This window comes from Pseudonaja textilis, chromosome 2, assembly GCF_049901715.1.
Source record: "Pseudonaja textilis isolate UNSWEBS1 chromosome 2, rPseTex1.2, whole genome shotgun sequence".
In the NCBI taxonomy this organism is placed as follows: domain Eukaryota; kingdom Metazoa; phylum Chordata; class Lepidosauria; order Squamata; family Elapidae; genus Pseudonaja; species Pseudonaja textilis.
This window is the reverse complement of record NC_141991.1, coordinates 141,982,011-142,053,907: the sequence shown is the minus strand read 5'-3', so window position 1 is coordinate 142,053,907 and position 71,897 is coordinate 141,982,011. Positions and strand designations below refer to the sequence as shown.

The window sequence follows — 71,897 nt, the reverse complement described above, 5'->3', positions numbered from 1 at the left end:
ATCCCGAATGCTGACCACCATGTCATCAGCAGCGGGATCATCATCGGGTACAGGTGGAGGAACCGTAGCAGTGGGAGAAAGGAGAGCACACAAAGGGACGTCAGGAACCAGAAGGGAATGGTGGAAGACAGGATGAATGCACATGGAGCATGGTAGGGTGAGCCAATAAGCAACAGGATTGATGACCGCCTCAATAGGGAAGGGACCGATGAATCAATGGTTCAACTTCTTGATCGGATGGTCGATGCGTAGATGTTTCATAGATAACCACACCTGGTCTCCCACAGCCAGCAGGGGCATCGCCCAGTGAGAGCGATCCGCGAACCTTTTATAGTCCTCTTTAGCCCATAACAATTGCTGTCGAATCAATTGTTGAACAGAATGCAGTTCCAACAAGAAATCCCTCAGGAACCAGGGAATCCAAGAGCGACAATGGAAAAAAACTCCAATGAAAGTCCACAATCACGTAAAAAGGTGTCATTTGGGTGGAGGTGTGCTGGGAGTTGTTGAAGGCAAGCTCCACCAGAGGGAGATAAGTCACCCAATCGTTCTGCCGGTGGTTGGCAAAACACCATAAATATTGTGCGAGGATGCCAATCACCTTCTCTGTGCCACCATCAGTCTCCGGATGGTGCGTCGACGATAAGCACACCTGCACCTGTAACGCGGTCATCAGGCTCTTCCAAAATTGAGCGGTAAATTGGACACCGCAATCCGAAACTACCCTGTCCGGCAGACCATGAAGACAGAACACATGCTGCAAAAATAACCGGGCAGTAGTATGAGCCAACGGTAATTTCCGACAGGGGATAAAGTGGGCCATTTTGGTTAACATGTCGACCACCACGAGTACCATCGTAAATCCAGACAAAGAGGGCAAATGTGTTAAGAAGTCCATGGAAATTGCCCCCCATGGTCAGTCTGGAGTCGGCAGAGGTTGAAGAAGACCAGGAGGTGCACCCGTCGTGGCTTTTGCTTGCCTGCATGGTACACAGAATGCTACAGAGGCATGGACATCGTGCTGGACTTGAGGCCACCAAAAAGTCTGTGTGACAAGATGAAGGGTCTTAAAACACCCAAAATGGCCGGCAGCAGGGTTGTTGTGACATTGAGTCATAATAAGGGCTCTAAGCAGCCCCCTGGGCACGTACAACCAGCCCCGATATCAGAGTAAGCCCTCTTCCAAAGTCCATGGGGAGTCAGGTCCAATTTCCCCCATCCTCTGCTGCGACCAAGCGTCCAAGCACTGCCTCTTTTGCACCCAAGTCCACGAATCCACCGGTTCCTGGACAACGGCCAAAGATTCTGCTGGCAGCACTGTCCGCAGTGGGAGTGGGTCCTCAGGGCAAAGGTACTCAGGTTTGTGGGACAGGGCATCTGCTCTTTGACTGTGACCACTGGGAATATAGGTCACAGAAAAGTTGAACCGGGCAAAAAATGACCACCGGATCTCCCACTGGTTCAACTTCCTCACCATGGACAAGAGTTCCAAATTACGATGGTCCGTCTGAACCTCCACCTTGTGCCGGGCCCCCTCAAGATGATGTCACCATGTCTCAAATGCAGCCTTGATAGCCAGCAACCTTTTTTCCCAGATAGTATAGTTGCGCTCGGAAGGAGTGAGTTTCCGGGAATAGTAAGCGCAGGGAAAAAGAGGTGCGCCATCCACCGGGGCTTGTAACAACACAGCCCCAATAGCCACGTTGGACACATCCATCTCCACCACAAAAGGACAATGCGGATCAGGATGCCTCAGGACAGGTTCTACAATGAAGGCCTTCTTGAGAGCCTCAAAGGCCTGTTCCTGCGGGGGCCCCCACTGGAACAGGACCTTCTTTCTAAGGAGCTGGGTTATGGGACCCATCAGCTTGGCAAAACCCAGGATGAAGGTCCGGTAATAATTAGCGAACCCCAAGAGACGTTGAATATCCTTCACTCGATGAGGGGGTTCCCAGCTACACAAGGCCTCCACTTTACGCGGATCCATGGCAATGCCTTTGGGAGAGATGATGTGCCCCAAGAACTCTATGGAAGTCTGGAAGAAGAGGCATTTCTCCAGCTTCGCATAGAGTTGATGTTCCTAAAGATGTTGCAAGACCTGACGAATGTGTTGAAGGTGGCTGTCCCTGGACCTGGAATAAATCAAAATATCACCCAGGTACACCACCACGAACCAATCGAGTAAGTCCCAAAACACATCATTTATCAGGTGCTGGAAGACCACGGGGGCGTTGGTCAATCCAAACGGCATCACGGTGTACTCAAAATGGCCGTATCGGGTGCCAAATGCCGTCTTCCATTCGTCCCCCTCTCGCATCTGCACCAGGTTGTAGGCCCCTTGAAGATCGAGCTTGGTGAAGACAGTAGCCTCCCACAACCGCTCCATCAACTCTGGAATGAGTTGCAAGGGGTAACTATTCCACACCGTAATGGCATTCAACTGGCAGTAATCGCAGCACAAGCACAAGTCTCCCGTCTTCTTTTTAATGAAAAGAACGGGAGCCGAAAGAGGGGACGACGACAGCCGGATAAACCCCTGGGCCAAATTCTTTTCCAAAAAGTCATGAAGGGCAGCCAATTTGGGCTCAGACATGGAATACAGGCATCCCTTGGGTAGTGGGACATCGTGCAGCAGGTCCATGGGACAATCATAGGGTTGATGCAGGGGTAACCGATCCACCTCCTTCTCACTAAACACATCTGAGAAATCAGACAGTTCAGGAGGTATGGAGACGGCGGGGGTGGCGATGTCCTGGCCAGCACAGGTGTGTCGTAAATGGTTCACGCACTGGAAACTTGGAAACAAAATGGCATTCTGCGCCCATGTCACCTGAGGATCGTGCAATCAAAGCCAGGCCATGCTGAGGACTAAGGAGAGATGGAGGTCCGCTGTGATATAAAAACTAATTGCCTCCTCATGGTCCCCAATGATCAGGCGCAATGGCTGGGTAGCGAAGCAAATGGGCCCAGCATGAAGTTCCTGCCCATCAATCGTCTCTACCCTTATTGGAGGCTCCACCAGAACCAAGGGGACATCAAAATGAGCCGCAAAGGCCTGGTTCATAAAATTAGTCATGGCCCCCGAATCCACCAACACAATCGCAGGAGTCCCCTTCGATCAGGACGGCAAGAAAACCCAAGTGTCTAGTAGTAGATACCGAGGGGGCCCAGAATCCAGGAGTCTCTGTGTGCGTTCGTGGGTTGTCAAATGAGGTTAGACCGCATCCAACTCCATCGGCTCCTCGGCCATTGCCACAACACTGTGGGAGACCAGGGGCACTGGTTGTACAGAGCGCTGTGGCATAGATGTGGATGGTTGCTCCTGGATGGGGCATCGAGTCTTGCGCCGTTGAAGTCGGGCATCAATGCACAAGCATTGCACCACCAGAGCATCGAAGGTTGGGGCCGGTTCCATGTGAACCAATTCATCCTGTAAGTCCTCTGACAGGCCATTCTGAAAAGCGTCCATCAAAGCTGCATCGTTCCAAGTAGAGTCCAGATAGATCAGCCGAAATTCCGAAATGAATTCCTGCAAGGCGCGTTTCCCCTGGCAAAGTTCTTTCAGGTGTCTGGCTGCTGTATGAACCCATATGGGGTCCTCATACATTAAGCACAGGTGACACCAAAACCCCTGATAATCTGTTAACAACGGACTGTCCTGTAATAATAAAGGAGTGGCCCACCTGGCAGCTGAGCCCAAAAGAAGGCTTATTACAAACCCCACCCGAGCCCGGTCATCAGGGAAATCCTCCGGCCTCAGAGCCATAAACAATTGGCACTGTCCCATGAAAGCCGGGAACATTTCAGGCTGCCCAGAGAACTTATCCAGCACAGCCACCGGGCATTTCCTACGAGGAGGGGCAGGAGGAGGAGCATGAGCCTGCAGCAGAGCGAGTTGATTAGTCAGCTGGGTTACTTGCTGTTGCAAAACCTGGTTTTTGTTCTGCAGCTGGTGGAACTGCTGCTGCTGCTGCTGCTGCTGTTGATCCATCTTGGTCAAAAGGTGGTTTTTGTTAAGGTACGGGACAAAAATGTTATGTCTCACCTTTACAAAGGTGGTGAGAAGTCCAAATTCCAATTGAATACAAACAAGCAAGCAAATCCAGTAATTATAGAGTTAATTCCTTGAGCCGATAAAGTTCTTGGCAGTCTCACACACGCTGTCTGCCAAGTCCGACAAGAAAGCAGGAATATAAATCACACAAGCTATCACAACACAGAATAATCCGGAACTCCTCTGAATAAGTCACACGTTGTCCCGTACGAAACTCTCAGAGCGAACACACCCACTTTTATTCCCTGTGGGGTGTGTCAGTCCCTCAGCTCAGTCTCTGATTTGTCCCTTCCTCCTGTGTTGCAGCTCACACTGTTGCCTGCGACCCTGCCTTGCATCAAGCCAGCATTCCTCTGCTTGATTCTCAGTCAGAGACTCTGATATGCTCTCCTCCTTTTCCTGATTAGCCTCAGGTTTTCCCTCTTAGTTATCTGCCGACACCTGAGGGAGGAAGGCATTACCAAAGAGGAATGTCCTGGGGAGGAAGGCATTTCCAAATCCTCCTCTTCCCCATTGTCCGAGTCTTCATCCTTTAACAGTGCAGGCTCAAACCTCAGAGCCACAACAATGTCGTATACCAGCTAAGGCTGTGAACTGTGGGACATTGTCTGATACTAATACATCTGGTAGACCATGAATGTCAAAGAGTTTCTTTAGTTGTTTAGTGACGGCTTCAGTCGTTGTTGAATTCATGATGCTGACCACTAACCAGTTCGAGTAGGCATCGACGATGATTAAAAATGTATTTCCCTTTGTGGGTCCGGCGAAGTCTATGTGGATCCTTGACCAGGGGCCTCTGGGTGTCTCCCAGTCAAGGACCGGTGCTAAAGGGGTGTAGGTCTGGACAACTGGCATTTATGACATGTTCTTACCCAGGTTTCGATGTCTTTGTCTATTCCTGGCCACCAGACATAGCTTCTGGCCAGGAACTTCATTTTTACCATGCCCGGGTGTTCTGTCTCACCTGTATCCATCGAGGACTATGCAATCCCTCATGGCTTCATCCATGTTGAGGAATTCGCATGCTCCTTCAATGTCCCTTACTGCTGCTACGAAGTCCCCAATACTCTCGCCTTCTCGTTGATCCCTTTTATAAAATTCCTGTCTTCGAATGAGGTTTGACACAACAGGCGCGTAATGGGCTCTCAGCATCCGATTCAGGTCCGGCCATGCCATCTGTTTGACATCGTTCGGTTTTGCCAATGCCTTCACCGTTTAAAAAATGGTCGGACCGCAATGTGTCAGGAATACAGCTCTCTTCCTCTGGTCAGTGATTCCTTATAGTTCGTTGCTTTCCAGGAACATCAGGAACCTGTCAATATATGATTCCCGGTCTTCTTCGGTTGGGTTGAACAGTGCAGGTGGCGAGTTGTTGCCGGCCATCTTGTTGATTTTTCGGCTTCCGTTGCCATGTGCTTACAGTCTTTGTTCCTTCAACCCCACCCTCGTCGCCAGTGTTCTATCGCCAGAACAAAAGCAGACTCAAGACCAAAGTTGAATTCAGCTCTTTATTAACTGTTAGTAACTTCAACTAAAGTCGAGCCGCGGCAGCCCTTTTTATAGTGGCTGCTCGCGGCTCACAACCAATGGCATTTATTTAAAACTCCCGCCGCTTAGGTGACCAATCAGAAACGTTATCTACCAATCGCTAGGCGGCAGTATCTGTCCAATAGGAATACAGTATTACGAGTATGCAAAACAAGTACATAACACCGTGTTTCTCATATAAGGCCGGGTCTTATTTTTTTTTGAGCCCCGAAAAAATGGCTAGGCTGTCTTTTCGGGGGGGCGTGACTTAATTCCCCCCCTTGCATCTTAGGGTGGACAGCGACGGCTTGGATGTTGTCCTCGGCATTGGTGGGGCACTTTGTATCAGGGTCAACGCAGGCAGCACCATATCCACGTGTGCAACAAAAATACTTCCTAACAGCAAAAAAAAAAAAAAAAAAACCACCATTCCCCCCCATTTTGCATGTTTTAATATAGGCCTTAATTTGGGAGGAGGGGCTTAATTTCATTTCATGCCTATAAAACATGCTGGGACTTCCTATTGGGGGAGGCCATATTGTTGGAGAAACAGGGTAAAAAGTTGCTACATTCATTAAATTAACTTTATGGCAGTTACAGTAGCCATCCTTGCAGATAAAAACTACAGTTCTATGCTTCATTAATTACTTGAAAAAAAAATTTCTAAATTTATCTCATTAAATTCATTGAAGCTCTCCTCTGTATGAGAGACTCTGGGTGGCTTGCAAACTCCAGGCAATCTCGGCCATAAAAGAAACATTACGGAGAGGGGAAATTCATCGGTTATTCCCAGAAAATCCAAAAAAATCAATTATTTGGAAGAGGGATATAACGTCCTTTAGGACGGTAAACCCGTTCGGAGTAAGAGCCACCAGCAGCAACAAGACCCTGGGGGGAAAAAAAAGGCGAACGCCCTTCAATCAAAGCGGCAGGACGATTCTGCGCATGCGTCCCTTTTGCGGGGAGCGGCACGCAGGAATCCGCCTCCCCCTGGGCTTCTCTCCGAGCCTTCGTTGCAAGGTGAGTGATTAGCGCTTCCACCGCTGGGACAGCCGTCAGCGAAGCCCCCTCCCGTAGGTGACCCGTCCAGACGCCTGAAATGCCACTGGCTAGGCTGGCGCGCAAACGGGGCGCGGTATTTCTGACTGTAAAGAGTTTGTTTGTTTTCTCTCTCTCTCTCTCTTTCTCTAATTAGGTTAGGTAGGACGCTTCCCACAGCAGCCCCGGGGTGGTGGTGGTGGTGGTGGTGGTATAGTTGCTGGGTGTTTTGCCTGAATGAAAATGAGAAGGACCCCGGGAAGAACAGCGAGGAGAAGGCGGAGAGAAGGGTTGTTTGCCTGGCGCGCGAGCGATATTTCCCTGCGGGCCCCCTTTCTCGCGGGGGAGGCAACGGAGTTGTCAAAGAAAGACAGCGAGGGCTCTCTTCAGTGACTTTTATTTTATTATTGTTATCCTTCTTAAAGGAAAAGTAGCTCCTTGTTTTTAATTGCAATGTGCCTGCCCTGTTGTAAATGACAGCCCGGAGCAATTTCTAGAGATGGTTGCTGAGCAACAACAACCAAGCAGCTGCAAGCTGGTGGGGAAGGATTCTGGGATATGTAGTTCAACAAGATCTAGGAAACCTCTTGGTTCTTTGGGCCCTCTTCAATGTTTTTTAAAAATTGTGTAATACAATGCTGTACATTTTGGAGAAAGATGAAAAATGTATGTTCTTCACATATGGGAAGGTAAAAGGTAGCAATTTGCTTCCAAATACACAGAATCTTATAGCTATATACTGGTTTGGACTGTTCTTATAATCTTAATATAACAGCCTACGCCAGTACAGGTAATTCTCGACTTACAACAGTTTGTTTGTGACTGTTCAAAGTTACAACAGCGTTCAAAAAAGTGACTTATGACTGTTTTTCACATTTATGACTGTTGCAGCGTCCCCATGGTCATGCGATCAAAATTCAGATGCTTGGCAACTGGTTCATATTTATGACGATTGATCACAGTTATGATCGTGTGATCAACTTTAGCAACCTTCTGACAAGCAAAGTCAATGGGGAAGTCCAATTCACTTAACAACTGTAAAGATTCATTTAACAGTGACAAAAAAAGTCATAAAATGGGGCAAAACTCAACAAATGTCTCACTTAGCAATATAAATTTTGGGCTCAATTGTGTAAGTCAAGGACTATTTGTGTATAGCTGTGATATTGCCTAGTTCATTGACAGCATAATCTTATCCTTATTTTCAGGTCATAGATCTTTCATATGGCATGCCATGATCATATGATGGCCTGGCAGTAATTATAAAAGTTGATTTTGCTTTTGGTGTAACGTATGGTTTTGCTTTGATTTGTTTTGGAAAAATTAAACACTACTTTACTCCAACAACTCTGTGTTTCCTTTTTTATTATCAGTTTTCAAATAATTGATTTCTTGTGAAGTTGAAGCTGCAATCCTGTACAGTTTTATTTGGGAGAGGAGCTGTCACTGAACCTCATAGGACTTAACATCTGCATTATGTAAAGAACTGAACTGTAAATGACATTTTTTTAAAAAAAAAATGTTGCTACTTCTTGCCAACAGTATGGCAGTTTCCAGTTCAGAAGAACAGAAGAAACAAAGCTGTTTCATCTTGGGTGCTTCTGGAGAAACTGGGAAAGAATTGCTACTTGAAATCTTAAAGCAGCAAAAATTCTCCCGAGTGACCCTCATTGGCCGCCGAAAGCTAAATTTTGAAGGGACTCTTTACAGTAATGTGGTATGAAACAAAACATTTTTAAAAAGTTTATGTTTTTATCCCCTTTCTCATTCCCTTTAGAACTGGATAGAGATTGAAAGCAGGGTCTCTCAAGACCTAATTTGCATTCTAAATGCTAACACATGGATTTTTGTTATATATTATTATAGTCATCCTCAACCTAGTGCTCAAAAAAACGTGATGTTAATCTATGCTACTTGTAAATCCAGTCTTACCTCTCAACATTCCTTGATGGTAATGTGAATGAAATATATTTATAGTCATAAATTATATGTTACATATTTTTATTTTATACTCTATAACAATAGGATACTTTACAAGTTTCTCAAAAACATAAGTAATTGAGATTATTATTCAGTACTCTATTCACTATATAAAACAGTCAAGCAATTTTAAATGCCTACCGAATAATTATTTGTTTACCAACATTTGCTTGACAACTGTCTCCAAATGGTTAAAAAAATAGAAATCTAATTATGTGGGACATAACATAGTACATAAATAATGTAAATAATATAGTGCCGTAAAGAAAACTGTCATATAAAAAAGAACTGGGGGAACCAAATTGTCTTCTTCAATCTTCTATCTGCTAGCTAGACAATAATATCCATCATACTAAGTTACTTGTATTTCAGGAGACTGGAGCCTCTTTTTATATGGTGTACCTCTTAATTTAGGTTACTGGCACTTTTATTTCAGACACTTCTATACTCCTTCTTTCAATTAAATCTAAGTGGTTTACATATAGATATAAAGAATAACAGAGTTGGAAGGGAACTTGAGGGTCTTCTAATCCAACCCCTTGCTCAAGCAGGAAACCCTATTCAGACAAATGGTTGTCTAATCTCTTCTTAAAAACCTCCAGTGTTGGAGCAGCCACAACTTCTGGAAGGAAGTCATTCCACTGATCAGTTGTTCTGTCAGGAAATTTCTCCTTAGTTCTCTTCTTGATTAGTTTCCATCCATTGCTGCTTGTCTTGCCTTCAGATGCTTTGGAAACAGACATAGATATACAAAACAATATAACAAAATATAGTAAAATGGAAAAGAACCATGTAATATATAATCAATACTGTAATACAATTTAACACAGTAATTTACCACCAATATCATTACTTATCTCAGATACATGAACTTATTCAATTCTTCAATTCTTAAATGCTCTCCAGAATAACCATAACTTAACTAGCTTCTTAAACATCAACAATGGCGGTGCTTTTCTTATTTCAGAGTATAGCTTATTCCACAAGAAGAGAGCCTAGCAGAAAACATTTGCTTCTGTCCTCCCTCTTATCACACCACATCTGGATGGAAACTTCAGCATTCCTTCTTTGCCTTGTCCAAGTTGTGCATTTTAATATGTGCATTTTATTGATTGATAATTTATCAACATGAGTTGAGATTTCGTTGTTAGTCAGGAGATGTTCTGTCTTCATTTGTTTTGAAAAGCAGGGAGACACACATATTTCATTTTCTCCATTGGAGTCTCCCGTTCTTTCTTTCATGTCTGATTTTTTTGGGTGTCTGTTTCCAGGCCCAAGAAGTTGTTGACTTTGAGAAGCTAGATGAATCTGCTGCTGCCTTCCAAGGACATGACGTAGGATTTTGCTGCTTGGGGACAAGCAGAGCCAAAGCTGGAGCGGTGAGGAGGAAAAAGGGGCTATACCTGGGTTAAGGAGGAATTGAAAAAGGTGGAAGATTGAGAGGAAGTTAAGAGGTATAAAATATATTCTAGAGTGAAATTTGCTGGTAAGTCAGATTCCATAGATTGTTTCAGTCTTTCCCAATTTGGCATTCTCCAACTATATTAGACTATAGTTTGGGTTACTCTGGGGACTGATTGTAATTGGACTTCAATATACCTGGAGGAACCAAACTGGAAAAGGTAAGTTCCTTGGGATCTGTGAGACAGAAGATTGAAGTGGGTGCTTGGCATTTTGAGGGAATGAGATGGCCTGATGAGGAACAGGTGTGAAGACTTTAGATTAAGTTGGACTCTTCTCTGTTTCTTCCAAGGAGCTAGAAGTATATATCACCGTAGCTTAGCTTTTGCCCATGGTAGCCAAATTTGCATGCCATCTTTTCCAAATTTCATAGTTAAGGCGGAATTTTATCCAAGTCACCCAAATTGGCTGTTTACAAGTTCAATTTTTTTAGAGTTATCTTGCACCTCTGATGAACCAAAGGTTGCACTTAATTTGAGTGCATAAGAAAGGTGGAGGAGGATCCAACACATCAAAAAATAAATTTGATCTCAGTTAATTTGCATTTATATTTACATTTCATTAAGCATGAATATAATGTTATTTTCTGATCAGCATGTGTTTAATTTTTTTCCTTTTTTTCCGCATTAAAATTAATATCAATTTTTGAGGTGCCTGATTGTCATAAACATGGTTTTGGAGATGAAACAGCCCTGAAGTCTCAGGTTGGATAATTCCTTATATGTCGTTTCTTGATACGTCAAATAGGCTCTAACTTATTCCAGGTCATTGGAAAGGCGAGACTTTTTCAAATACATAAATGCTATTTTCTCTACTTATAAATACAGGATGGATTTGTGCGTGTTGACCGTGATTATGTTGAACATGCAGCAAAGCTAGCCAAAGCTGGTGGCTGCCACCACTTTATCCTAGAGTCCAGCAGAGGTGCGGATAGCTCTAGCAGCTTCCTTTATCTGAAGACCAAGGTATGTCTGATGGGCTGCAAAATGAGATAAGCAATGGGTGAGGGAACCACCTGGTTTTAGAGTTCTCCTTAGGTGAGTCCCTAGAAGCCCAGGTTCTGTTTAATCTTGATATACGAAATGCCAGATCTTCCATTCTACTGCCATTTGGGATTAGATAGAGAAAGAGGCTTCTTATTTAATGTATCCTCCAAGGAGGCCATGATTATATACTTGTTTTTTACTCTACTCTTAATTTAAGCCTGAGGAAAACTCCCTGTGAGATAGTTTGGCAGAGCTGGGTGTTGAATTTGAGTTTTCCCAAGCATAGACTACGACTCTAATTCCATATTAGGCAACCTGATGCCTTCTAGATACATTCAGTGACAAGCCTCAATAGCCCCAATTAATATTGCTTCAGCAGAGGAAGCAAGTCCCTTCTAGAAAAATGGCTCCAGGAGATACTATTATTTATTACAACTGTTATTTCATGTTGTTCAAGTAATATGTGCAAAAGAAAATGCTGCACTATGACCTGCAGCATAATGTAGGTGCCAATACTTTTTCACGAGAAAGGTGTTTCTTGGCTGAGGATCTGTGGTTTTTCAAATTCTAGCCATTACAGAGCCTGCAGGTTACTTTCTATCTGCAGCTTATAATTCTAAGAGTGAAACCTGATAGTGCTTAAGAATAGGAGGTAAATCTCCTCTGTCAAATGAGGATTTTCAGGATTCCTTCCTTCTGCCTTATTTGATGTGTATACTTTTCAGCTTCTGTGTACTTCTATGAACAAGACAGAGATTTCATCCAATGAAGGTTGTTTTTTCCTTCCCTCTTTAGGGTGAAGTAGAAAACAGGATTAAAGCACTTGAATTTGACCGATTCTCCATATTTAGACCAGCGTAAGTATATTGTATTTGTGAATCATGAATCTGAGGGAAGGACAGACTATCAGTAGATGGGCATGTTGAAAGATGCTCATTCCATCACATAGGAAATTGTATTAGTTGTGAGTGTTGCTGATTAGTTAAGAAGTTTCTTGTGACAAAATTAGTTAATTGATTCAACTGCTCATTTAGTTGTTGCTTAAAAAATTCATAATCTTACCTCTTGTGGGTTGTTAAAGAGTATAAGAATATATCAAATGAGCAGCATAGATGTAGAAAGGTTACATTGCAATGTATCCGATTTCAAAATGTTGCTTTGATCTCTAACTATGGAAGTATGAGTATACTTCCATTCACACATGGTTAGAAAAATTGGTCAAGACTAATACCAGTGATGATTTGAGTAGATTTGAGAATTTAATCCACAGGCATTATTTATGCAGAGTCAGATTCAAAAGCTAATTTTGTATATAATTGTGGGTGCCGTCCAAGCTACAATGCTGTGAAGCAGATTAATGTGCAAATGAGTAAGTGAATGAGTGGCTACCCTGTTTTGTTTTTTATTGATGAGCAGAAATTTAAGCACTGGCCCTTCCAAAATTTGGCAAATCCAAAATTCATATTCACATCATACTGCAGGTCACAGAGAATCATTTTCTTTCACCTGTGGTTGTTCAACATATTATTTGAACCACACAGACTAATAGAAGGAATTAACAACAGCCTCTCTCAGGGCCATTGCTTTCTAACTGAACTGAATAGGCAGCTATCATGGTGTGGCTGTCCTTTTCCAGCCTGAACAGGTATCTGTGCCCTACTGAAACACAATCTAGTTAAATACGGTTTCTCTATAGTTGGTTAGTTTTGGCACTCCCAGCAACAGATGTTGTCTTCTCAAGAGGTCTTATTTCTTCACCATCTCTCTGGTCTTGAACGCACCCCATTTCCCAATCTTGAAGAAAAAGAAGTAAAATCAACCAGTAAACTGCCGAGTGCACACAGGATTTTTTTCTGTTTGCCAGTAGTGTACAGATTTAAATGTTTTACAATAAAGCAGGGCATAATTTTTCAACAAACCTCTTAGAGCTTTATTGAAATCTGCTTTTTTCCCCTCTTATACAACCAAGGCAATGCATTGGAATATTTCCATTCATACAAATGAGCCAATATATTGCTCTGGGACAAAAATCAATTCAGCTAGAAGCACCATCCTAAGTATTAGTACCATATAATGTTACACTTGTAATCAAATGTTTAGTATATTGTATTGATAGGTAAGCAAATTTTACTGAATATTGTATCAATAACCAACAGTAACTCATTATAATGATGTATTTCATGTATTAAAACCCACTATTCCTATCTCATTCCCCTGTGGTTTGCTTCGCGATTATCTTACTTCACACTTTTTTGTTGCAAATAAAAAAATATTACCTTCTTGTTGCTGCTATGTTGAGCAACACAATCCTCATATATAACTAAGAAAAAATAAGTTCCTTTTCTGCCTCCCTTTCCTAGGGTGCTGCTATGTGATCGCCAGGAGTCTCGGCCTGGAGAATGGGTGGCCAGGAAAGTCCTAGGAGTGGTAGCCCATTTCTTTCCCACATATATGACTATTCCTACCACGACAGTGGCCCGAGCAATGGCCAATATTGCAGTGATGCCAGCAAAAGATGGGCAGAAAGTGGAGGTGCTGGAAAATGCAGCCATCCATGCCCTTGGTCAGTCAAAGTAATTAACGGAGAAGGAGGGATGTGTTTTGGATAGCTTTATAATAAAGGGGTTTCACTGATTACCCCAAGACAAGCTTTACTCATATATTTTTATACTTTGGAGGATCTCTGAATAATCAATAGCTATGAATTGCATTTGACATGATTGTTGCATCAGAAGCATGTGATGCCAAAATAACTTTTAAAAAAGCCTTAATGTCATTGGTGCTGTTTCTGAAGCTTTAAACATATCCTGCCTCTTAATAAAATTAATTAATTAATTAGCAATGGAATTGTGTATGGCCTGTTGATTCAACGCTAACATGCTAAAAGTTCAACTTAAAAATGCATTGTGGAATGAAAGAAGATTTAAACTTTATTATGGTCAAAATCCAGGAATATCAAGCAGAATGCAAAAACATTTACCCAGTATATTTTTACCCATATATTTTATAGGAAATGTTAGGACGAATTTAGGTTAATCCCATTTCAGGCCTTATATGCTGTTGCAGAGATTGGCTTATTTGTTGCCTAGGTGCCTGTCTAATACACCAATCCCTCATTTAGTGACCAAGTTCCATTAAACAAAATGGTCATTAAGTAAACACATGACTTACTTGAGAGAAGAAAGAAAGAGATGCTACAAAGTCCACTACTTGCTGCCATCTAAAATTCTCATATTGTTATACCAATGTTACTCTCACTCTGATAGGGTTTGTTGTCAGGTGCACAAAAATTGTAAATGGGTTGCCTTGTGATGAAATAGGTGGCAAATAAATTTAATAAACAAATGTAAAAAATAGTGGAAAAAATATTTTAATTGCCATTGTATTTGTGAACGATCACCAAGGCAGACGCTAAGCATAGAATGGAGATAGTAAAAAGATCAAATGATTGTGTTTTGTAGATCAAGGAAAATATTGATTTTAAAAGGTTTTAAGTCCCAAAGGTTCTTTTGAAAGAAGCAACTGGACTTTCCTCAAAGACGTTTCACTTCTTATCCAAGGAGAAGCTCTAACAAACTGAAGAAGCTTCTTTGATAAGAAGCGAAATGTCTTCAAAGAAAAACCAGAAAGTCCAGTTGCCTCTTGAAAAAGCACCTTTGGGACAACCATGGCCTGGAGGGCTGAGAATCTCCATAGATAAAAGGTTTTAAGCTTCACATCCCTATAATATCATGGCTAAATGTTTTGCTTATACCTGATCTGCCCAGACAAGTTCACTCCTGCCAGAAAAAATAGATGTCAAACTATATTAGGTAAGCTACACTTCACAATTCATATCACAGAGCAGATCATTTCTCCTATCTCATTAACCACATCATCACCACTCCTGCCAATGTGATCTTCTTTGACTATATCAAGTATCAAATATTTCAAAACTTCTGAATGCGAATGCAGGCTGTTTGATTGACATGTTCTGTTGTTAGTTCCCTGCCGTATTCCTATCCCAGTCTGCATGGAACAAATATAAAAATGACTGATACATCATGGATCAGGTAGAGATTTGGATTCATTAACATTATTAAAGTAACCTTACATCAATGCTGGTGATTTAAGGTTTTATTCCATAGACTTAGAAAGAGATAAGTCTTCATTACTTGGAAAAATCAGGACCCTGTAGCCTCATTTCCCTCCATTCATTTGAAAGAGTCCTACCTGCCAACCATGACAGCATTTCAAGATCAAAGAAGGAATCTCAGCTGAGCACAGAGAGGTGAAAGAGAAGTTGAGAAGGATCTGACTGTAGAGGACATAGGGAATAATAGCCTTGAAGGACAGGAAGAAGAGCTGCTAACGAGGCAATGGTCAGATAAGGGGCTTGAGCCCGGACCAAGAAAATAACTCGAGAAAACGTCTCAGACAAGCCCCTCCCTTGTTCATTGAAAAAATAAAGTGAGGGAAGAAAAAGCATATTCAGTTGTGCAAGATTTTGTTACCATAGCTGTTAAACTGAAAGTATATGACTATATGCAATCGGTTTCTTATTTGGACTGTATTGTTGGACACACTGGCTGAAATAAGCGAGATGTTGTTGGAGCTGAAAGTGTTTCCACTGAGCTGAATTTGAATAGAGTTCAAAGGCTGCCAGCTCAAAGACAACCTAAGATTGGCTTTGATGCCTTCCTGGAAAGGAGTGTGTGACAGTAAGTCATAATAGGAGGAACCCTCAGGATTAAATTCCTGTAGAGGAATCAACAGCAGCCTCTCCCAGAGCCATTGCATTTGTATTTTATCCAATTCCATTTTAAATTGTTTTTATCAGATTTTAGTAATAATTTGTGTCTGAAACTGCAGATATGGCCCAAGGGCTAATCAATAAAGTAAAGTAAATTCCTACAAAGCCCTGTAAAATCCAAGCCTCAGCAAACTTTCAGAAATAAGAAGTCTAATTCTTCGCCATTTGCATATGGACTGTAGGGACCCTGAATAAACAAAGATGAAGGGGAGAGGCAATCCACTAACTGGTTCATGAGACTTTTCTCACTATGCTTGAGACTGTCATAAGACAAACTTATGACTGATGTTCAACCATTTCCATCTTCCAAGTTACCTCATGGCCAGGATCTTCCTGCTGAACAGATGTTTCATGGCCTCTTTTACATCTTTGTTCCTCAGGCTGTAGATGACTGGATTCAGAAGAGGAATCACTAGAGTATAAAATAGAGAGACCACTTTGTCTTGATCTTGTGATCCATCCTTGTTCCTTGGTTGGGCATACATGAAGATGGCAGTACCATAGAAGAGGCTCAGAGCAGTCAGGTGGGAAGAGCAAGTGGAGAGGGCCTTTTGTCGTCCTTGGGTTGAGTGGCTCCAGAGGACATTCCACAAGACTCGGAGATAAGAAACAGAAATGGTGGTGATGGTTGCTATGGCAATAACAGTTGTGGAAACAAAAAGGATTACTTCAGAAAGCTGAGTGTCAGAGCAAGACAGCTTCAAGACAGCAGGGATATCACAGAAGAAATGGTTGATATGGTTTGGCCCACAATAGGACAACCGGAAAGCTCCACTAGTTTGGATGATGGAGCCCACTAAACCACAACTGTAAGCCCCCAGCACAAGGCAAATGCAATTCTTGTGAGTCATGAGTGAGGTATAGGTCAATGGGTGGCAAATGGCCAGGAAACGATCATAGGCCATGGCTGCCAGGAGAAAACATTCGGTTGTCACCAGAGTAGTAAAACAAAACATTTGAGCTGCACAAGATGGAAGGGAAATGTAAGCCTTGCCCTGTTGCAGCTGAGCCTCCAGTGCCTTGGGTGCAATGACTGAGGAATAGCAAAGATCCAAGAGAGAGAGGTTGCTGAGGAAGAAGTACATTGGAGTGTGCAGACGCTGTTCAGTTCTGATCAAGATGACCATCCACCCATTGCCCAGTACTATAAGTACATACAAGAGAAGGAAAATGCTGGAGTACAGAGGATTCAATTCCGGTTTCTCTGTAAAGCCCAGGAGGATGAAAGTGGTCACAGTGCTTCTATTTTCACCCTCTGAGGAACTGTGGCTGTGCCTATAAGATCTTCAGATGAAACCATAGACACAAACCATCACAATAAATAGGCATAAGATTAAAAGTAACTGCAAAACTTAAAATACTAACTAAGACACTTCCATAAAAGAAGGTGGAAGGAAAGCAGAAGCATTGGTAGATTTGTTTATGTAAGTATTAAATTGCCCATACATACACACACATGCCCAGAGATGCATACACACAAGCCAGAAAGCAAACAAGACACCATCAGTGCAATCCCTTATCTCTCTACAGCAGGGGTTCCCAACCCCCGAGCCATGGACTGGTACCAAGCCATGCAAGCTTGTGAAGCTTCACACATGCATGTGTGGGATTTAGACAGCATGTGAAATCATGATGCCACCACCACCGATCCATGGAAAAAAAATTTCCATGGAACTGGTCCCCGGTGCCCCAAAAGGTTGGGGGCTGCTGGTCTACAAGTAGTCTTCAATTTAATGATCACAATTGGACCTGGAATTTCCATCCTTAAGCGATTCATTGTAAAGTCCGACATCATCGCTTCACAAACGCAATCCTGGCAGTGCCAGTAGCCATTGTAACACCAGATGAACAGGTCATTCAGTGGGAAGCAGGAAGTTGAGGGACTCCCAAAGGAGTGCAGGGGTGCCACAGGTGGGGTGGGGAAGTCCTGGGAGGCTCAGTGCAGGCTGCGCATGGGTTGGGGGTGCCACAGTGTGATACAAGCTTAGGGAATCCAGGGACAGACAGTGCGAGGTACATGCAGGCATGTATACGAGTGCAAGAAGCTCAGTGAAAGAACGCACTGCAGCTCAGGGACTTCCTAGGGTATTGCAGCTCTGAAGCCTCTGAGTCACCATGCAGCACTAAATTTCAGCCACCCCCATCCAGAAGCTCAATGCAAAGCTGTGGTGCTCTGGGAAGCTGCTGCATCTCAGGAAGCATCAAAGGGCTACTTGATGCACTGTGGCTCTGGATCCACAAGAAGCCCCCAAGCTACACCATAGTGTAAAGCCCAGGCCCAGTATCACAGGGAAAGGGGGATCCTTGTACTTCTATGCAGTGGTGGGATTCAAAAAATTTACTATCGGTTCCCTGGGCGTGGCTTGGTGAGTGTGGCAGGAGAAACATACTGTAAAATCTCCAGTCAAAGATGGTATTTGCCGGTTCTCTGAACTACTCGAAATTTCCGTTATCAGTTCCCCAGAACTGGTCAGAACCTGCTGAATACCATTTCTGGTTCTATGGCATTTTGGGTCTGCAAGAAGCCCCTTGGGCTGCAGTGCAGTGCAGTGCAGTGCAAAGGCCAGCCCCAGCTCAGCAGTAGAAAGCAAAAGGATTTAATAAAGATATAAATCTACCTATTAGAATGGCATATCAATTTGAAGGTTTAAGTCAATACTAAAATAAGTAAAATCTTAAAGCTATAGTAATCAGCTGTAATAAAGACAATTCAAACTGTAAGTTATAGACCGTGGTTTTAAAAACTACCATAATTTCTGTTTTTCAGATATGAAATTAGTTTTGACACCAGCACATGCCTCTATAATTTAATGAACAATTCTTCTGCAGAAAGGATCATTCATAATTTCCAATAAGAAGCATAAAGAATCCTAGCAGTTGTTACCATGTAAAAATTTAGTTCTGTATTCTCTATAGGAACATTCATATTAATAATATTTAACTTAAAAAATTAGCAAGCTGAGAAGAGAAACTCACATTTAAATTTTGTTTCATTCTCTGACCAATCATTTTTCAAAATCACTGGGTTTATCACTAACTGGTATGAAAAAGTGATTCAACATGATTGTTACATTTCCAAATTGTATAATGAATTGCCTATTTTCACAATTAACAGTAGAGTAATAGATAGAACACCTTATACCATTTTCTCTATGTGCAGTATTGTAATGGACAGAAGGAATGGCCTTGGGGGACAGGAAGAAAAGTTGCTGCCAAAAACAGTCTGATAAAAGAAACTTGAGCCCAGAGCAGAACTAGAACCTAACAACACGTCCTAGACAAGATCCTCCCTGCTTCTTATGAAGACAAAGGGAGGAGGGGGAAGCACATTTCAGACTTGCAAGGTGCTGTTATTATAACCTTATAAAAAAAATAATATTACCTTGCATGATTTTGGTTTCCAAATCTGGTCTACTATGAATGGCTCACAAATATTGTCTGCAAATTTGATAGTTGATTTGATAGTTTGATAGTTGAGCATTGATGCTCCCATTGTTGCCTATCAATTATTCTATTTAAAACTATGCATCCACTTAAAAAATTATATAGTCTTTCTGATCTGTTCTTCACCAGCAACTCATCCATGTAGGTGTAAAGTTTAAAATGTAAGTCTACAAACTTTGGCATTACTTTATAACAGGGATCTTCAACCCCAGTCTGTGGTCCAGCACCAGTCTGCAGCATGCCAGAAACCGGGCCACACAAACAAGCGAAACCCCATCCTTTGAACGCAGGCAGCATATGAAACCACGCCCCCTCTAGTCCATGGAAAAACCTCTCTCTATGGTACCAGTTCTTGGTGCCCCAAAAATTGGGGGCTATTGCTGTAAAACATAATACTTGTCATTCTATTCTAAGCAGGTCTTGTATCATTTTCATTTTCCATTGCAAATAGTTTGCTAAATTTTGCCGTTGTAGTCCTGGAGAGGCTTTGGAAACCCCAGCCTCAGTTCCAACTTGCTCCAAGTTAAGACTCCAGATCTGTGGCTGCCTTTATAGACTCTGTCTCCAGTACCCAGGAGGAAAAAGTATACTAAGCCAAGTTTGCATCTTAAGTTTAATAATATTTTCTAAATGATGTTACTGTATAATAATAAATAAGTAAATGCTCAGCTCCCTCCAATCATCCCGACTCTACCACAAATTAAGGGATTACAGGGTTATATAAAAGGGAGTTACTGTATAATAGATATGCCAAAATAATTATGCATTTAGGTGGAAAAAAAACACCTAAAAGCTGTTTATCAAGTCTGAATTATTTTATGTGTATGTGTAACTAAGAATCAGGTATTTATTTATTTATAGATCAGGTAGTTTATTTATTTATACAATATCTTTGCCACCCATCTCATATCCAACGACTCGATGCAGTTTGCCACACAAATAATACAGTGAGGAGGACTAGGAAACTAATAGACTCCATTTTAAACTGGTATTTTGCAATCTACACATTGTTTACCAGAAAGGCTGCCAAAGGGGTAAATAGATGACAAGGGCAATCCAACAATGCTTCTAGCCATGCTGAGCCCTCTGTTTTTGCCTGCCCCATAAGGCCAAATGAAACGGTAGCAGCATGGCAAGAAGCCTTGCTATGTTTGGGTCAGGTTGGAAAGAGGTTTGATTATTTTAAGGAAATGAATTACATATAGCATTTGCTAACTTTTAGTAGACATGATTGGTATTTTAAGATAGCAGAAAGGAACGCAGCTCCAGAATTTCGGCTCCTCCTCCCTGCTTTCGTGCCTTTCACTTTGATTTCAGCTCCTCTCCTATTTTGGCTCCAGATTTTGAGCCAGCTTCACAGCCCAATCCTTCCTTCCTTCCATTCCTTCTGTTGGGAGGTTTTGTGGAATATTTTCCCAAATCCAGTTATCATCCTTTTTCTACCTCTTGATTTCGTTCCAGTGAAAGGTAAAAATGAAAGAACCAGGGATGATATAGGTAAAAATTGTGCAGCATACTGAATAAATGCCATACAGTTACTTTTCTACTCTACTGATTTCTTGAAACTCTTATGAATCACAGTTGTTAGAATTTGTTTTGAATGATTGGCAGTGGCAACTCACACAAACCCACTGAGTAGGGAGAGGATCTGTTGTGGATCATTTCAGATCAGTAGTCCTACAAGACTTCACCAGCTTATAAAACCTAGGGTGGGTTTAATTCAATAAATTTAAATTTAACAAAAATATATTTCTGGATCTGATTCCAACAAGAAGAAAAATTACCTATTCCAGCTTCAGAGTTGATATTTCTCTCCTATTTGGGGGCGGGGGGTTCACGTTCAAAATTAAATGAGGCTTTAGTTCTAGCAGGTTGAAACCTGCTCAATTTTTGATATGTTCTTATATATCTTGTTTCCACTTTTAATAAATCCAATCAATAGCAAGGCTGTGAGAGGAATGAAGCTTTTTGGTTATGGTAAAGGAGAAACCTTTTTACAGAAAATCTGACTGGTTCCTGTGTCCTCCCAGAAACTATAGGATTGCATTCTTAACTGGCTTTTGTTTGATTGATTTAAAGTCAGTTTCTTGTAATAAATATCAAGACTGGCTTTCAAAAGCAAACTGGAAAGATTTAACATTTTAAAAATCATTTTTGAATTTTAATAATGCATAACATTAATAACACATTCCAGCTAAGCTCTGTAAGATAAAGTTGTTTTAATGACTCACCTGTCCATGATTTCTCATTGAATGTTTATCAGCCAGCCGTAAAAGAAGAATCATGAGATCACTGATGGCAAGGAACAAAGGGGACAGGTGGGAGGATGTCACCATTTGAGAAGATAATGATGCTAATTTGGGAAATATAGAATGTTTCACCATTCAGCACTGACATTTTAGAAGTTTTCACATATATTAATGGATTTTAAAAAAAAATAGTGTGCACATTCTTGAGTTTCTATTGAGGATGGTTTGTTTTATTTCCATGAACTATTCTTCAAACATTTTACCTCAGAATAAGACTTTTTAAATGATGCATCCTGAAATCCCTCAGCAGTAAAAAGTGTCCAGATTAAATAACTCTGAAAGACCTTCTCCTTAATCATAGCTTTGGAGAGAGAGAGGAGTAAAGATGCTCAGGATATTAACTTCTCTCATTTCTAGTCATAAATCATTTCAATTGAATGTGGTAAAAGATGTAGCTGGACAATGGCTGATGGATACAGATTTTATCCTTGGTTCTGTGGGAGAGGATGCCTTTTATTTTAGAAGTGAAAGAAATAGGTGTTAATTTCAGTCCTTTAAGTTTTTGACAATAGCTTCTGGGAACAAGTCTAATGCAATTATTACCTGTGCAACAATTCATTTGTTTGTTTGTTTGTTCATTCACTCATTTACTCAATTTCTATAACCACCCATCTCAGTCAATTATTGTAAACAACTTGCAATTCAAACAATATATTACAATTAAAATACTAAAACCATTATAAAACAATAACAAGAATGAAAAACAATAAAATATCCAAATTAACAACAATGCATTAAGCTAGATAATATTTCAATCATCTGCTTGTTGGGTTATTTGCATACTGTGAAAATTAGACCATCCAGATATGAAGACCTCGAATAAGGCAATCCTTGCTTCATCTACAATTGGTTTTCAGGCAGTATTCATAAAATCATGAATTGGAAAGATCCAGTACGCTGCTCAGTGCAGGAATCCAAATTAAAATGTCTCAGATGGATGGCTGTTTAATTTCTTCCTGAACACATCCAAGGAAGATGGTTTACTGTCTCTCTAATTAGTCATGGTTTATTGTTTCTGCTGTTGATTTTGTGGGATTCATTGTCTAGTTTGGAAATAAACAATCACCAGCCAAAACTACCAAGAGAAAACAATGGTTATTTTATTCTTCACTTTGCAAAACAGGTGGACCACGCAGGTACAGTGGACACACCTTAAATCATCAATACATTCCCCTTATATTCTCTAGTAGTGTTACAAATTTACCTCCCACCTCTTCTTGGCTTAGTAATGAAGATGTCACAACCTGTCAAAAATGTCTAAAATGAATACGCCCCTGATTACATCTCCCACTACTCTAATTATATCTCCCCCTGCCCTTATTTACAAATTTCCTTTAATGGTCCTAATTCCTAGGGGTTGTCCTAGAGTGGCTATCATATCAATAAATTCTGGTTATGGCTGGTTTCTAGCATAGCAAAGGCTAGATACATACCATTCTCAAGCTTCAGCCTAGCTCATGAGATTAAAAATATATACAATGTATTTTCTTCACAGGCCAACATGTCTTCTTACAATTCTGTAAAAACAATACAACTCTGTTTCCCACAATCCATTCTTAATGTTAGGAAGTTTTTATGTTATAAAGACAAGTATTCCATGTCTGGTATTCTGGAATGATATGTGAATAGCAATTGTCTTCTGTATGACATTACTTCAGGGACATAAACAGTGCTCTCCTACTGTTCTTCTATTCCATGTTAATATTCCCAGGTTTATGAGAAAGAGTATGAAAGAGAGTTTAGTATAATAATGTGACTATGGCAATGGTGAAAGATATTTAAGAAAGACCACACTGTCAACATACACTGACTCTTAAAGCAATGCCCTCCTTGGGAGACCTACCTTAAATACAATGAGCTGTCAATGGGCAACAAATCAGCAACAAATGCATTTGAGAGAGTTTAGTTCTGGGCCTTGACTTCTCTGCTCTTTTGCAAGAGCTGTGCCAGATGTACAAAACTGTGATATATAACCTGGCCTGAAAATTCCGTTAATTGTGATGCATCTGTGAGCTTTTATTTATGATCTCATAGGAACTGGGGGATGGGTTGCCTGGCCTGAAAGATCCATTAACTGTGATGAGTCTGTGGGTGTTGGTTTGTGATCTCATAGGAACTGGTGAGGGAAGGAAGGACCAAGAGAACATTCCAGGAAAAGTACCAGCTCTGATTAATTTGTCATTTAAGAACAGCAGCAAATGACAACAATTACATCAAATTCACATCTAGGGAAAAGAGGGCAAATTCAGCTTCAGTCTGGCAATATTTATGTCAGACCCCAAATTGAGAACAATAATGGTGGTTCTTTAAAAGTTCTTTACATATGGACAAAACCTTGCAAGACTGAGCACTCTACTATCAGCATCTATAAAATAACCTATGAACAGGAGGGGCTGTCTTCACCTTCTTTCTATCACATAGAAATCTCAGATCTTGTCTGAGATGCCTCTTACTTCTCTGGAATGCACCTGCTCTCTCCCAGGGACCCAACTCCTACATAGTGGTTGTTGTGGTCCTTATATTGTATGTTGTAGATCATGGGTTGCCAACCTTTTGGACCTCAGAGACCATGAAACTCATAATTTAAAATCCTGTAGACCACTAATATGATTTTTGACTGACGGTGGCTTGCTGACATTGGTGAGAAAGTTGGTTCAATACTCCAGAGCTGCAGTAGTCACAGGACTGGCCCTTTGGTCATCCCAGAACAGCTCCTCCAGTCCATGGCAGGCCAGTGCACCCAGGTGGAGGAGCAGCTGCTCCAGGATGACCAAAGGGCCAGTCCTGTGATTACTGCAGCTCTGGAATATGGGACCAACTTTCCCACCAATGTCAGCAAGCCAACCTGGTGTGGATTTCTCCTCCCCACTGTTGGTCTTACCTTCCAGTTCCAGCTCACGTGTCTCTACTCAAGGCAAGGTTTGTGGTCGGCCGAAAGGTGGGGACAAGTGAGTGGGTGGGCCATGTGGATGGCACAGCCTTGTGTTCCTGCGCAGCCTGGATTAATTGATTTGGGGGGGGGTGCTTTGGGGGGGACATTTCTCTGCGGACCACCAAAATTTTCTCGCGGACCACCAGTGGTCCCCAGCCCGCCTGTTGGCGACCACTGTTGTAGATGACTCATCTTTTCTTCTGGGGTTGTTGGATCTTTTGGTCTGCTTTGGGTGTTCTTTTTTTTTTTTTGAAACAAATTTTATTAATTTTAACAAGAAACAAACAAGACAAAGCATCATCAAACACTAAAAAAAAAAACCGCTTTCCCATAGGTCTTTACAAAGCAGGTAACACATTATTTTATATCATCTTATTCATCTGCTATTCAATCATCACACTTCTATTTTCCTCTGACTTATTTTAGCTTTTGTTTTTTGTTTTTTTTAAAAAGAACAAATTTTGTTAACTTTACAAAACATACAAACGAGCAAGGCATATTAAAATAAAAAATCTTTCTGGAGGAACCAATAAAACATACCAAATATAATATTTGCATTTACATTATCTACTCATCTTGATATCCTATCCCAATTTCTCCTTTTCATTCTGTTATCCAGATTATATTTCTTACTAATCAAAAAAATTTGCCTTTTTTTTAAAAAAAAAAACAATAGACAAGACATACATAACATAAAACCTAAAAAACCTCATTTCTGAAAGCTGCTTGATCCCGGGTTAAAACTCTTTGCACAGACACAAATTCAAAAAAAAATATTTACTTTATATGTCAATCCATATCTTATTACCATTTTCAATTTTCTGTATAACTTCTTCCCTCTTTTATCTTTCTTAATCATATTCTATTTATCTTATCTCAATGCAATTCATAGTACTTAACATTTTTTGTCTGTTCTTTTAAGTTATCCATTCATCTTTTTTCTTTAAATATACTCTCCTGTAGACTAACTGGAGTAACACCTTTAACTCTTTTCCCTAACTTCACAATACTTAATATAACACTTAAATTATATTGAGATTCTGGTTAGTACATTCTAAAATTACACATCACACAAAAAGAAAAACTTTATGAAAAAAGCAAATAAGCTACAATTACAAAATATAAGCCTATAACCCACCAGAAATACCATAAAAGAGCAAATCATACGTACTAATACACATTCTACTCTGAATACACATAGAAAATCACACTTTTATGTACCTTCCAGAATCCCTTTTTCATTTAAATTACCCATTGTCTCTAAATAGTTTTTGTTTCTTAAAGTCTTGCTTCCCAGCATTAAGGTTTTTCACCCCCTCCTTTCTCATTTGTTTATTTTTCTTCTTGCCTTTTTTCCCCCCTTGTCTCTCCTCCCCCCTTTTCTTCTTCTGCTTACTCACTTTCTGTTGTATTCTAACCTTATATCCAGCTTTCATCTCATTTTTCTCTTTTTGGATTGTTTTCTCTACCCTTAAAATCCCCTTTTTCTTTTCCTCTTCCTCCTCCTCCCCAAAGTGAACCCGTTGCTCATCCAAAATGGCTTCTTCTTCTTCTTCTTTGTTCCAGTCGTCCTGCTGTGTAGTCAATTTTTCATAGGTGCGTAACGCCATCTCTAAAAATTGAAAAAGAGTGCCCCAAGAATCTTTTCCATCTTGCTCTTCTTTCTTGTATTTTTGGTATTGAGTTTTTAATTCATCCAAAAGCAATGCCATCCTGAAGAGAAAGATTTCTTCAAAAACAACCACCCAAATATTTTTAATCAAAAGTAATTCCAAAAGAATTTCAAAGTCACTAAAAAGTCCAAATGACTGTTTCTTTCAATACTTTTTTTTTTACCCTCTTCAATTTCTCTTTATGGGGTTACTGATTGATCAAAAGGTTCCCATTAAAATGTATCTTTCTTTAAAATTCTAGGTAGTCTCCTCCTTTTTCAAGCTCTGGTCCAAAAAGTTTTTTTCCTCTCCCCCCCTTGCAACAACAATTTTGTGCCGCGGCCCGGTACCGGCATCACAAAATCATCCACGGCCTGGTACCAGCATCAGCACGCATGGCAAGGCGAGCCGAGCAACTGGCCAGCCAGCCGTCCCCCGCTTGTCCCCGCCACCTTCAACTCCTCCTTTGTACCTGTGTCGATGGGCTTTGCGACGGCTTTGGGACGGTCACTTGGCTCACGTTGCCATGCATGCTGAAAGAATCCTCGCGCCGTAGTTTTGTTCAAAGCCGCCCCGAAACTAAGGCGCGAGGATTCTTTCAGCACCCAAATGCTGCTTTCTACCCGGAAAAGCTCACCGGAAGAACTTTTTCATCAAAACAAGATGGCGGTGCAGAGCAAACCGGTGGCCTGGTAGAAATTGTTCCACGGACCGGTACCGGTCCACAGACCGGTGGTTGGGGACCCCTGATTTATGCTGTACATATGCATAGACAGGAAAGTTGCATATTCTACTGTGTATTTTGGACTGAAAGTGGTTGATATTTTTTTATAGTAGTCATATTAAAATTACAATAAAAAGATAAAATTAATACAACACCAAAAAAAGGAAAGAAAAAAAGAAAAAACAGAAAGGAAAAAAGGAAGAAAAATAGAAAAAAATAGTAAATAAAACATATACCAGTACATATTTATTTACAATATTTTTTTGTATTTTTCTTCCTTTTTTCTTTTCTGGCCTTTCTGTTTTTTCTGCCTTTTCTTTTTTTATTGTTGTATTAATTTTATCCTTTTTAGTGTAATTTTTAATACAATTACTATATAAAAATAGCTACTCAACTACGTCAGTACACCATAGAACATGCAACTTTCTTGTCTTCTCATTAAAAATAATAATTGTCTATCCAGAGAATTGATGTAACAGAGCTTATTAGCAAGATGTTCCCTTAAGAAGTATACTTTATGTGACAGCACCAAGGGCCTTATTAAAACTTTTGAGGAAGTTTCTCACATAAGGTAGGATGGAGGAAGAGAAAACTTATTTAAAAGTTCTCAGGAGAGACCACTTTGTTTTAAAATAAACAGGCTGGTCCCATGAATGCTAGAAAGTCTGGTTTAATTTAATGAACCAGAAAAGAGTTATAATCTGGGGGGAAAAGACCCCCCCCTTTAATAAGAACATCCTAGGCTTGCATAGATGAAACTTTTAAAAACAAATAAAATGTCCAATTAGTATCCTATTTGGAAGCACTGACAGGATTTTATTTAGCAATTTTAATTGATTCAATGTTGCAAAATGTCTGAAACGTTCAAGTAGATTTTCACCTAAAGCATCCTTTCTTTGAAGGATGTCTCATTCCAATCCTCTCTTGAAAAATGATATAAATCAGTCTTTTCCATGGGAATTTGTTCTAGCATTGGGCCCTACATTTAAGCACATTTAACCATGTGTTTAATGAGGATTTTTTTAAGCATTGAAAAGAACTAGCTATTCAAGTGTGGCTGTTGTATCTATCTGATCTATAAAACACCCTGTGGAATATTGTGGCTTCCTGCCTACAGTGGGACTAGAATTCCTGGTCTCCCAGTTTCTAACATGGTTTCTAACCAATACACCAAGCTAGCTTTATCACTTTACATAAACTGTTAAAAATGTGATCAATTACAATGTTTTAGGCCATCTTTATGTAGAGCAACAATTCGTTTTTTCAGATCCTCAGAGTTCATTGCCATGAGGTGCCATGTTAAACTCCTCACTGGAATGGATTGCTTTCTGCACAAGTCTCAACCCATGTTCCTAACTTCCATGCAGTAACCTTTCCCAAGTGTTAATTCCTAGGTACTAAGTCAAGATTAAGCTTTGAAAGTAACTGGTAATGCAGAGGACATAGTTTTCTTGTCAACATTAAGAATGGTTTTCTATTGCCATTCTCCAGAAGATGTTTCAACTTCCTGATTAGCCCGTAGGTCTGACCTAGGATTGTGAAAGATCCTCTTGGTGGCAAGGAAACCAGGAGGGAGAAAGCAGCTTTTCTAATTAACTACATTTATTAAAAACCAATTTTCTGAAGCTCACCATCAGATATGATAAAAAAGGTAAGACTCAAAAGTGCTTTTTCAAAAGGCAACTGGACTTGGTTTTCCTTGAAGACATTTCCCTTCTTATTCAAGAAATTTCATCAGTTCTGGCAGGAGGATGGGGGGATGGAAAGATTGGTTCTCACAGGATGGGGGGATGGAAGGATCATATTTCTTTGCAATCATCTGCTCATTAGCACTCTTTCTGAGAGCCTGAGGTGACTTGGATGAGATGAGATGAAGTTTCTTGGATGAGAAGTGAAATGTCTTCAAGCAAAAACAAAAGAAAGTCCAGTTGTCTTTTGAAAAATCTCCTCCGAGACAATCATGACCCGGATGACCGAGAATCTCCATAAGCCTAAAGAAGTAAGAATTCTTATAATTTGCAAGCCCAAACAAGACTAAGCAAGTGCTGCCATCTGTTGAGACTTCTTACATACTACCAGATCACGATTCTCATTGTTTCCAGTTAGCATCAGAAATGTTAAGAACAAAGTTCAGCAACATCTGGAAATGCTAGACTGGGAAAGGCTGCACTATAACAAGAAAGAGGAATCCATGTGCTCTTCTATATGTAATTCAATTGCAACACATATCAGGTTGGCTAGTGTTAGGAGATGCTGGAACATGTGGTTTCAGCAACATCTGGAGGGCCATAACTTTCTCTTGTTAGTATTCCATCAGAGAAGTTTATTATGTTCAAGATTAATATGAGGGTTGTGCATAAAGCTGCTTGTTCTTTGCCCTTCAACCCTGATGGTTTCTTCCACACTAGCTGCTTTGTATTCTGAATCTACCCATGTGGAAGAGGCATAGGAAGCAAAGACCATAGAGAAGTGGCTGGTGGCTAAACTTGCCAATTTTAGTGACTGAAAGTTCAGCAAGGAAAAACCTCTCTGATATTAATCTACAAAGGAAACAGGGCTTGGATTATAAACACTTAACTGAGGAGATGAAATGGATGGGATAATGAAAATGTGAAAGAAGCAGCTGGTAGTCTTTACATGGTTATGTATAAATCAGTTGTGTGCACCACATTTATTCTGTTTGCTTCATAACTAACATACATAAAGTATTCCAGAATGAGTGGCTTCTCTTTGAAATGCCAAGCAAACAGTTTCAGGATCTTCCACCAGCAATTTTCTCACTGCTTCCTGAGAATCCAACACCTACTTCATTTTTTTCAATTTACATTTATTTGATTTGGAGAATAAGTCAAAGCACCCCTCCCTCATCTCTGTGACTGCCCTCAAGCACTGGAAGACAATTATCATAACATCCCTAATCCTTCTCTTCATTAGGCTAGGCATGTCTAATTCCCCCAACTATCATCATATGGTTTAGCCTCCAGTTCCTTTATTGTCTTTGTTGCTCTTCTCTGCACTCTTTCTAGGATCTCAACGTCTTTTGTTAAGAATTATGGTGACAAGACATGTGTGTGATATTCAAGTGTGGTCTTAGTAGTGCAGTATTAGAGCAGTACTATCACTTCTTGTGATCTTGATGTTATTGATGTTGCCTAGAATGGTATTGGCTTTTTTTGGTAGTGGCAGCACATTGCTGGCTCATACTTACTTGATGGTCCACTAGGACATCCAAATCCCTCTCACAGTTACCACTGTTGAACCAGATATTGCCAATTCTATACCTGCACATTTGGTTTTTCTGCCTAAGTGCAGGACCTTGCTTTTCTTAGTACTGAACTGCATCTTATTGGATAAGATTCATTGCTTTAATCTGTCAAGATCCTTCTAAATCTTAAGTCTATTTTCCAAAGTGAAATTCCCTCCAACTTAGTGTTATGTGCAAAGTTGATTAGCTACCCTTCTATCCCCTCCTCTGGGCCATTTATGAATATATCAAAGAGCCCTGGCTCAAGACAGAATCTTGAGACACCCAATTGCATCCTTCTCTCCAGGAAGATGTAGTTCCACTGAGGTCACACAGAGTGAAGTTGATCAGCCAATTTCAAATCCATAGGGTGGGAGTACTATTTATTCAAACTATCTTACCAAGAAGTAGGTTGTGGTTTACTTTGTCAAATGCCTTACTGAAGTCCGAAGTGTTCTTTTACTCATTTTTGGCCTATTTTGACCTTCTTTCCTGCTGTTTCCCACAATGCTGCTTTTTGTAGGTTAGACTATTTTTCTTTTTCTGTGAAGACAGATGCAAAGAAGGAATTAAGCAGTTCTTCTTTTTCCCTGCTGTCCATCACTGTCTTACCATTTTCTCCCATTAGTCGACCTGTCATTTGACTTTCTTCTTATTCCTTACATGTTGAAATAAACATTTTTTGTATTTTTTGGCATTTGTTACAAATCTTTTTTTTACAAGTTTTATTGGTTTTTAAAGACAAACAAAAACAAACAAAACATAAAAACATTCAACTTTCATAAGTGTACAAGCAGTGTGTCAGTTGGTTTACAAATTTTTTGTGCATCCATTTCATAGTCTCAATTACAGTTACATTGCATAACTCATATTATCAGTCAAAAATTGAATACCCTAGTATCACTATTAAACAATCATTTGACTGTAATTTTGTTCATTCATACTTTGCGAGATAACTATAATTTACTTAGTTTATTTTATAACAATTCATATAATCCTCCCAAATCTATCCTAAAGACATTTTATAGATATAATAACAAAAAAAGAAATACATCTTTATATATTCATTATTTTCTAAAATTCTACATATTCTATTATTGTATTTTATTATCTAACCATTGATAGAAAAGGTCCCAAATCTTGTAAAATTGTTTATCCTCTTGTTCTCTAATTTCAAATGTCAATCTACTCATTTCAGCACATTCCAATGTTTTCTTAATAGTTTCCTCCTGTGATGGTATTTTCTCATTTTTCCAATTTTTAGCAAATACAATCCTAGCCACTGTTAATACATTTACAATCAAATATTTTAAATCTTTACTGTATGTATCAGGTAAGATTCCCAATAAAAAGATCTCTGGTTTCAAATCTATGTGTTTCTTTGTCATTTTTTTCCAACCACATGCGAATTTTAGTCCAGTATTTTCTAGCATCCACACAAGTCCACCACATATGATAATATGAGCCAGGTATCTGATGACATTTCCAACATTTTTCGGATTTATTCTTGAACATTCTTGCTTTTCTTTTTTGGGGGAAATGCCACCTGTAAAACATCTTATACAAATTTTCTTTAAATGCTGTTGACATTGTCATTTTATAATTTTGAGTCCACAGTTTTTGCCATTTCTCTAAATCAATCCCATATCCAAAATTCTTCTCCCAAGCAATCATAGTTTCTTTAACTTGTTCTTCTAGTTTAATTTCTAATAAATATCCGTGTTGTGGCTCCGGGCTTGGATTCAGCTCCTGTGATTGATATGAGTTCAAGTGAAGAGGTTACGTCAGAACAATTTGAACCAGCCTGGCTTACTGATTGGACTGATAACCAGGATGAGGAGATGGACGTGACAAAGGACGACAGACCTGATGTATTAGAATTGTCAGGACCTTTGACCTCCTCTGGTTCCTTATCTGATCAACAGCCGGGAATGGCTGACAGGGAAGTTTTGAGAGAGTCTTCTAGTGGAGATGAAAACTTGGAAAATTTGTGGTTAAATGTAAAACATAGAAGACGGTTGAGAAGGCAAAATCAGCTGGAGCAAATGAGAAGAGCAAGTCAGTAAATTAGCACGTTGCCTCAATGAGTATAAAAGGACACAGCTGGGCTGGTACATTTTGCCAGGAACAAAGTGACTACTTGAGTGAGGACGTTACAGCAAGGAGCTCTGAGACTGGAGATTTATTGCCAGGACTGGTTTGCCGGACAGAGTAAAGATTTATGCTGTGGTTTCTGCCAGCCGTTATCTTGTAAGACTTCTTTCCGTTTGATTTAATTGTGAAACGGCTGCTTTCTGTTTTGTTCGTTTGAATTTTGAAGGGGAGTCATAACATATCCATATAATCTTTTAATCACCTTTTCATCAGTACCTGTCAAGATCTTATCTAAGTCAGTCAATTTATCATAAAAACCTTCTGTTTTAAAATCTTTATCATACCTTGAATGTATTTGTGCATATGAAAACCAATTCATCTTTATACCTTGTTCCTCTAGTTTTTGCATAGATTTAAGTTCACCCTTTTCATTCAAAATTTCCCCATATCTAACTGTTTGTTCCTTCTTATAGGATAGGAAAATGCTTCAATAGTCAATAACCAGACTGGAATTTTCAAATAGCATTCTTTAAATCTTCTCCCAATTTAACTACAGAGACTCCCATATATGATGTCTTCTAAAATAGCCCTGTGTTTTAGTTCCCTTATACCATAGAAAAGCATGCCACCCCAACAACAGGTCATGTCTTTCTAATGTCAACAATCTAGTATTTCTTAATGTTATCCATTCCTTAGCCCACATCAAGTTTGTAGCTTGGTAGTACAACTCCCAATTAGGAAAACCAAATCCTCCTCTAATTCTAGCATCTTGCAAAAGTTTTAACTTTATTCTCGATTTCTTACTTTGCCATATATATTTCAGTACAATTTTATTTAAATCTTCAAAATAGTCCTTTCCAAGCCTAATTGGTATTGTTTGAAACATAAAATTCTGGGTAAAATATTCATTTTGATTGTTGAAATTCTCCCTATTAATGACAATTGTAGATTTTCCCATTTCATCAAGTCTAACGCTATCTGTTGTTTAAGTTTAATGTAATTGTTCTCTTTTAATGTACTACATCTTGCTGTCAAATATATCCCCAAATACTTAACCTTATCCATGACTTGAATTTTCAATGGGTCTGCCAATTCTTCTTTTTGTCTTAATAGCATATTGTTTGTCAAGATCTTTGTCTTATCTTTATTTATTTTCAAACCAGCCACCTTGCCATATGCCTCTATCTTTTCCAATAGTTTTGGTGCTGTTTCTAAAGGGTCTTCTAAAATAAAAGCCAAGTCATCCGCAAAGGCTTGCAGCTTAAATTCTTCCTTTTTAATTTTCATCCTTTTTATATTCTTTTCATCTCTAATATTTCTATTTAGCACTTCCAAAGTTAATACAAATAGCAAAGGTGATAGCGGCCATCCTTGTCTTGTTCCTTTTCTTATATCGATAGATTCCGTCACTTCTCCCTCTATCATTACCTTTGCCGTTTGCTTATAATATATGGCTTCTATTGCTTGAATAAATGTTCTGGCGAAACCCATCTGTTCCAATAATAATAACATGAATCTCCAATTCACATTATCAAATGCCTTTTGTGCATCTAAAAATATCAAAGCCATTTGTTTTTCGGGGTGTGCCTCATAATATTCCAAAGTGTCCAAAATTACTCTCATGTTATCTTTGATTTGTCTCTTTGGCAGAAATCCATTTTGGTCAGGATGAATAAAATTATTTAAATATTTTTTGAGTTTTTCTGCCAGTATTGAAGCAAAAATTTTATAATCTGCATTTAATAAAGAAATAGGTCTATAATTCTTAATTTGCAATGGGCCAGCCTCTTCTTTTGGAATAAGTGTAATATAGGCTTCTGACCATGTTTTAGGTATTTTCTTCTTTAACATAACTTCATTCATGACTTCTAGCAATGGAAGGTTCAGCGATTCTTGTAATGTTTTATAAAATTCTGCCGGAAGTCCATCTGGGCCTGGTGCCTTTCTGTTATTTTGTTTCTTAAGTGCTTCAGTTAACTCCATCATTGTTATATTGCTTTATAACATTTTTTCAGTCTCTTTAGGTATCTTAGGTAGGTTAGCATTCTGTAAATACTGTTTGACTCTTTCCTCATCAATATTCTCTTGCTTATATAATTTCCCATAAAAGTCTCGAATAATTTCCTTCTTCTCTTTATTAACATGGCAAACTTGACCTTGGTCATCTATTAACTGTAATATTTTCCTTGATTCTTTCTCCTTTCTCAATTTATATGCTAACCATCTACCTGGTTTATTTGCATCTTCAAAATAATTCTATTTAGCACCTCTAATTTTCTGTGCTAATTCTTCTTTCTCTATTTGAACCATTTTGTGTTTAATTATGTCCAATTTTAGCTTAATGTCTTTTTTCTGTGGCATTTTCTGTAGCTCTTTTTCAAGTCTTTTATACTCATCTTCTAAAACTTTAGTGGCTTGCCTTTTCCTGATGTTCCTTTTCCTTGGATAGTCTATTATCAATCCTCTAACGTATGCCTTTATTGTGTCCCATACATTCTGAATTGAGGTATCTTCTTTTTTATTTTCTCTAAAAAAATTCCTTCTCCATCCATTGTGTGAAGTCCTTTTCTTTTAAAATAGTACTATTTAACATCCATCTCGATCTTCTTTTTTGTCCTTTCCATTTAATTGTCACTGGATTGTGGTCTGCCCGAGTACTTGTTTCAATATTTGTTTCTTGAATATTAGATAGTAGTTCTGTTGAGATCCAAATCATATCTATTCTGGACCATGATAAATGTCTATTTGAGTAAAAAGTATATTGTTTAGCTTTAGCATTTCTTTCTCTCCATATATCTTTTAAGTTTATTTCATCTATCATTTAAAAAAATGATTTAGGGAGAGTCTTTCTATTTTGCTTTGTTGTTGCTGCTGTATAGTCCAATTTGTTGTCTACAATTCCATTGAAATCTCCCATCATAACTATATTAACATAGTCCAGTTCAATTATTTTCATGTGTAGTTTTTTATAAAATTCTTCTTGTTTATCATTCGGAGCATAAATTGCAATCAGGAGTGTTTCCATATTATTGTCCATTATTTCCACCATTAATACTCTTCCATCTTCATCAATATGAATCAATTTTGCTGAGATGGTCTCTTTAATATATAAAACCACTCCTCTTTTCTTACATTGAGTCGAAGAAGTAAATATTTTCCCTAATTTTGGCTGGAATTGTTCATATTGTTTTTTAATATGTACTTCTTGTAGACAAATGATATAAAATTTTAATTTCTCTAATTTATGAAAAATTTTCCTTCTTTTAGCAGCTGAATTAAGTCCATTTATATTCATTGTAATCAGTTTTTTCTCTTCCATGATTATGCTTTGTAGTTAGGTTTGGTAGCTCTCTTAGATCTTGGTTCACGTTGTTCTTTATTTTCCACCTGTCCACCTACTGCGCCTTCTTCTTTTTCAGTCTCCATTTGATCCTCTTGGAATTCAATTAATGAGACCTCTTTTTCTGCCTCTTCCTCTCTCCTTCCAAAAAATTCTGCATAGAATAATTCTGCTTTCTCAATTGAATCAATTCTGTGTCTCTGTTCTTGCCATGTAAACATCAATCCTTCTGGAATTAGCCATCTATAATTCACCTCTTTTTTCAGTAACATTTTAGTTAAGAATCAGTATTCGCTTCTTATCTCTCTCACTTTTCTGGGTATTTGTTTTAAGACCACAATCTCCTTGCCCTTGTATTTCAGCGTTTTCTCTCTTGCCACTTGCAATATTTGTGTTTTAATGGCTTTTTTTTGTAAATCTGATATGAACTTCTCTTGGTAGGTTATTTCTCATCACATATCTTGTAAAAACTTGATATACTTCATCTACTCCATCCATCATCTTCTCTTCTGTTATTTCCAAAGCTTCAGCCAATATTTCTATCATTATCTCAGCTAGATTTTGTCCTTTTTCTTCCTCTATATTTTGAAATCTGAGATAAAATTCTGATCTGTCCATCTCCCATTTCAGCATCCCACTTCTATCTTGGTCAACCACTCATAATCTGGTATCAATGTCTCCAATCTTTTTGTCTCTTTGTTTATCTTCTTCTTCAATTTTTTGGAATCTCTCATCATACTTCACCATCATTTGTTGAATATTCTCCACGTTTTCATCAGTTTTCTCTATTCTCTTTTCAATAGTGTCTGATTTTGTTTTAGGTTCTTGGATTCCTTGCATAATCATCTGTAGGGTCACTTTTTCTTGTTCTTTGTCTTGCTTTAACATTGTCTGGATTGAACGTTGTCCTCCAGGTGGGGAGGTGGAAGTAGAAGTTGAGGAGCCAGAAGCTATAAATTTCCTGCTCATTTTAAACAATTGAAGATCTTCAGGTTCTTCTGAACCTTAATCCAATTATGAAGTAGCCAATTATAATCCAAGATGAAAAATAAAAATGGTAGAGAGAGAAAAGCCCAATAGTAATAAAAAGAAATGGAGAAAAAATTTCTTCAGGTTCTTCTGAACCTTAATCCAATTATGAAGTAACCAATTATAATCCAAGGTAAAAAAATAAAAATGGTAGAAGGAAAAAAGCCCAATAGTAATAAAAAAAAAAGGAGAGAAAATTTCTTCAGGTTCTTCTGAGCCTTAATCCAATCAATAGTTAAGTAAAAAGGAAGGGAAGAAACAATTTTTTTAAAAAAAGAACAAAAAAAGAAAAAGAGAAAAAACTCTTCAGGTTCTTCACCACCTTAATCCAATTAAAAGGTCTCAAAAATAAAAACATAAAAATGAACCAAAAGTATGGATGGAAAAAGCAAGAAATCCCAGAGAAGAAAGGGGGGGGGGGACTTTTGAGGCTTTCCCTTTAAAATTAAAAGCAAAAATGGAAATATTACAAAAATAAAGGTGTTTTTTTTTAAAAAAGAGTACAGTAAAGCTGGTAAGGAGGGGTAGCAAAACTTAAAAATATAAAAAGGACACATTGCACTTTATTTAATCATCCAAGGCTCTTATTATAACTCTCTTCTCCACAGACTTCAAAACCAAGCTTCAATTGTTGATAGAAATCCAGAAGAACACCTGCAACAACACTCTCCTGTGCTCTTCCCTCTATCTTATCACGTTGCAATGTCCTTGAAAGGGAGTCTCTGATCTTTCTTTCTCAGCTTTCTCAGCTTCGTCTAAGATATTTTCAAGCCTCTAGTTGGCAGTGTTACAAAGTTTCTTTACTCTCACTTTCCCCCTCCTTTCCCAGGCAAAACGTAATAGAAATTTAAAAAGAAAAAGTGTATATATATATATATATATTTCTTAAAAAGAAAACAAATATATATATATATATATATATATATATATATATATATATATATATATATGGATCTTTAGTTGTTGGTTTTCTCCTACGTAAGATTCAAAGTATCTAGGCACGTTTCGATGAAGTCTCATTCATCATCATCAGGCCTCTGTCTTTGGCTCTTGCTTTTCAGAGCAAGAGCCAAAGACAGAGGCCTGATGATGATGAATGAGACTTCATCGAAACGTTTCCTAGATACTTTGAATCTTACGCGGGAGAAAACCCGAACAACCAAAGATCCACATACAAATACCACGAGAACCTCAGAAAACAAATATATATATATATATATATATATATATATATATATATATATATATATATATATATATATATATATATATATAAAGAAAAGTAACTAAAGGGAGCCTCTAACCTAAAATGTTGCAAAGTCAAAAAGAGAAGAAAAAATAGATGTAAATAAGAAAGCAGCCAGTCCAGTTAGCAAATGCTAAATCGCGATAGAAGTCCAGCAATAAGAAAAAAAAATAAAAAGCCAAGCCTTACTTTGACGTTTCCGTTTAAAAACCACCGCTTATTCCGTTCTGTCAAAACTTTTACAGATTTTTTCTTTTCCTTAGGGTGTCCCTTTAAGTCTTAGAATAATGATTTTTAAAAAAAGTTCTCACCAAACCGACACACTTTCTCTTTCCAGTCTCTTCCGATTGGAGCTGTTCCAACTTCAGCAGCTTTAATGGCTGCCTCTCTGCCGCCGGCAAGAAGGGCTTCTCCTGGATCGACCAGGGACTTTGCAGTATCCCTGGGATCTACAGGATGCGCCCTTCACTATCACTGTCTCTTCAGGATGGTTTAGGTCCGTTGGGACCGTCCAGAGGCAAAGATATCGGCTGCAATCCCAGACCTCCGAGATTGCATGCTGTATCATCGTGACGTCAGCTCCGCCCTCACATTTCTTACAAATCTTAATTCATTCTAACCTTAGCTTTCCTGACATCATCCTTGCAGATTTGAAAGTGGTTGATTTTTTTTTATAGTAGTCATATTAAAATTACAATAAAAAGATAAAATTAATACAACACCAAAAAAAGGAAAGAAAAAAAGAAAAAACAGAAAGGAAAAAAGGAAGAAAAATAGAAAAAAATAGTAAATAAAACATATACCAGTACATATTTATTTACTATATTTTTTTGTATTTTTCTTCCTTTTTTCTTTTCTGGCCTTTCTGCCTTTTCTTTTTTTATTGTTGTATTAATTTTATCCTTTTTAGTGTAATTTTTAATACAATTACTATATAAAAATAGCTACTCAACTACGTCAGTACACCATAGAACATGCAACTTTCTTGTCTTCTCATTAAAAATAATAATTGTCTATCCAGGGAATTGATGTAACAGAGCTTATTAGCAAGATGTTCCCTTAAGAAGTATACTTTATGTGACAGCACCAAGGGCCTTATTAAAACTTTTGAGGAAGTTTCTCACATAAGGTAGGATGGAGGAAGAGAAAACTTATTTAAAAGTTCTCAGGAGAGACCACTTTGTTTTAAAATAAACAGGCTGGTCCCATGAATGCTAGAAAGTCTGGTTTAATTTAATGAACCAGAAAAGAGTTATAATCTGGGGGGAAAGACCTCCCCCTTTAATAAGAACATCCTAGGCTTGCATAGATGAAACTTTTAAAAATAAATAAAATGTTTAATTAGTATCCTATTTGGAAGCACTGACAGGATTTTATTTAGCAATTTTAATTGATTCAATGTTGCAAAATGTCTGAAACGTTCAAGTAGATTTTCACCTAAAGCATCCTTTCTTTGAAGGATGTCTCATTCCAATCCTCTCTTGAAAAATGATATAAATCAGTCTTTTCCATGGGAATTTGTTCTAGCATTGGGCCCTACATTTAAGCACATTTAACCATGTGTTTAATGAGGATTTTTTTAAGCATTGAAAAGAACTAGCTATTCAAGTGTGGCTGTTGTATCTATCTGATCTATAAAACACCCTGTGGAATATTGTGGCTTCCTGCCTACAGTGGGACTAGAATTCCTGGTCTCCCAGTTTCTAACATGGTTTCTAACCAATACACCAAGCTAGCTTTATCACTTTACATAAACTGTTAAAAATGTGATCAATTACAATGTTTTAGGCCATCTTTATGTAGAGCAACAATTCGTTTTTCAGATCCTCAGAGTTCATTGCCATGAGGTGCCATGTTAAACTCCTCACTGGAATGGATTGCTTTCTGCACAAGTCTCAACCCATGTTCCTAACTTCCATGCAGTAACCTTTCCCAAGTGTTAATTCCTAGGTACTAAGTCAAGATTAAGCTTTGAAAGTAACTGGTAATGCAGAGGACATAGTTTTCTTGTCAACATTAAGAATGGTTTTCTATTGCCATTCTCCAGAAGATGTTTCAACTTCCTGATTAGCCCGTAGGTCTGACCTAGGATTGTGAAAGATCCTCTTGGTGGCAAGGAAACCAGGAGGGAGAAAGCAGCTTTTCTAATTAACTACATTTATTAAAAACCAATTTTCTGAAGCTCACCATCAGATATGATAAAAAGGTAAGACTCAAAAGTGCTTTTCAAAAGGCAACTGGACTTGGTTTTCCTTGAAGACATTTCCCTTCTTATTCAAGAAATTTCATCAGTTCTGGCAGGAGGATGGGGGGATGGAAAGATTGGTTCTCACAAGATGGGGGGGATGGAAGGATCATATTTCTTTGCAATCATCTGCTCATTAGCACTCTTTCTGAGAGCCTGAGGTGACTTGGATGAGATGAGATGAAGTTTCTTGGATGAGAAGTGAAATGTCTTCAAGCAAAAACAAAAGAAAGTCCAGTTGTCTTTTGAAAAATCTCCTCCGAGACAATCATGACCCGGATGACCGAGAATCTCCATAAGCCTAAAGAAGTAAGAATTCTTATAATTTGCAAGCCCAAACAAGACTAAGCAAGTGCTGCCATCTGTTGAGACTTCTTACATACTACCAGATCACGATTCTCATTGTTTCCAGTTAGCATCAGAAATGTTAAGAACAAAGTTCAGCAACATCTGGAAATGCTAGACTGGGAAAGGCTGCACTATAACAAGAAAGAGGAATCCATGTGCTCTTCTATATGTAATTCAATTGCAACACATATCAGGTTGGCTAGTGTTAGGAGATGCTGGAACATGTGGTTTCAGCAACATCTGGAGGGCCATAACTTTCTCTTGTTAGTATTCCATCAGAGAAGTTTATTATGTTCAAGATTAATATGAGGGTTGTGCATAAAGCTGCTTGTTCTTTGCCCTTCAACCCTGATGGTTTCTTCCACACTAGCTGCTTTGTATTCTGAATCTACCCATGTGGAAGAGGCATAGGAAGCAAAGACCATAGAGAAGTGGCTGGTGGCTAAACTTGCCAATTTTAGTGACTGAAAGTTCAGCAAGGAAAAAACCTCTCTGATATTAATCTACAAAGGAAACAGGGCTTGGATTATAAACACTTAACTGAGGAGATGAAATGGATGGGATAATGAAAATGTGAAAGAAGCAGCTGGTAGTCTTTACATGGTTATGTATAAATCAGTTGTGTGCACCACATTTATTCTGTTTGCTTCATAACTAACATACATAAAGTATTCCAGAATGAGTGGCTTCTCTTTGAAATGCCAAGCAAACAGTTTCAGGATCTTCCACCAGCAATTTTCTCACTGCTTCCTGAGAATCCAACACCTACTTCATTTTTTTCAATTTACATTTATTTGATTTGGAGAATAAGTCAAAGCACCCCTCCCTCATCTCTGTGACTGCCCCTCAAGCACTGGAAGACAATTATCATAACATCCCTAATCCTTCTCTTCATTAGGCTAGGCATGTCTAATTCCCCCAACTATCATCATATGGTTTAGCCTCCAGTTCCTTTATTGTCTTTGTTGCTCTTCTCTGCACTCTTTCTAGGATCTCAACGTCTTTTGTTAAGAATTATGGTGACAAGACATGTGTGTGATATTCAAGTGTGGTCTTAGTAGTGCAGTATTAGAGCAGTACTATCACTTCTTGTGATCTTGATGTTATTGATGTTGCCTAGAATGGTATTGGCTTTTTTTGGTAGTGGCAGCACATTGCTGGCTCATACTTACTTGATGGTCCACTAGGACATCCAAATCCCTCTCACAGTTACCACTGTTGAACCAGATATTGCCAATTCTATACCTGCACATTTGGTTTTTTCTGCCTAAGTGCAGGACCTTGCTTTTCTTAGTACTGAACTGCATCTTATTGGATAAGATTCATTGCTTTAATCTGTCAAGATCCTTCTAAATCTTAAGTCTATTTTCCAAAGTGAAATTCCCTCCAACTTAGTGTTATGTGCAAAGTTGATTAGCTACCCTTCTATCCCCTCCTCTGGGCCATTTATGAATATATCAAAGAGCCCTGGCTCAAGACAGAATCTTGAGACACCCAATTGCATCCTTCTCTCCAGGAAGATGTAGTTCCACTGAGGTCACACAGAGTGAAGTTGATCAGCCAATTTCAAATCCATAGGGTGGGAGTACTATTTATTCAAACTATCTTACCAAGAAGTAGGTTGTGGTTTACTTTGTCAAATGCCTTACTGAAGTCCGAAGTGTTCTTTTACTCATTTTTGGCCTATTTTGACCTTCTTTCCTGCTGTTTCCCACAATGCTGCTTTTTGTAGTGTTGAAAGGCTGCTTAAAATGCCTTTCTTCTGAGGATTCATTTTCCTGCTAGGAGAGCTCCAGTGCAAGGATACAGACAACTGCTTGGAAGCTGGTTCTTTTTATTTTTCAGGAAGGCAAGAGATAGCAAGAAGTCTGCGTTCCTGAGGCTAGCTAGCTTTGTATAATAAACCCCTGATTTTTATACTTTTTTCCTCCTTTTGTGTGTGAATGCTTGTGTTTGTATTTCTTAATGTTTTAAATCCTGTCAGGGGTTGTCTTCATTTCCGCCGGAGGGTAAACTCCGCGGGGTGGTTTGATTGGATTATCAGTTTCATCCTAATGTTTTCTTATATTTGTTTTGTGGCAATCTCCTGTCTGCTATGGAATTTATTTCGTGTCTTTTGTCTATTTGTTTTGCTGATTTGGCATGACCTGTTGTTTGTAAGGGATTTCTTTTTCTTGTTTCCCTAGCTTTCTTAATTACTTGGCTTTTGTCTAGGGGGCTTCTTTCAATACCTTTTATTAAATCTCTTTTCCTATGCAAGTTTGTTTTATGGCTGGCCTGATGTTCCCTTTGGGCTTTTCCTGCTTGGGTGTCACCACTGTCCTCATGAAGTTCCCTTTCCACAGTAGGTTAGACTATTTTTCTTTTTGCGACGAAAATGCATAGAAGGAATTAAGCAGTTCTTCTTTTTCCCTGCTGCCCATCTCTGTCTTACCATTTTCTCCCATTAGTCGACCTATCATTTGACTTTCTTCTTATTCGTTACATATTGAAATAAACATTTTTGGTATTTTTCAGCATTTGTTACAAATCTTAATTCATTCTAACCTTGGGTTTCCTGACATCATCCTTGCAGATTTGGGCTATTTATTGGTATTCTATTTTAGTTGTGTGTCCCTCTTTCCATTTTTTAAACTTGTCTATTTTTTTGTTTGTTAGAGAACTCTTTATGCAACCATTCAAGTTTGCTCTGGATGCCTTTTTTCTTTCTTTGTGGTATTGCATTTGATTGGGCTTTAATAACTTTGTTTTTCAGAGTTTTTCAAGCATCTTTAATTGTTTTTCCCTTCACCCTTGTGAAGTGCATCTCTTGCCATAAGCCCTTCCTGTAAGTAATGTAAACCATGGCCTAGAAATCCAAAGTTGTCTTGATGGCACCATCTCTTGAGCCAGTGGTTTATTTATAAAAAATTGTTCCCTCATAGGGTATTGACCTACAGTTGGTACTATGGAAGAGACTATCTGTGTCCTATATTGTTTTGCTTTCCAGTTAAGTTTCTCATAGTCCCTGGATAGTTTTTCCAGGCTCTTGGTTCTATTGTTCATCCCAGCATGAAGGAGAGGGATAACAACCTATGGACTTGATGATTTTGGTAAGCCGCTCTGGTACATCTTTGCTCCAGGCAGACAACTCACTTCCATTCCTTCCCTAGATTACTTAGTCTATAGATATATGATTCTGTTCCTCTGAGAAGTGGAAGAACCTATCACCAATACACACCTTTTTTTTCCTTTGGAGAAGCCTAAGCTATTGGAAGGAGATCGATCCTTCTCCCAATGTTTGTGTTTTCCTTTAGGGGGTTATGAAAATTATTGTTCAGCTCCACCAGTTGTGGGACAGTCTTCCAGATTTTTTTGTCCTACAAGTGACATGCTGCCAATGGTCTTGCTCTTGGGGTTCACTTTTTCTGGTAGTTTCTTCATTGCTTTGCTCCATTTGGATACAGATCTCTTGGGGTTCATTTGTCCTGGCAGTTTCTTTATTGCTTTGTTCAATTTCAATACAAATATTTGCCTTTACCAGAAGTTCATAAGCACATAATTCATAATAGGTGCTTAGATGCTGAACCGTAATTCCAATACTTTGTAACCTTTGGACATAATACTGATGGGAGTCGAATCTGTTTCTATTGTAGATACACACTCAATTTGTGCCAAGCACAGTCACTGTGCTTTGAAGGTGGGCTGTGTGGAGTGATAATGAAATCCAAAATGGGTCTGACTTAGCATTCCCGAATTGCTCAATTAAAAAAAATAGTGGAAAGAAGAGCATCTACTATCACTCAATTTCTGATTTAGAAAGAACTTCAGGTTAATGTGAATCTGAATGTACCAGTGTGGTATAGTGGTTTTGTTACTGGGCTGACACCAGGGAGACTTGTTCAAACCTACCCACCCTGAGTCATGGAAACTCACTATGTGACTTTAGGTCAGTCACTGTGCCTCACCCTAACCAACTTCACAGGGCGATGGTTGTGGGAAAATACTGGAGGCAAGAGTTCCACGATTGCTATCTTGACCTCCTACAAGTAAGGGAAGATATAACTAACAAGCAGGGCTGCTCAATTTGAAAATGTTCAGAGGGCAAGGCACTGGAATGACAGATGGAATGTGACAATTAAATCAGCCTTCCCTAAACCTACTATGGACCAGATTTATTGGGAATGCAAATTCTGAATTCTCAGCCAGCGTGAACAATAGCTGGGACTCCTGAGAACTGGAGTCTTTATATAGCTGGCAGGTGCCAGTTTGTGAAAATATACTAGATACGTGCAATATACTAGAGTCATTCATTCATTCTCAATACAAATTAATCCACTGCAGGGGGAAAACCTTTGATTTCTTGCTAACGTCATTGATATGCCAAAAGTTGGTTCTAGTTCATGCCCCTTACATTGAATTATCATCTGTTTGGTGTTTTTTTTCAGGAAGCTTGATTTTTTGATAAATCCAATTAAAAACTCTTAGGGATATAGCCCAAAGTTGTACCATCCAGCACAAGGGTAAGGTATTAAAGGCTCAAGAAAAACGTGACTGCTACAATCTGTATACGACAGAGGTGGTATTCAAATAAAAGTTGCCACCGGTTCGGTGGGCGTGGCTTGGTGGCCACGCTTTGCACGCATGCACACACTTTGCATGCATACGCATGCCAAACACACACTTTGCGTAGGCACAGAGGTGTTCTAACTTGCCTCCTGCAAGATGGCGGTCGCTGCAGCAGCTGCCGCGCAGCGCTATTCTGAGCCGCGCAAAGCAGCTGCGCTTTGAATTCTGGCCATAAAAGTGAGTATGGGAGCCTGGGCGGGCGGGTGGGCCAACCACAGAGCAGCGAAGAAAACCAGTTTGGTCTCCACTGCTCATCGCCACTACCGGATCTCCAGAACCGGGCAGAACCAGTCAAATACCACCACTGAACTACAAAGATCAGGAAAATCTGATCACCTATACAGATAAAGGAAAAAAGGCACAGATTGTCATATGAATGCCAGATCATTTTAGTGTACTGACTGCTCTAAAAAAAGACAACAACAACAGGATATATGGTGGTGTTTTAGAACTTGCAAATCATTTTCACGTTCAAAAGAAATATATTTCTTTCTGAGAACACGAGTCAACCTTCGTGAGGGCACAGATGTCATTATAAAAGCTGGAGAGAATGACTGCGTCCAATTCTAGGCCTTTAGCATCTTTTAAATATTAAAAATTGTCAGTTGGCTTCAACTACCACAGGAAATAGAAACTAAACACCCATTCCTCTTGAAACAGAAGAGTCATGGAGGAAAGTCCCAATACCTGCACAGAACACTCAAGGGAAGGCAGAGGAGATAAGGCCCAAAGCTGAACATTTTAAGTCAATGTTGGCCTTGCATCTAGAAAATTATCTCTTTGTATTTGCACAGTCATGTCATCTCATTCTAAGTCAGCTACATTTGTTGAATAGGCTGCTCACTGATTTATCTGAAATTCTGTAAAAATTGTAAGGGCAAGTGTCTGCATTTTATTTCTTCCTCAAACTAGTGATCTATGCAAGCTGACCCAGAAAGTCCTGCTAATGCAAGATCAAACAGGAGTTGGGTGCTTGTTCTCCTTCACCACAGACTTCAGAGATACAAAACTTCTGGACTAGTTCTAGCTTTTGGTTTATCTGCACAAAGAAATGTGAGGTCAAAGCACATTACCGCCATCCCAAATCAGTTGAGGAATGATGCAACATCAGATGATTTTGTATTCCTTCTCTCTTTTCTCCTAAATAGCTTCTCTGATGTTTTTCCAACAGGGCAGGCAGGTGCCGTGATACTCCAAATGTCATTGAACCATAACCAGTCTTTATGCTGTAATAAGATTCTGGATATTATAATTCTCCACTTCTGCTGATGGTGTAGGCACTAACACTATTGAAAATTTACTGTAATTACTACCATCACTCGTAAGCTGTTTTTTAATAAAGTCTGTGGCATCCAATTCTATTAACGTAATTACAAGTATCAAAACAAATGTAATCAAAGGCTGTTCCAAATATGTGTTTTAGACCCATGCATCACTCATTGCTGTACCAGCATATGTGCTAAAGAATATTTCTGTCAGAAAACAGAGGCAGGAAAAGATGGGTATTTCATTAAATTCTTCATACCACAAAGGGGACCAAGAGAGACAGAACTAAAGGGCTACAAGTTTGAGTAAGAATTTCCCCTCAGACATAAATAGAGGGCTATAAGTTTGAGTAAGAATTTCCCCTCAGACATAAATAGAGGGCTATAAGTTTGAGTAAGAATTTCCCCTCAGACATAAATAGCAAGAAGCAATGAGGCACTTAATGTGTGTGTTTGTATGTGTGCAAGTACATGCATGCGTATCTTATGAGTAAGTAGGATGTTCAGAAATTTGGGGCCAGAGGCTTGACAAATCATGTACAGAATACAGAGGCAAGAAAAACTGGAGGGAAAAAGCGTTATGTTAACTGCAGCACTCACCTGCATGTGAATGCCATGTCTGAGGAGATTTCTCTCAGATGTCACCGAGCTGTAATATCATCTGCATTGTGGGTTATCTGTCACACAACACTGACCAAACTTGTGACAAAATGTAGTTATAGGAAGAGGCACATCCCGTACCACCAAGATCTGGGTCAAGCTTGCTAGGTAAAGCAAGCACTCCTACACATTCTGGGGCATCTGTACCATCAGCATAAACTCAGTCCATGGTGCGGACATCAAAATTGTACCTTGCTTTTATCCCACATGGTAAAGGGACAGCCAAGCTGCCATAGAAAGGGAGAGAGAGAGAGAGCTTTCCATCAATTCTGGACCCTCTGAGACTTCCGCATTCAGACAGACAGGCAGGTACTAGCCAATCAATCAGACATCATGGTAGGAGACAAGGGCCAGAAGGCAATGATGGTGATTGATGCAGCAGTGCCAAGTGACAGCAACAGGAAGAAGGAGAAGCTGAAGAAGTACCAGGGCCTGAAGGAGGAAGTACAGAGGATATGGAAAGGAAGACCAAAATGGTCCCAGTCGTGGTAGATGTACTTGTAACTCCTAAGCTGGGAGAGGGGCTCCAACAAATCCCAAGAGCAACATCAGATCTCTCTGTCCAGAAGAGTACAATGCTAGGAACAGCTAAGATAGAACTCTCAAACTCCCAGGTCTCAGGTAGCAGACTCAGGACTGAGGAAGGTAAGTACCACCCATAGGGCTGAGAAGGGAATTTTTAAGAAACTGTAACAAAAGTCAGACCCCCCCACAGAAAATTTACAACATGAATTATATTAAATATTTGATTTGGTTACCATTCTTTTATAAACACTTACTTATTTGATTCATAATATTTGAATGTTCCTAAGTACAGTAACATTTTCTCTGGGGAAAAAAAAACCTGAATAAAACATACTGCGGTTGACTAATAAGGTCTGACTTTTGGTAGCCCATTATTTGAGATTTTAATACAACCAAGGAATCGGGGGAGGAAGGTCAAGATTCTTCTGGAAAGAGATATGAAACTGTCATTGGAAGAACATTTATATAAAATTAAGCGAAATATTTTTTACTGCCTTAAAACCAAGTGAAATGGTTTTGTCTGATACAGAGCATCATGTCATCGAAACCTGCTAAGCTGAGCTGCATCTGTTCAGCACGTCCCTCTCCCAACACACAGAATCCATGTAAAAGGCCTATTATTAGAGAATAAAACTTCTCAAATGAGTACTGCCAGACTGCCTCTGCCCCACATTCACACACAGAACAGGAGAGCAGGAGATGGTAGAACTAAGCAGAAGAAGCCACCACCATTTCTGTATCAGGCTGCTCAAGTGGCAAAGGACTGAGGCTTTCCATAGGCACTGCCAGGAGGTATGATACACCCCACTGTTGACATCTGAGAGAATCAACCCATCAACCCTGAGATGAAGAGAAAACCTTCCCCTTGCGCTGTCTCTCTCCCGGCCCCCCTTCTTCAGGCATCCACGCAGGGTCATAGCTCATCCCGGGCTGTCCTGTCAAGTGAGGACTGGAGCACGTCTGAATTCCTGGCTTCATTCCTCAACTCCTGCTGCTCCTTCATTTTCTGGGACTTGGCCCGGTCCCAATCGGTTTTGACATTCTCATTGTTCCACACCACGGAAGTCTCTGTGTCGCTGACGTAACCATCATCCCCTGTATAGTGTGTTGGATAAACCAGCAGGGGCTCCACTGAGAAGGCCAGCAAATTCCGGTTGACAAAATGCTCCATGTATTCAGTACTGTTGAATAGGAAATGAAAGCCGGGTCAGAAAAGTGCTTTCTGTGGATTTGGGGTTGCTACAAAACACAGGAATTAAGAAACAAGTATAGAAAACTACAAAATAAACAAGATACTTGGGGTGGCAGTGGGGTTTGGCTGGAGGGACAAAAGGGGCTGACAGGAGTCACAGCCCTTATTCATTTCAAATTACAAGGGCAGTATTACCTCTATCTCCTAGTTTTTGTGGTAGAATTATCACATATGAATCACCTTTCTATCTAACTATATATCAAACCAGGAAGATATTTCATAAATTGAAGAGGATGAACATCGATGTGTACCATGCAGGTTCAATTTGTCTCTCCCTATCCACAGATTCAGATAGCGCTTACTTCTTTAGGAGTTTCTCACCAATATTTAAAGTACTCTACTTGGTGCCTGGAAAGTTTGGTTTGACGTTGCTCTGAAATTACTTAGTAATTAGGAACCTAGGCTCTAGAAAAATCAGGATTTTTCCAAAAGACAAACATTAGGAGAGAGAGAAAAACTTTATATTTTAAGAGCCATCCAATAAAATGCTGTGAGCCCATATGGTGTGCTATTTAAGGTACCAGGATAGAAACTGGGTGACCATGGGTTGTAGTCCTATCTTAGAACCAGCGGGTAATGTTGGGCTCTCAGCCCTGGGAAGGAGGCTATGGCACTTCTGAAATCTTGCCAAGAGAACTATAGGGATTTGATCAGGCAGTAGCCAGGAGTCAAGACACAAAATAAATGAATCAATAATTATTATATTCCACTTGTGTCCATTCTCAAACAGCATATTAATCAAGCCCCATCCTTGCCCCCCATCTAACCAATTCAACTTTTGGGACTATAAATTCCTTATGATAATGAGGAGAATCTGCATCTTCTAACAGGAATGGAGAGCACATCTATTTAGGAGCTTTCTCTGATGTTTCTCAGAGTAGGAAGTGATAGTGTCAAAGTGGACCAAACCAAATCATCTGGTCTGTTTCTAAAGAGAGCCAAAACTGCTAATGACAATGGCTTCTATGTTGCTAAATCTCAGTATAATCCTAGGGAATTCCAGGGGGCTACACAAATAGGGCAAGGAATACTGATTGCATTGCCCATCCTGTCTTACTAGATCGGGTGTCAGCAACCCATGGCTTTTGGGGCCCTCTGTTGTGGCTCCCTGTTGAGTGATGCCATCACTGGCTGGCCACGCCTGTCACCCTCCTCTCCCAGTCACTCCTCACCTGGCCTGAGAAAGTAAAACACAAAAAACAGAAATGAGAGGGAGGGGGAGAGAGGGAGGGAGGGAGGGAGAGAGAGAGAGAGAGAGAGAGAGAGAGACCCATTTCCCACAGAAAACACCGGGAGCCACAAAACCTGGGTAGGCATGGTGGGGAGTGTCATGTGACTGGGTGGGAGTGATGTTGAGTTGACCACACCCACCCAGGTTTTGAGGCTCCCGGTGTTTTCTTTTCTGTGGGAAACGGGTCCAAAGTGTTTAAGGTTGCAGGCCCCTGTGCTAGATGAAAATCATAGGAGGATATCTTTTAGTTCAATTGTAAGTACAAAACTTATGCAAGCGTCCATTAAGTTCCCGTTTTGTTTTTGACAAAAAGGCAAGCCTTACACAGGGTGTTTGTTAAACATGACTGGAAGAAACTCATCCACTGGCAACATTTTGGAGAGGGGCTCAGCATCCAGCAGTTTCTTGGCCCCTTGGAGAGAGATGACGTAACACAGGGTCCAGTAGGAGTAGTCAGCTTCCACCAGATTGCGGATGTGGGGCACAGCTTTCTCTGGATGCTCTACCTGCATGCGCTTCCGTCCAATGTAGCTAGAGGGAGATAGAGAGCAAAAAACTCAGGAAGAGTAGGCATACATGAAGTTGTTGCCTTTAAAATAATAGATGTTACCAACAACTGAAAAGTTCCTTTTAAAAACTGTCTTGTTGATAAGCACAACAATGGCTTTAGGATTTCCCAATAACGCATCAGGGAAAAGGAGCAATCTGTTTAGAACCAAAGGTGCTCTTTCAAGAAAAAGCTTGAAAAAGCACCTTTGGGACAACCATAACTTGGATGACCCAGAACCTCCATAGACATTTAGTCTATTTAGAACTTAATTGCCAGCCTCTCCTTTCCCTTAAAGTAGTTATTAGGTTTGAAATTAATATGGTTTCATTCATATTTTCATTAATATTGTTGCATTTACTTACGCTTTATTGTTAATTTTTCACAATAGTTTTTAAATTGTTTTTATTGCTATTTGACTGTTGTAATGACAGTGTAATCATCACGTATGGTGCTACTCTGTAAGTAAAATGCCGAGAAAACTGGTTGTCAATAACCTAATTTTGTTACAATTCCAAATCATGTTTTGGGCTGCAGTCTACAAAGAGGCTCTGAAATTCAATTTACACAACCCCATATTAGGGTTCTTGCTGTTCCCATGTGTGACTGAAACTGCCCTCAATGATTTTATGCTTTACTTCCAAATTTCAGCTGAAGCCTTTTTAGGAAAAATGCATTACTTTGTCCCCAGTACTGTAGATTTTACAATTTAAAGTGCCTATTTTTAATCATGCTCAAGTTCAGCCACCTGCATCCATAGTTCACCGGTTCACTCATTCATCCCGCCAATGATATAACAGATGGGTTTGTATATTTGCACAAGCAAGGAGAAAAAGAAATAATGTTCTGTGGGGAGGCAGGGAGCCCTACGGTCAATATTTCCTAGCCAGCAGCAACCTCAGCATGCTCTGCACTCACATTAAATCCCAGTCCAGGCCCTCTTCCTCTAAGTCAAACATGAGGTTCATCATGCGCCGTTTGAAGAAGATCTCAAAGCGTAGGTCATCCTCAAACACCACCGACTTCTCCAGGCCTCTCTCAACAATCTGTCAAAGCAACCGAATGATGCTTAGCTCCTTTTTCTGAGAATTCAACGTATTTAACAGAAACATTATCACCTTGGCTTTCCCAGCAGGTTTAAACCATTTAACTGTTTTGTTTTGTTCTTGTTCTTATTTCCCAATTCAGTTCAATAAATGGGCTCGGCCCACCTCGTTCTGACACAAAGGGTCTTCTGCAGACCCTGTCTGTCAAGAAATTTCAGTTCAGGAGAAGAGCTTTTTTGACTGTCGAAAGGGCCTTAAAACCAGGCTCTGCCATTGGCTTGAAGCCCTGATGGGGGGGGCAGCACTCAATGCTGAAAGTGATTGGTGTGGTGTAGTAACAGAGAAGATGCCATCGTCGCACTATTTGTGCTCTTGGTTTTAAAATATTTATTTAACTACTAAAGTAATCGTAATTATTGTATTGTAAGCTACCCAGAAACATTTTGGGTAGTGAGAAGAGCAGCATATTAATTAAATCAATCAATCAATCAATCTATCAGGGTTCCGTAATCAAGTACCCTCCAGGTAGGCAAAATTGCATTTCTCATAATCCCTACTGCTGCTAGCTAGTTACAAGGCAGCATACCAACTAATGTTATTTTATTGATTGGTTGATTGATTTATTATGCTGCCCATCTCCCCTACAAGGGGCCTCTAGGTAGCTTATTTATTATAAATAGATAAGCTGAAAAATCACACACTGGTTGAGCTGTATAGTATGGAAATTGGGGGACAGTCAGAATAGGGAAGATTAGGGTACCCTCGCTCACTACATTCATGCATCTTGCAGTTAAAAACATGGGGACTTCTATTTGTCACTGATGGAATAACTTGAGCTGGCCAATAGATGGCAGCCCAAACCAAGAGATGCGTTAAGATTCAGATCCAGTGAATTAGTTCCTGAGTCTTCATGTATTCTTCTTGCTATTTTGGCAGACGGCGAGAAATCCCAACCACACTTTGGCTTTTCTGCCAAAAAGAGCCAACGCCCCAGCAGTGAGAGGACACCATCTGCAAAGGTTCTTTTCAGCACTTACAAGCCTGAGCCTGAAACAACAGCCCCTTCTTCTGTTAGCTTCCCTGCCTCTCTGCTCACTGAATAGTCAACTTATGTAGAAGACAACTAGAACATACGAGATCAAAGATATTCGGTAGCTCAAATTAAATTCATCCATTTTAGGCTTGTCTATGAGTATAATAAATATTTCATCTGATTAAATCCATTCACTGAAATCCTGATCCTCTCTGCACAACACAAAGGGCTGAATTGTGCAAATTGTTTTTGCATCATTTATTCTGTATAATTTCTTTTGCTTTGCCAGGCAATGGAACGAAGCCTGGCTCTGATTCCTCAACGTCTGGTGGAATCCTGCACAAGACACTCATTCTAAAGTTTCTTTTTAAGTACTCAGCAAGCATTGCTATATAGTGGCAGGCTTAAGCATCAAGTCACAGACAGTTTTTTAAATAAACAAGGGAGATTTGGGGGGAATTGGATATAGAGCTATCCCTAGGCCTCATAGCTCTCACTGCATGTGTGTGTGTGTGTGTGTGTGTGTGTGTGTGTGTGTCTGTTTGCAAATACACAACATACCAAATCCATCTTTTTTTTAAAAAAAAAAAGGATAATGGTTTCTGGCTTTTACTTTGCAACATAAACATTGTTTACCTCTTTCCAAATGTTATAGTGGCTGAGGAAGCAACCCAATTCTCCCTTTGTGAGTGGACGTCCGTGGTATGGGTCCTTGTAACCTGGCAACATCTTGATGCCCATGGCATCTACTTGGCTCTTATTCATTGCCCTGAACCAAAGAGAATTTTTAAAGAGAAAATGGGTAATTGACAGGAGAGGCACAACCTGAGAACTGGATGCAAACCCAACATAGTTTAAATTTCCACCTCAGACACCTGCTGGCGAAACAAAAGTAATGCTTTGCAGGAAAGCAATTTTATCTAGATCAGCCTGGGAATTTTGGAAGGTGTCAAACTGGAGAAGTCCACATATCTCCAATTTCAGAAGGAGCAGAAGCTTCCAACTAGCATAGAATTCTTCACCCAAGTAGCTGAATCTCAGTGCAAAATTCAAGATAACACAAAAACTTGTGCACTCTTACCCCACCTGAAGATCATTTGCCAACTACCATCTGCTCATGGGCTGGAGCAACAAGCTTCTGAGTCTCATAATTCAGACAAAGAGAAGACATTGCTGTTCATCAAATTGGATCTGCCCCAAACTTTTTGCTCTTGATGAACTGTGGCTCTCCAAAAGGAATCTTTGGCCCAGAGGCCATCACTGACTTAGTGCTTCTAGCAACCCCAGGAAAGCATCTTCCCACGGTTAAAATGCTGAACAGAGTAGCTCAGCAACTTCCACGGGGCCACCAGTTGCTCACCTACACCACAGAAAGGAAGGGGAGGGTCTTCCTATCCGCTGATTGAGGCAAAAGCCAGGAAATCAGCATAGGGTTTTCAATGTAAGAAAGCTGGGAATCTCTCTCCTTGATTTGAGCTACTAGCTCTAATTGGTGCATGCTTAAAGGTTGCCTACTCCCATACAGTGATCTAAGAAACTTCAACCGCTCTGTGACTGAACTTCGGCTCCCTGTTCTATTCTGGGGACAAAGTGGGGAAAGGCCGCTTTGTGTTCTCCAGGGAGGCTTCATGCACTCACTTCCCATCCACAGCATCAACAATTTTACAGTCAATCTCCTGCTCGTAGAGGGTTTTCAACATCCGTTCCCGACGATCTGTCCGACGTTTGAGGTTAATCATGAAGACCTGGGGGGGAAACAAAAATGACAACATGGTAAACAGAACTAAGATCAAAGAACACCCGGGCAAAACTAACCATTCAGAAATAATTAGAGCAGGGGTCTCAAACTCAATTTACCTGGGGGCCACTGGAGGCAGAGTCTGGGTGAGGCTGGGCCGTATAAGGGATTCCACAAAAACCGTTGTTAAAAAAATATCCTCAAATGTTATACTTTCATATCACGGTGGGGGCCACAGGATATTGTCCTGCAGGCCGCAATTGGCCCGCGGGCCACGAGAATGAGACCTCTGAATGAGAGGGAATCAGCAGGAATAGGCTTCCTACAACTTTCAGCAGCTCTGGCTGGCACTGGTAAGGGATGCTACGAGGCCATAATCACTGAAGAGTCACAGCTTTTCTCCTTCCCAATCCAGAAATCTTCCCAATGCAGTAGCTTATTTGCAAGTGTTGCTTTTATGCAGAGATCCTCCCCGTTCTAGTTCTATTGTTGTTGTTGTTTACTTAGTACAGGTAGCCCGAGTTTAGCAATCCCAATTAGAACCAGCAACACTCGTTAAATAAAGCAGTTGCTAAGTGAAACCGTAGCTATGCTTATGATCTTACTTAGCTTTCCTTTGTTTTGCTTTTGTTGTACTCTATGACTATTATTGTACCCTATGACAATTATTGTACTCTATGACTATCACTGAGTGTTGTACCTGATGATTCTTGACTCTTGACGAATGTATCTTTTCTTTTATGTACACTGAGAGCATTTGCACCAAGACAAATTCCTTTATTGGCCACACTTGGCCAATAAAGAATTCTATCTATATATTCTTTAGAGATCTTGGTTGTAAGGGCAAGGATAGATCATATTGTTCATCATTACTGTGAGCAGTTAAACAAGATGATCACTAAACCAGGAGTAACTGTACTGCATCCTAAGGATGGCAGACTTATATTGGAGGCATTTTACACAAATATTTATCAACCTGAGATCTAATTATATAAATTCCAAAATATCTGAATTGGCCAATTCTAGCAAAGAAACATGAATCAAATCCCCACTCTGCTCTGGCAACAAAGCTCAAAAACATAAAATAGCGCACACGACATAATTTTAATATTTGGGCATGGTTTGGGGAGCTAGGGTTAAGCAAATTAAGTTCTACTGATTTATCTATCCTAATTATTTATTTATAATTTCTATAAATGTAGCTGAATTCTTTATTTCTTACCTCATCAAATCCCATTTTATCTGGGATTTTGGGAACCAGAGACAAGTAACGAGAAAGTTCCACGGGACGATTCTTAACTGTAGAGAAAGTCAATATAGTGAGATGTATGGTCTCTTCCAAGGAGACATTTGTTTTTAAGGAAAAGCAGCTCCTCCCAGATGCTTGGTCCCAATTTTAGGCATAAAGTAAGAAGACCAATTAAATCCTTCTCTATGAATAGTAATGAAGCCAAACAGCCCATGAGGCAAATTCAGATGAGATTATAAAAAATGGATTTCCTATTTTAAAAAAAAGATTTTTTTAACTTCTTGAAGCTTAGAGACTCTACTCTGCTCAAGTTTACACCAAGACTGTAAACAGAACTTCAATGCCTACAATACAATAAATTAAATTATGTACAAATAAGCAGTGAAATTTTATAGAATGTAAAATACAAGAAACATAAAAATAATTATATTGATACATTTTTAAAAATCCTGTAATTGTGTAATATTTTTAATTAGGACTAATCAAAATGACACAAAAGAGAGTATGTACAAGTGGGTTTTAAACCAAATGTATTCTTATTTTAACTCAACTTTATGCCAGTATTTCATTTTCTCCCACATTCTGTCCAAATTTCTCAGTCAAAATATCGCCTTAATTTCCAGTGAGTCAAAATTTCTCAGTCAAAATATCGCCTTAATTCCTAACTGAGTAGAAATTTGAACGTAGGCCTCTTCAATTTAGGAAGGCTTTTAATGTGGACTAGAAGCTTTGATGGACTATGACAAAGCTTACTTTTTCATATGAAGATATACATCACCAAAAAGGCTTCAATCTCCTTTCATAAAGAGGGAAACCTCAAACCGGATAGAGAATTTGTCCTCAAAGGTCATTCATTATCCAATATTTTTTCACAAAATGCTTTCCTCACACTGGAGGTCTCCCATTTCCAAACATGCTCCTTTAGCACAGACTTTCATAATGTACATCACACAATTTTCTCTTCCTCATCTTCCTTGATTCAAACTGTTAGCACCCGCTATGGTTTTTTTCCCCTATATCTCCCTGTTCAGTCCCTCCCTACCATGTGAAGTTATAGTTTTATTGACACCTGCATGAATAAAAATCTATCCAATAATAAAATTGAACACCATCCCTTTGTGGAGATGTATGGACAAAACTATCAAGATGCCTTAAGAAAACCAATTCTTTTCAAATAAAAGGATTTGAATATATGCTATTCATTCACTGCATGCTAAGTTATTCCATCTAGAATTAATACAGGCAGTCCCCCACTCATATCTGGTCACCTAGTGAACATTAGAAGTTACAACAGACCTTCCCAGGATTATTTATGACCTGGATTCAAAATTCCATTGGCTACCCTTCCTGGGATCCCATGATCACATTTTGGACACCTGGTAACTGGCCTGCATTGATGGCCCTTTTGCCTTATCCTGCAGTCACATGACTGGTATTTACCAGTTTTTGCCAGAAACTGGCATTTATTTCTGGTTTCTGGAAAACACACCTATTATGGACAATGGATTTGTTTAATGACCCCAGCATTTACTTTCCGCCCATTACATTCACTTAATGATCGCCACCAAAAAAAAAAAGGTCGTAAAATTGGTTCGGTCTCATGATGGTCCATTTAATGTCCAGAATGACTTCCCCTCTAATTTCAGACTCAATCATGGTTATAAAATCAAGGACTATCTATATTGCAGTTTATTTATAAGCACAATAATAAAAGAAACCCCTACAGATTTACATACAGAGACACTGGAACATTAAAAGTAACCTCCACTGATTGTACAATGAAGTCTATTCAACTACAGAAATGCTCGAAATAAACAAATAGGGGACTGTCCATTTATATCTTTGTTTTCCTTGTCTTTGAAAAAAATCCCAACGTCCCAGAGCTTAATTTTTTTCTCCCTGATGACCTTCCAGGTTTCATGTGCAGAAAGGCTTTGAAAGCTTCTGTGCAGCCTCACTAAGCATATCTTAGAAAACATCCTTTGAAGAGACTCCCTATCTACTGAGCATCTCACTCCATAGGGTAACCATTTGTGAATTCAATATAAACAGACAAAGGCGGGGGGGGGGGGGATATTTGGCATGCTGAAGCACCCTTTCAGTTCACAAAACAAACAAGTTATAAATGAAAGGTGGTTGTCCTTTGAGCTAGCTCTTCTTCCACAGTGACTTGTATTTTCTCAAGTGGTGGCAAATTCCTCTTTAAGGGCAGTTGAATTTTATAAAAGGATCGTTGTGGAGCCAAGGACATACAAAGAATGACTGTGAGACATCCCCACAAGGAGAATTCAACCAACTCCTTCAGACAGACAAGATGGTGGGTTGCCTCAGAGGCCTCCCTGGCAATAGAGGACATTCCTAAGATAGATCCAAGACTGTCCAATGGCTGCCATGTTCCCTGGCCTGTAGATCTGCCAACTGGAGGTGGAGGAGGGACGGAATTGGCCCTTTACAGAAAAAGTTTGCCAAGCCCTTATCTAACCCATTGCATCATTCCACTGATAAGCAGGAGTAGAATTGTACAAAACAGGAAAAATGAAAATCTTATCAGCCATATAAGCACAAATGAACAACTCAGCTTTAATAACAACAAACCCGAACTATACCGATGCCAGATTCTTATTCCCTGATCTCAGCCCCGTGGCATTTTCTAGAACAGAGGTGGGGAACTATGGCCCCTTTATGACTTGTGGTCCATACTGGCTCGAGAATTCTGGGAGTTGAAGTCCACAAGTCATAAAAGAGTCATTGTTCCCTAGCCCTAGTTCTAGAAGAACCCAGTGGTGATATCACAGTAGGGTGGCTGGCTATCTTGCTCTTCTCCAGATGAAAGCTTCCTAACTAACTTTGTGTTGTGGAAAGGTGATGCGTCATCAAGCAACTGATTTCCTGAACTGCAATTTTCCCCTTTAGCTAAATTACTATTATACAGCACACTCACCCATGACCTCCAGCTGCACATGCATGAAGCTCTCAATTTCGTCACGCAGGGTGCCGTGAGATCGTAGAGGCACTGGGAGAAAGCCATATTCTTCTTTGTTGCACACGTACATCTGAACTTCTGAACAAATTGGGAAGGGTGGAAGAGTGAATGCACAAAAACAGATGACATGAGGCAATACAAAATCCCTATGTCCTTTCCCTTGGCAGGACTGATCAACATCAGGCTTCACCTCTATTTAATAAACTCAGGCAAATGATTTAAAATTATTCCACCACACACACATAAACACAAAAACCCTCACTCGGATTTAGGTGGCTAGCCATTTAAACCCAAACACAGAAGCTACCATATTTTCCCGAAAATAAGACCGGGTTTTATATTAATTTTTGCTCCAAAAGATGCATTAGGGCTTATTTTCAGGTTAGGTCTTATTTTTGGGGAAATACAATAGTTGATTAGAGAATTGAAACTCTGAAAGCTGGTGTCATGGCCCTGGTGGAGACTGATTGAGGAAGAGCCAACAAGGAGTGGAAGTGTGGCTCCAGAGGTGGTGGAGGAGGCTGGGGAAGGGCAGAGGCTGGCTGAGCAGTTAGAGGAGGACCCAAGCCCATCCCCTATCCATCCTAAGGCACGCAGGGAGGAGAGGATCAGGGTAAAACGTGGTCTACTTGGGAGAAGAGGGCCATGATCCTCTTCATGGTTTGCAGGTGTGAGGTCTGCATAAGAGTTTGGATCTGCTGTGCTAACAGACACTGGAGACAATTAGTGTTTTATTTCTAAAGAAGGTTTATCTTGGTTGGTGTTCTTCCAACGGACTGTCTCTGGTTATCTCCCTGAAGCTGGCAATTATCTATCCTGGTCTGTCGAGGAACTTTATTCAATGTGGTTTGTTTTTGGTTTTTGCTTCGGCTCTTTGAATGTGAACTGTGTTTTTTGCCTTTGAAATGTTATTCTGACTCCTCCACTGTGAACAATTAAACAGTGAAGCCAAGTTGACGGCATTAAAGTACTTTTAGTTACGTTTTGGATTTTGTTATATTTCTGAGATACTCTGGGTCATCACAGCTGGACATAAGGCCCCACTTTGCAGGAGGTCATCATGCAAGAGCACTAAGGGAAGAAAACCAACTTGAAAACCTGTTTGTTTGGGGACCTTTAGCATGGTGGAGAGAGAACCCCACTGGCACCAAGGTGTGAAGATTATATAGTCTTTAAGATTTTTTTTAAAATTGCATTTGCAGATTCCCAATCAGCTTGGATTGATAGATATTTTTTAGAGGCTGTCCTCAGCTGAACTGAGTCAGGCAGCAGATTTAAGTTTAACCATGCTGTTATTTACTAACCATTCTTTACTATTACTATCCAGCTAAAGGCAAAAGGGTAACTGAGAAAAACAAAAGTGTGTTTGGTGACTGCACTTCTTTTCTCTTAGAGCAGGGGTGTCAAACTCAAGGCCTGGGAGACAGAGACGGCCTACGGGGTGCTTAGATCTGGCCCGCTGGGCCATCCTGGAAATAGCAAAGGACTGGCCCGCAGTGCCTCTGCAATGAAAATGGAGGTCATGAGGGCCGTTTGTGCCCGCCCCAGCGCCATTTTCACTGGCGGAGGGTTGAAGGAGGCTGTCCCAGCCAAAAACGGAGCTCAGGAGCCTGTTTTTATTGGCAGAGCGATCAGGCCATCACAGGCTTCCCCCCAACACAAGTGACATCATGCTGGTCATGCCTACCCTGGCCACGCCTCCCACCAAGGTCAAACACAATCCTGATGCAGCCCTCAATGAAATTGAATTTGACACCCTTGTCTTAGAAGGAGATCTGCAAGGTTTTAGATTCCAAAGCAAGACAAATTAAAGCCATCGCTTGCCAGAATCCTACTGTTTACAAGTGGGAGAGAATAACCCAAAACTGCTGAACCATCTCTCCTATGACAGCCTTCCCCAAGCTGGAGGAGGTTGAGAGTTCTAAAAACACCCCCAAGAGAATCGGGGAAGACTGACCAGTTGGAAATGGAACAGGATTGAGGCTGAGAAGCCAATTCAGCTTGGGATAGGCTGACAATCACACGCAAAAAGCTCTGTAAGGCAGCCCTCCCAAATCATTGTTTGTTGTCCTAACAATGTCTCTGGCTTAGTTCCTGAAAAAGGGGAGACGCTTGTTCAGTAGATTGACCAACAGGGACAATGATGTCCTCTTGACCAAGGAAAGGCAGCATTTTGCTCACCTGCCTCTCTGCAGGCAAAGGCAAAGACAATGATATCATCAAAAGCCCAGGTGTAATCTGGGTGGGGAGGGTAGAAAACGAGGTTTTGCGAGGCCTCTTTCTGTAGGTTGATGAGGAAGGTAGAGTGCACCATGGGTACAGCAAAGCAACCACGGCGATCCCGCTTCCGGATGGGGATGTAAGCAGGGGTGCGCTTATAATAGCCCTAAGAGAAGAAGGAGAATTCCAGGTGAGCTTTGCTGCAAAGAGACACATATGGGGATCCTAGCCTAGGACAACTTAACAACTCTTGTAACAGTGGCAACTGGAAATGAAATGCAAAGCCTCGTCATAAATGTAAATAAATAATATTTTAACACTATAATCTTAAGAATACGTAATCTAGCACATCTGCCAGCAGAGGCAGAATCAACAGGCCAAGTGAGGCTAGGGCAGAGGTCCCCAAACTTGGCAACTTTAAGACTTGTGGACTTCAACTCCCAGAACCCCTGAGCTAGGGGATGACAATCCTCAAAGACCATCTGGTTAGCTATCATTTCTAAGCATCTCACCACCCAGGACTGTATCAGGAAAAGGAGAATCTGCTGTGATTCCTGATTTCATTCTGGAATGGCCTACTGACCTTGAGGCATCACTGAGGTTTATGTGAGCAAGGATGGTGGGGTTTATCTGGTACCAATTATCTGCAATTGACTTTGCAATGAGGCACCACAATCAATCCTGCAAGGAGCCGTAGTATGAGAAATTACCCTTGTTTAGTGGTTTTACATGCTTGTAGCTGACATGGACGGTTCAGAACAGGTTAGGGCTGTTAGGGCCTGTTGCCAATTCTGCTTCCTAACATGCTCCCTGTTAGATGGGCTGTTATTCTCTTGAGTAGCAGTGGAGTTCTTAGGACAAGTGTTGTCAACTAAAAAGATACTCCTTTGGTCTATTTAACTGCCCAAAAAAGGGAGTGGGGGAAAACGAGGCATTCTTGAAATGCCTAGATATCAACTCAGCAGCCCAAAGTTGTCAGAGCATAAGAAGGTTATTGGAGAGCATGATGGATGACTCTTGGAGATTGATGTGTTCTATCGGAGAAGTCACATCCAGGGGGTGGGGGAAAGACCAGGGTCAAGGGGGAAATGTATGATATGATTTAATACCAGCTGATCCAGCCACGCACCAACATGGCAATTTCTAATAAATCAATTTACTTTTTCTAAGATGCGGCTAGAGACTTTTGCTTTGAATGAGGGGGATTTGTTGGAGCCCTGATAAAGAGCCTTCAAACATGGCAAGTTTAAAACTTGTGTACTTCAATTCACAGAATTCCTGAGCTAACATGACTGGAGGAAGAATTCTGGGAGTTGAAGTCCACAATCTTAAAGTTATCAAGTTTGAAGACCCCTGCCTTAAGACTTACTGGAACTGGTGGAGTCGGACATTCGTGGATGATAGATCTATCAAGGAGAATTAATCTTGAAAATTCACTGTTATCTCCAGACTGGGGGCAGCATGCATTCATACACCATGTGTGGGGGAACTGCAGCAAAATAATGCTGTGACTCCATGTCTGGCTTGGAATAGCTCAGAGGTATTTGACTAGCCACTAGGAGAAACAAAATACTGGATTAAGAGGACCCAGCAAAACTTCTCTTGTGTTTCTATCCAAGGGTCATCCTGAGGAATCCCTGGTGGTCATGGAAGCCACAGGTGAGTCCAAATGGGTAACTGGAGGCAAACTCTAATCAGAGGACATTGGCTTGACCTTGTATTTCATTGGAAAAAAGGAGAACTCAATCTGGCTGAGGTGGGAGCAGGACTCCTCCTGCCATGACCAGGGCCTGATTAGGTCTACACTGCCATCATTGGCTGTGGCCTCAGCTGCCAGGGAAAAAGGCCTAGAATTCGGCCACAGCTTCTGAATCTGCATACCTGTGAAGTCATCCCACACCAGAAGTTTGAATAGGCTGCTCGTGAGTCCAGCATTGGTGCCACAATAGTCTTGTTCTCGGCTATCAAAAGGCCCAGAGTGTCGGGGTTTGTTAATAGATTGTCTGCATCCACAAACTGCATAATGGAGCATTAAAAAAGAAAGCAAAGTGAATTCTACATCAGCCATTCCTACTGACGATTAAAAGTTTCTTTAATGACTGGTCAGTATGCAATCTTAACGGATCAAATACAGATCGAGTGATTAAGATATTGGTCTAAGAGCAGAGAGATCCAGGTGAACTCCATCCTCAGCCACCATGTGTTAAAACACATGCCGAACTGGTCTTGAACCATAATAAAGATACTACTGCTATTACTACTACCGTTAAATTCCTGTGGACTAGTCTCAGACCAAGCTACCTGATGCATAGGCATTAACCGGTATGGAAAGAAAAGGGTTACAAATGCACAGAAGAATCTCTCTCTTCAAATGTGGAGTAACAGAAATACATGTTTATGTTGCAGTTCAATTGTAGGGGGATACCCTGCACAGCCTGTTCATAAATCTCAGACAATGAAAAATCATTCAAGGATGATGCGATGTAACCAGAGCCCTGGGCCTGCTTCCAGAAGCTCAGTGGCAATGTGCACAATGGGAGTTCTGTCCAAATAAACCTGCCAGTGTGAATTCTACACAAAAAGAACCTCAAAGAAACCTGCCAGCAGATCCAGATACAATTACTGTAGGTACTACTGCTGTTCATGCATTGGCAGAGAGAACATACTCTGTATTTAGCCTCAGTGAGAAAGATCCATGTATACAAGTTATCCACTGCCAACAATTCTGGGCTGGAGACCAAGTCTTCATTCCAGAACGGAAGTATCAGTCATGACCAGCCAAGAAGCAGGCCCCATCAAGGCCAGCTGTTCTACTGGCTCCCCCCTATACTCTGAAATTTCAGGGCAGCTGCTCTTGTTGGGAAAGACAACACAGAAAAGGAATGGAAGGTGGGAGGAGTGGGGCGGGGAGAACACACAATGGACGAGCTGAGGAACTTCAACTGCATTCACAGACCATGAAGTGTCAGACCCAGCCAGCTTCAGAAGATAATATTCAAACCAAAGGAAAAACAATCAGCCTTCAGCCCTGAGTGATATTAAATTCTGTATATTGTGAAAGTTAATACCGCGCAGTACATGCACTTGTCATATTCTACATCTGATAAGTTTTCTTTTGGATGGATTTGACGGTATTTCGGAAAGCATCAAATGGGCAAAAGGAATGAAGTTGTAAAAAGCACTATGAACACATGAAAAACAGATAACAGTTTTTTAATTTCATTCCTGTCTTCCACCCTCAAGCATTTTCTAACTCCTTCACTCACTTTCTTTTTCTGCATGGCAAAAAAAAACAAAAACAAAGAACATCCTGGTGATACCTGAGCAACTCACCTGGATGAATTTGGCTTTCCAGCCAGTTAAAGAAAACAGGTAAAATATAATACAAAATAGAAGACTGGTTTCAAAAATATCCACTGCGTTCCAAGCAAATATATGTAGTCCTCTCCAGAGCCAAGATCTAAAATTGGTTAGGAAAACTAGTGTCCTTCGACTATTTTGGATGATAATTCTTATAGTCCCCTACCCTATTTGCAACTACTAAGAGCTAAGAGCTAAGTCCAAAATAACTACTAAGAGCTAAGTCCAAAATAACTGCAGGCTACTAGTTCCTTCCCAACAACTTAACCAGAAATACACGATGCAATCGACTGAGTACCCAACTCCTAACAAATCTCTTTCTCAGTTGCCATATCTTCGGTTCTTTAACTAGGGTCACATAAAAGGGGCTCCTATTTAAACTGGAAGCAAAGAAGTATGTGAATGCGTATGTGCAACACATACACATACAGTCGTGTTGCAGAGAATTGCAAATTGGCAAGCATCATCATGGGAAGCCAACCTAGGAGGGACTTGACAAAAATCTTTGCCTCTGACAAAGTCCACGTGCAAAAAGCAACAAAATGCACTCTTGCGCCAGAAATATTATTTGAACCTTACACAAAATGAAACAGCTACATCCCCCCTCTCCCCCCAGATCAGACTCACGGGCTGGGTTTACACGCTGAGCCCAAATTAGGATTCTTTGTGGCTCAGTGAGTTATGCAAGCCCAATCTTATTGACTTGATGCATATTTATTTAGAGCTTAATATTTGACAAACAGTGGGCAGAATCTAAGCAGATAACGTAATGGAGCGAACTGGTAAAGTTTATGCGTTATTTTAAAAGTGGGCAGGTCCCAGTGCCAGATAGGGACAGTCTGGAGCCTCTCAGCAATCACCTAGCTGAGCAGAGGCTCAAATACAGGATTATAAAAACCCCAGGACTACAACACAACTTGTGCTAATGATCCCAGAAAGACAATAATCCAGTCCGAGCAATGCACTCAGTCCTCCCACTAAGCTTCCTTTCTGAACTTCCCTTACCATGATGTAGTCAGCCCAAATGTCTCGGGCAGACTGCAAAGCTGCTTGCCGGAGCTTCATGACATAGTCATAGCGTGAATTGGACCAGTCCTTGGGGCCTTCTTCATCTGAGTAGAACCTGCAAGGAACAATGAAGTTTGGGGTTTTATAAAAAAATAATTATCTACCCCAGGACACATGTGCAAGGTAGGATTCATAACCAGTAATAGGTTCTGATGTGTTTCTAGGCAGAGTTGACTCATATGTTAAACTGGGGCTATTTCTCATTCAATATTGTTCCTAGTTTTTGTGTGAAAAATCACAGAAATTAACCTCTGTTCAGAATTATTCCAATTCACAAAGTGCACAGAAGAAGCCAGAAGAAGAAAAAAAATCCCAAAACCAATATTTGAAAAGGAGTTATTGGGCTTCAAAATCCCTCTACTGGAATATCCCCAAGTTTGATTTCAGTCTTAAACAATTTGCAGTACCAAATGAACAATAGCTTATTCCAGTGTTCCAGGACATGTACACTCCTGGTTTGCTGAATTCAACACTGCCTTTTCTCTAACGCTATATAATTACTGATTCATTTGGGGTTTTTTCTCCTCCTTCCTTTTCCAAGCTTCTATTTTTCCTTTGTTCCTCCTGGGTCTTTTACTTACAGAAATTCTTCAGTAAACCTTTTCTACCTCATATAGTTTAATGGCCATGATGTTCTGAATGATACAATTGTGATCTAATAAATTTGGAAGGCATTGGATTCAGGGAGGGTTGGTGGAAACTTTTATCTCTTTTTTTAAAAAGGTGAATACAAAGACCACCACAACAAAACAAGCACAAAAAACTGTATCAGAGAAACAAAACCAGTAACAATAAAGCTAAATTCATCAGAGGAAACTACAGCTAGTTCTTGACTAACTATCACAGTTGGGATCAAATTTCTGCTCCTAAGTCATTAGGGTCATAAGCCAAGGCATTCACGTGACTTAGACCCAGTTGTTTTGTGGTGGTTGCTAAGTGAATCACTGCAGTCACAAGTAAATCCATGGTCATTAAGTGAATGTGATCATGTGACCCCAATTGGTATGGAGGTTTTCTGCCAGAAACTGGCAAAAAAAAAGGGCCCAAAACTGGCAAGACACATTGCAAACTACGATCTCATAAACCACAGGTCATTGCAACAATTGTAAAGTTGAGCCAACTGCCAAGCATCCTAATGAAGTCATGTGATTGCAGGGGGTGTATGTGGGGGGGACGGGGACATTTTACACCCCATAGCTCATAAAGCCAGTAAAGCATTCTTCTGGATCAGAGGTCCCCGAACCTGGCAACTTTAAGACTTGTGGGCTTCAACTCCCAGCTTTGCTGGCTGAGGAATTCTGAGAGTTGAAACCCACAAGTCTTAAAGTTGCCAAGTTTGGAGACCTCTGTTCTGGATCATTGTAATTTCCAACAGTCATTAAGTGACTGGTTGTAAGTCAAGGACTACCTGTAACTCCAAAGGGCCACCTAAATAAAAGATTGAAGAGCCAGTCACAGATTAAGTAGAACAGAGGCCTCAAGAAACCACATGGGAGATTATTCTATCTATTTAAAAGTCCCTTCTTACTACCCAAATCTCATTTGGCAGATGAAAGGGCATTGAGGAAGCGGAATTCCTGCAAGTGAAGCAGTTGATGAATATGGATGCACATGGAAGATGTACATTTAATTTTATAAAACTTTTGTGTATTTTTTTAAGTTATGCTTTTAGCTCTTATGGCCGCCTATTCACTTTAAAAAAAAAACTAGTAACAACATCTGCTGAAATCTGAGAAATTAAAAGAATAATTTAAGGACAATTTGCAATGGCAAATTTGCGTTAAAATACATTAAGCAAAAGAAAACAAATTCCAGGCATGTGTACAAAAAGGAATGGCCGGGATACATACAAGTCACTTAATGTATCTTTACAATGGCTTTTTGTGGTGAATTACTGGCATTTGAATTTATGTATGCACTTCAGTGCAAAGAGCCTTTCTCAAATAGTCCCATGAGATTTGCCCACTCTCTTCAGTTCATTCATAGCCACAGCATAATGGTTTTTGGAAGGGAAGGGCTACCAGCAATCTCTGGTTTATAATCTTGTTTTCCTTGTCCACAGGTTCCCTCAGTACTATGACTATTAATAAATAATAATAATAAAGCTACTAATCCCAGTCGGACTGATTTAAGCAGTGTTGCCATTTCTCTTTTTGCAGGTTATCCGATTCCAACGAGGCTATCGAAACTCTAAACGCACTGGCAGTTATTTCAGTTTCTCCTTCAGAATTAGTTCCATTTTGAACTCCGCCTTCCATTTCCTTTCTGCCTTCCTTGCCTGCTTAAGAGGTCATCTCCTGTGCCCTCCACCCCCAAGCTCACCTGGGATGATCCATGGGCCGCCACTCCACTGAGTGATACATGCTCTGAACGTTCGTGAGCCATTCCCGAAGCACTGCAGTTGTGTTGTCTACGTTGTGATCCGTTGCCACCCTAAGGAAAGAGGTTTTGGAAGAGGAAATGCCATCCTGCACCGAACAGTTTTGCAACTTATATCAACTGTCAAGGAGAAGCCTTTATTTATTCTCTCTCTCCCCACTCCCCCAATTTCCATGAGGGTCAGAGTTAATATCTGGTTTCTGTTATGCATCGGATGTAGTTTGGAGGGCATGCCGAACTTCAGCTTTGAAAAAGAGAATGTGCTTTGGGGAATATGGGCGGGAGCGCCTGTAGCATCCATTGGCAACGCTTCTCTGAGATCATGTAGCATCTGCAAAGGTCAGCCATGCAGTCCCAGGAAAAGATGTACAGAATCCTCGACTTACAACCACAGTGAAGCCCAAAATTTATGCTGCTAAGTGAAACATTTGTCAAGTGAGATTTTGCCCTGCTTTATGACTTTTCTTGCTACGGTTAAGTGAATCGCCGCAATTAAGTTAGAAAGACCGTTGTTGAGTGAATCTGCCTTCCCCACTGACTTTGCTTGTTAGAAAGTCGCAAAAGGTGATCACAAGACCCCCTGTTCTGACCCAAACCCTTTTCCAAGAAAACAAACAATAATCAAAGAGAACAGAAACCTTTTAATGAGTTATACGAATCCCGGTTAAAAGGCTGCTGCAAACGAATTAACTTTGATAAGCACAAATCTTGGCAAAACTGTGAGACACTGCCAAGAATCACAGATAAGAAATATTTCACAACACAAAAGTCTTCAAATTACCAACTTCAGCTTCTGTAATGTCCATGAGGCTGAGTTTCAAAACGTCTTTGCTTCCTGCAAAGAACGTTCGCTTCACAGCTGGCTTTTATCTTCCTGAAGGAGGGGCCATTACCTTGCAGCCTTACTCCCTAGTCCTTTCCTGCGAGCAGCCCTGCGCGCATGCGCACTTGGCACAGGCTCCTTGGGAACCTCATCGCTGCTGCCAGCCCCCACAATCTCTGAAGGACTCCCTAAGGGTCCTGGCCCCTCATCTGAGTAGTCACTCTCCTCAGCCATCTGCACCTGCTGCCGGCTAACCACAACACCCTCTGGACACTGCAACCATCATAAATATGAGCAACGCATCCCAATTTTGATCACATGATCAAAGGGATGCTGCAACGGTCATTAAGTCTGAAAAATGGTCAGAAGAAACTTTTCTCAGTGATGATGTTAACTTTGAATGGTCACTAAATGAACTGTTGTAAATCGAGGCTACCTGTACAGGAAATACAGACAGCCATGGTCTGACCAGAAAGATAGGAGATACGATAAGGGCAGGAATGAGGTTCATGCTACTCTTTAAAGCTACTCCTGGAGACTAGATGAGTCTCTTTAGGGAACTAGGCCTTTCTTGCAGGCTTATTTTTAAGCCTTTCAAATCAGCCACCACCCCATGGCTGAACAAACTTTGAAGAAAATGCATTTCTATCTATCTTTACTGTCACACCTTAGACACGCGGGGTCCTTGGTGCTCTCTGAGCTTCCTTCTTTTCTGGCAGACGTTTTATCACCCAAACTACGTAAACATCATCAGTGGTAGGTCATCTACCCTGAGCTACAAACATTCTCCTTTATTAGTACCAGACAAGGAATAATGGATGGAAACTGATCAAGGAGAGATTCAACCTAGAAATAAGGGGACATTTTTCTGACAGTGAGAGCAATCAACCAATTTCAGAAGTTATGGGAGATTCATCACGGGAAGCTTTCAAGAACAGACTGGACTGCCATCTGTCAGAAATGATATAGGGTCTCCTGCTTGGAGGGGGGGGGGTTGGACTAGATCAGCGGCCGCCAACCGGCGGGCTGCAGCCCACTGGTGGGCCCTGAGAAAATTTTGATAGGCCGCAGAGAAATCTCACCCGCAGAGCAACCCCCCAAAGCAATTAATCCAGGCTGTGCAGAAACACAAGGCTGTGCAGCCCACATGGCCCACGGGAACCCTCCCCGCCCACTCACTCCTTACCCATCAAACTTGCCCACTAAATTGCTATTTTCTCTTTTCCCGATCATTATCTGTTCTGCTGTGCTTGGAGATTTAGATTAGCTAGGAAGCAGGAAATGGTTGGATTTCTTGCTTTCTAGCTAGTCTTTAGATCTTGGGCTCTGCTTTTAAGCACAGCCCAACCTCCTTTAGGACTGAAGGTTCTATTATTCAGTGCAGAGGCAAGCAAATTTGAGAGACTGAGCTAGCCGATGGCAGATAGATAGATCACTGAATGATTTTGTGAGCAACTCAATCTGCCTGCTTTGCCTGATTTGGGGTAAAAGTTGCTCTTTTTTTATAAAAAAAAAATCAATATTTACATACATGGTGTGTTGTGAGTTACTTTGCAAGCAAATTTTATGTGACAGACTGAGCTAGCCAATGGCAGATAGATAGATCTCTGAATGAATCTGTGATTCTATGAGCAACTCAATCTGCTTGCTTTGCCTGATTTGGGGTAAAAGTTGTTTTTAATAAAAAAAAATTCAATATTTACATAAATATTTATAATATTTACATACAAGCCATGCTCAAGCCACACCCACAAATTGGGCCAAGCCCACAGAACCGGTTAGTGGTCCCTGGGATTTAAAATTATGAGTTTGGTGGTCCTTGAGGTCCAAAAGGTTGGAGAACCCTGGACTAGATGATCTACAAGGTCCCTTCCAACTCTGTTATTCTGTTATACCTTGGACATGCCTTCCTGATAGAGGCCGGCTTCAAAAAGGCAACTCTACTGATGTTAAAAAAGGATCTACTAATGTTAAACTAGTGCTAGGATCTTGCCAGCCAGCAAATCTTTCTGGCCCCCAAGTGGATCGCCGCGATCCAAGGGAAGAGAGAGAGCTGAAAAGGCTACACGTGAAAGGTAACGTCATCGGCAACCTCGGGAAAATTCCAGGCTCGGGTGGAAGCCGCCATCCCCACCCACCCGCTTCCTTCTTCCCCCACCAAAGTGCAGCCTTCTGGCGCCGAGGCATTGGGCGAGCGAGAAGCGCAGGGTCTGCCCGCCAGCCACTCACCAGAGCGCGATGCGGTCCTTGGGATAGCGGAGCCTCTCCAGGCAGCCCAGCGTCGCCGGCAGCGAGTGAGCCGCGTTGCGGGCGAGCAGGGCCAGCAGGACCCGCGGAGGCCGTATCGGGGATTCGGGCACCCAGCGCTCCTCCGGGAAGTAAGCGCCAGACCTGCGGGCGCTCCATGTCGCCAGCGCCAGGAGACAGAAGCAGAGCCACCTGGGCTTCATAGCCTCCGCAGCCGCCGCTTCCTCGCCTACCCTCTCGACAGGAAACACGGCCTTAAAGGGGCAGAGGAGAAACTCCTCCCAATCCTGCCCTCCGACAGAAACGTGGAAGGAAAGGCTTTGCAGAGGGCGGTGGGCTGTTCCTTTGAGGAGGAGTTTTGTTCGCCCCGAAGCCGTTCTCTAGCTTTCTCCTCTCTTTTTTGGCTCCTTTCCTCAAAGTCAACCGGGCAAACTTTTTTTTGAGGCTTTTTTGGCTGCAAAAGCCACGCTGGCGGGAAGGAAAGAAGTCTCGAGACTAATTTTCCCGTGATGGACCTGCCTTGTATGAGTTTTAAAAGAGGTCCCCTTTAAAACCACTCAAGTTAGTGGCTTTCAGCATGTCTTGGTTTTGTGAATTCCATTTTTTAGTCACGTATTATGTGAAGTTCTTCAGTTCAAAATCTCCTTTCAATCAGCTTCTACTGGATGGCTGTGACCTTAGTGTTTAGAGAGATGGAGAGAAATTTCAGTTTTCTTACTGTCCACATTTTTTTTCTCTATGCCGTACAAAGTTTTGCACACTTGGCAATGTTTTTCCCACAGTCACTTGTTTTCTGAGCTTGAGTGTTCCAAATGTTCAAACTTCTTCTCATAAAGAAAGTTCATGAGCCCCTAATTTTGCCTTCATGATGAATCCTGACATTGTGTTCAAAACAGGTCGCTAGAAATTCTAGAAGCTATTACTAAAATAAAGCATGGCTTAAAACATCTTGTAAAGTCTGTTTCTAGGTCCTTCTCAAATCAGAACATATAGGGAGCTTCAGAAGAATTCAGATTGAAAGTTGATCCCTTTCAGAGGAGTGCCACTTCAATCTGGATATCTCTGAATCCGCCTGATCTGATTCAGCATCAGGTTCAATACTGTCTTCTCTGGTGAAAACTACATTTCAGGAAGCAAATGGGATTTTTTTCATCGTCATCAACCCCTTTGGCTGGAAATGTATTTATTTATTCAATTTCTATAGCTACCCACCTTGAT

The 71,897-nt window shown here is 40.3% G+C and overlaps 3 protein-coding genes across 6 annotated transcripts; 1 reads left to right on the top strand and 2 right to left on the bottom strand.

Annotated features, from left to right (window-relative positions):
- The first annotated feature begins 6,493 nt into the window (after positions 1-6,493).
- Positions 6,494-14,400, top strand: HTATIP2 (HIV-1 Tat interactive protein 2). 4 transcript variants are annotated; one of them, XM_026713780.2, is made up of 6 exons: positions 6,494-6,601; positions 8,162-8,336; positions 9,871-9,978; positions 10,888-11,025; positions 11,842-11,903; positions 13,407-14,400. In XM_026713780.2, the coding sequence occupies exons 2-6, from the start codon at positions 8,163-8,165 to the stop codon at positions 13,621-13,623; spliced, it is 699 nt and encodes a 232-aa protein (XP_026569565.1). In that variant the 5' UTR covers positions 6,494-6,601; position 8,162; the 3' UTR covers positions 13,624-14,400. The 4 variants fall into 4 exon arrangements, with proteins under 4 accessions (XP_026569565.1, XP_087781653.1, XP_026569567.1 ...); XM_087925527.1 differs by having other exon boundaries at positions 6,549-6,654; XM_026713782.2 differs by lacking the exon at positions 6,494-6,601 and adding an exon at positions 6,635-6,728.
- Positions 14,401-16,149: 1,749 nt separating this feature from the next.
- LOC113444838 (olfactory receptor 5AR1-like) lies at positions 16,150-21,521 on the bottom strand. Its single transcript, XM_026713732.2, has 2 exons — positions 21,514-21,521; positions 16,150-17,122 (listed from the first exon to the last, which is right to left on the bottom strand). Exons 1-2 carry the CDS (start codon positions 21,519-21,521, stop codon positions 16,150-16,152), a joined length of 981 nt encoding a protein of 326 aa, XP_026569517.1.
- Positions 21,522-46,368: 24,847 nt separating this feature from the next.
- Positions 46,369-70,910, bottom strand: COLGALT1 (collagen beta(1-O)galactosyltransferase 1). Its single transcript, XM_026713692.2, has 12 exons — positions 70,662-70,910; positions 67,553-67,663; positions 65,168-65,285; positions 62,684-62,818; positions 60,764-60,968; positions 58,541-58,660; positions 55,573-55,649; positions 54,251-54,357; positions 53,249-53,381; positions 51,452-51,579; positions 50,311-50,517; positions 46,369-48,684 (listed from the first exon to the last, which is right to left on the bottom strand). The coding sequence occupies exons 1-12, from the start codon at positions 70,880-70,882 to the stop codon at positions 48,417-48,419; spliced, it is 1,830 nt and encodes a 609-aa protein (XP_026569477.1). The 5' UTR covers positions 70,883-70,910; the 3' UTR covers positions 46,369-48,416.
- Between the last annotated feature and the right edge of the window lie 987 nt (positions 70,911-71,897).

Coding starts and splice junctions, on each gene's coding strand:
- HTATIP2 (XM_026713778.2), top strand. CDS start 7,229: ATGTTTTTTAAAAATTGTGTAATACAATGCTGTACATTTTGGAGAAAG. Junction 7,309..8,161: donor TGTTCTTCACATATGGGAAG/GTAAAAGGTAGC, acceptor TCTTGCCAACAG/TATGGCAGTTTCCAGTTCAG. Junction 9,979..10,887: donor GCAGAGCCAAAGCTGGAGCG/GTGAGGAGGAAA, acceptor TTATAAATACAG/GATGGATTTGTGCGTGTTGA.
- COLGALT1 (XM_026713692.2), bottom strand. CDS start 70,882: ATGAAGCCCAGGTGGCTCTGCTTCTGTCTCCTGGCGCTGGCGACATGG. Junction 58,661..60,763: donor CTTTGCCTGCAGAGAGGCAG/GTGAGCAAAATG, acceptor CAATTTGTTCAG/AAGTTCAGATGTACGTGTGC. Junction 51,580..53,248: donor ACTATAACATTTGGAAAGAG/GTAAACAATGTT, acceptor TTGCTTTGACAG/ATTGTTGAGAGAGGCCTGGA.